General features: G+C 36.3%; 1 protein-coding gene across 1 annotated transcript; it reads left to right on the top strand.

The window, feature by feature from the left end:
- Positions 1-13493: 13493 nt before the first annotated feature.
- On the top strand, positions 13494-65275 carry ELOVL4 (ELOVL fatty acid elongase 4). Its single transcript, XM_039367098.1, has 6 exons — positions 13494-14253; positions 40203-40390; positions 43579-43659; positions 59245-59416; positions 61189-61316; positions 63338-65275. Exons 1-6 carry the CDS (start codon positions 14169-14171, stop codon positions 63623-63625), a joined length of 942 nt encoding a protein of 313 aa, XP_039223032.1. The 5' UTR covers positions 13494-14168; the 3' UTR covers positions 63626-65275.
- Positions 65276-72089: the final 6814 nt, after the last annotated feature.

Here is a 72089-nt window from a genome sequence, read left to right as displayed (position 1 = left end):
TCCACCCAAGGAGCCTATTACCATTGGTACTACCCTTGCTTGCTTTTGCCACAGTCTTTCTATTTCTATTTGTAGGTCTTTGTATTTTGTTATCTTCTCCAGTTCTTTCTCGTCTATTCTGCTGTCTCCAGGCACTGCCACGTCCATTATCCAGACTTTTTTGTCTTTCTTATTGACAATTGTTAAGTCTGGGGTGTTATGTTGCAGTGCTTGTCTGTTTGAATTCTGAAGTCCCAGAGCAGTTTAATTTTATCATTTTCTATGACTTTCTCTATTTTATGATCCCACCAGTTTTTGCTTACAGGCAAATGATATTTTTTGCAGATCTTCCAATGCACCATTGTTGCTACTTTGTCATACCGCTGCTTGTAATCAGTCTGTGCAATCTTCTTGCAACAGCTTACCAAGTGGTCCACTGTTTCTTCAGCTTCTTTGCATAGGCGGCACTTACTGTCTGTTGCTGTCTTCTCAATTTTGACTTTGTATGCATTTGTCCTTAAGGCTTGGTCTTGTGCAGCCAGAATTAGTCCCTCGGTCTCTTTCTTCAATTTTCCTGCTCTTAGCCATTGCCAGGTTTATTATTATCTGCTTTCCCAGCTATTTTTTTTAATGTATTGGCCATGTAGTGCTTTGTCTTCCCATGCCTCTATTCTGTTCTTCATTTGGTCTTTCTTGTAGGCCAGTTTGGTCTCTCCAGTAGTCAGTAAGCCTTCCTGATATACTAATTTCAGTGCATCTTCATCATTGTTCTTCAGATATTCTTCCAAAGCCATTTTTTCTTCTTCAACCATCTGATGTACTTGTAGCATTCCACGCCCACCTATTTGCCTTGGTAGATAAAGTCTATCAATGTCACTGCGTGGATGAAGGGCATGATTCATTGTCATTATTTTTCTGGTCTTCCTATCCATTGCTTTTAGTTCTGCTTGAGTCCAGTCCACTATTCCAGCTGTGTACCTAATGACTGGAATTGCCCAGGTGTTGATTGCCTTTATGGTATTTCCTCCATTGAGTTTGGACTTTAAGATCTTCTTCACTCTCTTGATGTATTCACCTCTAATCTTTTTCTTGACTTCAGTGTGCTTGATGTTGTCAGCTTGAAGGATACCCAAGTATTTGTAGTACTCTTCCTCATCCAGACTCTTAATGTTATTTTCGTGGGGCATCTTGATTCCTTCAGTTTTCACTATTTTTCCTTGTTTGATAGTAAGTGTGGCACATTTGTCCAAGCCAAACTCCATTACAATATCTTGGCTATATATACGGACAGTGTTGAGCAGCGATTCTATTTCAGATGATGTTTTTCCATACAGCTTCAGATCATCCATGTAAAGGAGGTGGGATAGTCTAGCAGATGTTTTTGATGTTTGATAGCCATGTCCTGAGTTATTCAGTATTGTTGACAGAGGAAACAGTGCAATAACAAATAGTAATGGTGATAATGAATCTCCTTGAAATATTCCTCTCTTGATCTTAACCTCTCCCAGCTTCTCACCATTGATCTGCAACTGTGTCTTCCATTGTGCCATCGATCTTTGCACAAATTTTCTGATGTTTCTACTGACTCCTGTTATTTCTAGGCACTTGATTATCCAATCATGTGGCAGAGAGTCAAATGCCTTTTTGTAGTCAATCCATGCCACATTCAGGTTGGTCTTCCTTCTCTTGCAGTTTTCCAAGATCATTTTGTCTATTAGGAGTTGATCTTTTGTTCCTCTGCTATTGGGGCGGTTTCCTTTCTGCTCAGGTGGAAAGAGATTGTTTTCAACTAGATGCTGTTGTACTGCATCAGCTACCATACCAGTTAGTAATTTGAAAGTTGTTGGTAAGCAGGTAATTGGCCTGTAGTTACCTGGTGTTGCCCCTTTTGCTGGATTTTTCATTATTAGGTAGGTTTTCCCAGTTGTTAGCCACTTTTCAATTTCTCCTCCTTGTAGTATATTGTTGAACTGCTTGGCAATGAGTGGGTGTATAACAGTTAGATGTTTCAACCAAAACCCATGCAGTTCATCTTCATCTGGTGCTGACCAATTTTTGATTTTCTTTGCTCTTTTTTCTACCATTTTTGTTGTTATTACTAGTTCTTTCATTTCAACTTCTGTTTTATTTGCATCCACCTCTTTTAACCAAGCTGCATCCTTGTTGTATTTCTTTGGGTTATCCCATATCTGCTTCCAGAATTGCACTGTTTCTTCCTTGTCAGGTACTGACTGATTCCTTGCAGTTTCTCCATTGATGGATTGGTAGAAATGTTTCTGATTGGATTGAAATTGGAGGTTCTGCCTATAGTTTGCAATTCGAGCTTCATATCTACTGATTTTCCTGGCTATAGCTGTTATTTGTTGCTTTATTATTTCCAGTGCTTCCTTGATCTTCCTTGTTTCTAAGTGGTATTTCTTGATTAGGTATTCTTTGGTCTTCTTGTTCTTCAGCTTCTTTTCTTTCATCTGTTCTAGCTTGCTTGCATGTGATCTTAACTTGCTGATCTTATTTTCTAGTCTAACCTTCCATTTTTTGTGGTGCACTGTTTGTTTGTTTTTCTTCTTTGTTGATTTTGCATCCCAGGTATTCTGTTATAACTGCAGCTGTGCTGTACATTACTTGGTTTGTTTCTTGCAGTGAATTGGTGCTTATACTTGCTATTGCAGTATTTGCATCTTTTAATGCTTGTGCTAGCTGTTTCTTTGAAACAAGCTTCAATGCAGGCAGCCTTATTCTGTTGTTTTTGTGCTGTTCTAGATGCTCAGTTATTCTTTGTTTCAATTCTTTTATTTCTTTAGTTAGAGGATTTTGTTCTTCCTGAGGAAGAGGTGGCTGGTTTCCAAATGAGAACAGTTGTATATCTCTACTGGATTCTTTCACTGCCAACCCCCCCTGGTTTGCCTCTACATTCTGAATTACTTCTGGTAAGGCTTTGATTTCTTGTTGTTGTTGTTATTATTATTATTATTATATAGCTAAAGATTACTGCTATGAAATAACTGGAGATTTTGGGGGCAGAAAAGGGAGGAAGGAAAGTAGAGTGAAGATATAAATTAAGACCAGATATAGACAATTTGTATCTGAGTTGCAGTAAATTTCTTTTTTAAATAAATAAATAAATAGACAGCTTGCGGGTTATAAGTTAAGTGTCTTTATTCTTCAAATTGCTCCATCCACAACATATACACTGAAGGCAGTCTTGGCAAATTATGGTCCAGGCTTCAACCCAATGCTCAGTTTGGAAGTAAACCTATCTGTCCCCCCTTCCCCAAAATAACTCAGTGAACAGAGAAGGAGTGATGGGGGACACTGCACCATTGCATTTTGCTCTATCGGTGTTTTAGGATTGGTCATTGGCCACTTTGGTGCAATGGTTAAGGCACCAGGGAAGAAAACAGGAGCCTGTGAATTCTAGTCCTTCTTTAGGCTTGAAAGCTGGCTGGGTGATTTGGGCCAGTCACTCTCTCTCAGTCCAGCCTACCTCACAGGGTTGTTGTGGGGGAAATAGGAGAAGGAAGGAGCATTAGGCATTTTCGCCACATTGAATTATGTATAAAAATAGTAAAAGCAGATTACTTTGTACTTTGACAGACTGGGAAGGAAAAAGCTTTGTAGAGATTAATTAACTCTGACAAACGTAGCATAAATAAACGAGGACCTCAGCTACACAACTCCTTCCATGTTGTGTTCTAAATAGCTTGATTTGTAAATAGAACTGCTCCATTTCCAATCATGAAACAATGACTGAACTGCACAGTTTGATAGTCACTATTATGTTCACTTCAGTTGCATTTGTGCTTGCCTTCTGAAGTTGTCTATATAAATTTCCATCTCAGCAATATAACAATTACTTCCATCCCTTGCTGAACTATTCTATCACTATGAATAATTATTCAAACTTGGTAGCAACTTTGCATACACTTACAAAGGATAAACTCATTTGAACCCCATGAAATTGACTTCAATGCTGCCATGTGTAGAATTTCATTGATAATTCACTTAGGTTACAACCACTGAAAATCTCTGTATGAGATTTATGTTGTTATTTTTGATATTAACTGGCATTAAAAAATAACATCCAAACTGAAATGACAATGCTTTATGGATTTGTTTATAGATAAGAGATGGGATCTCGAAAGAAGAGATAATTTGTTGTAATTTAAGAGGAAGTATAAAATTACTAGATTGTTTGTACTTGTGATGAAGTTTGGGAGTGACTTCTTTATATATTTCTTTCCTTTTTCTTTATCTTATTCTTACTTTTTAAACTTTTCTTCTTGCCTCAGATGCTTTTTCAAAAGGCAACTGGACTTTCTTTGTTTTTCACTGAAGACATTTCACTTCTCATCCAAGAAGCTTCGTCAGTTCTGACTGGATAATGGAGGGGATGGAAGGTTTAGTTCTGAAAGGATGGAGTGTGTGGAAGGATTATATTTCTTTGCAGTCATCTGGTCATTAATACTCTCTCTGAGAGTCATTAAGGCCACTTGGGGTTTATCTGTGCCATCAAGGTACTCTGAATCAGAGGGCTAACAGAATCTGGAATCTTCCTGAAATTGCTGAAATGACTGTCTTGTAGAAAGGAGATAGGTGGTGTTGCATTCCTCCCCCTCTGTTGACGGAGGGGTGTTCAATTCTAGCACAGATGGCCTCTTTTACCCCCTCCTTCAAACCAATGGTCCTCTCTATTCAGAATGCAGACTTTGCTGTCTTCAAAAGAGTGACTGTTGTCTTTCAAATGAAGAACTAATCCTTCCATCCTCCCAATCACCATCCAGTCAGAACTGATGAAGCTACTTGGATGAAAAACAAAACTTTCTTCAACAAAGAATGTCCAGTCACCTTTTGAAAAAGCACCTTTGAAACAACAATGGCCTGAATGACTGAGAATCTCCATAGACAAACTTTTCTTCTTTTTGTTGTTTATGCCTTTTTATTTTTGCCTGATTTCCTTTCTATTTTTCTATATTACTTTTAGTTTCTATTAGTTTTAACTATCACAATTATGATCTTTAATAAAATTACTTGGAAAAAAATAAAATCTCTGTACGATAATAGAGTAAGCTTCTCTGCTGTTGTGTGGCATGCAGTGAAAATCCTGTTACCTTCACTGGTTCAATGAACCCCAGAATGCTTAATGAACTCAAGAGTGAAGGGGTACACAGAAACACTTCTGACTTTGTAATTCCTTGTAAACACTTCTGACTTTGTAATTCCTTGATCTGTGCTGTGTTTTCTGACCTCATGACTGGACCTTGGATTTTGTTCTTGGATTCTGGACTTGGATCATAGCTTTGGTACTGTGTTTGGACTTTGGACTTGTGCCTGAACTTCGGAACTTTGTATGTGGATTTACAGACTTGTGCCTTGCCTCAGACTTTGTATTCGACTTTAACTTCGTGCCTTGGCTGTGCAAACTTTTGACTCATTGGGACATTATGTTTCTCGTGAGTGGGACCTGGAGAATAACTTTAGGGACTTGCATTAAAATTCCTGGGTATATGCGTGTGTGGACTGGGACAGGACAAATGTATTCACAATACTCATGGTGTAATCAAATTATGAAATGGAAGCTGTGTCCTTAATAATGTCTTGAACATAGTTTCTAGGCATCTTCAAAGAGTATAAATTAAGCACTATGGATTAGTTACCTCATCTCCACTCCACTGGAACAGTAGGGTGTGCACAATGTCTTTTTAATCCGAGCTATAAATTAAACTTGAGACCTGATAATAGGATTGGAGGGGCTATGCAATGATACGGTGACATGACAAGAAGATATAGGGAGATGTTTTAGACCCCGTTGCACAATTTTGGATGGAGATAACAATAACAATGTTTATTAACTAATTATTACCAGTCTTTACCAAGAGGCTATACAGGGCAAAGCCACCTTGTGATTACAAAAATCTTTTCCAATAGCAGCATCAAGAGCACAGGAAGTGGTAGTACAATTTATAATGCACTGGTGATCACACTTTGTCCAGTTCTGATCACAATTCAAAAGAGATGTGGAGACCCTAGAAAAAGTGCAGAGAAGACCAACAATGATGATAAGGAATCTAGAGGCTCAATCATATAAGGAACAGCAAAGGGAACTAGGCATGTTTCACCTAATGAAGAAAAGGCTCAGGGGAGAGATATAGCAGCCTTCCAATACTTGAAGGACTGTCACAGGAAAAAGCATGTTGATTTATTCTCCATAGTACCTTACGGCAAGATAAGAAGCAATGAGTAGTAGCTTATTAGAGGGAGATTCAACCTGGAAATAAAGAGGAATTTCCTGGCAGTAAGAATGAGTTGTGGGTGTTTCATCACTGGAGATTTTCAAGAAAAGATTGGACAACCATTTGTCCGCAATGGTATAAGGCAGGGGTTCTCAACCTTGGCAACTTTAAGACTTGTGGACTTCAACTCCCAGAATTCCTCAGCCAGCAAAGCTTGAGAACCCCTGGATAAGGACTCCTGTTCTTGGGGAGGGTGTTGGACTAAAGGCATCTAAGGCCCCTTCCAGACCTCTGATTCTATGAAAACTCAGTTCTGGATCAAATAGAGAGCTAGTAAAGAGCCCTGAAGTGTACTTAAACATAACACTAACCTGGACAATCCAAAACACTCCAGATGCACTGAACTTAATTAAAATCAGGAGACAATGAGAAGAATCAAACACACCTGCCAACAGACTATTTTATCCAAACATGATGGACTATGCCTCATCAAATTGGTGTCTACTCTTAACAACCACATAGACAGAAACGTGTCCAGATGGGATGGCATTCTTATTCTGTATTCTTGTGTGTTTACCAGACATCTTTCCACTTGTTAATCATTGCAGAAATCATCTTTCCTTTCTTGAAGAGGAAGACTGTATTTGCTTTTTTCCGATCCTCTCCAGTCCCAAATTCTTCTAACAGACAAATGACAGAGTTGCCAACCACTTCTTTTAGTATTCTAGAGTGCATTTCACCAGGGCCTGGTGATTTCAAGGCATTCAAGCTAGTAGATCTTTCATACCATGCTTCCAACGTTGGGGTAAATTACCCAAAATTGAGTAAAAATGTTTTTTTTGGATAATGACATAGAAACCCATTACCCAACAAGGACATTTAAATAAGGTTTTTCTGATAAACAGATCTGGGTAATGAAGGAAAAAAACCGGGAAGCATTGGTTTACACTAGGGGTGTCAAACTGCATCCGTGGGCTGGATGCATCACGGCGAAACCGTGCCCACCCCATTGCCAGCAATGGCAAAAAGGTTGTGATATGTCACAACACATCACGTGACGTTGCGAGTTTGATACCCTTGGTTTACATATTTTTATTAAAGTTCCCCACCTCACTGTATTCATTTGCTGATACATTGTGGGTTTGTTTGTTTGTTTTGCAAATTCCTTTTTCTTTAACCTTTTAATAGACTGGTATTTTTTAGACTAGACCTGTGTCTTTAACACTCTTGAGAAATTATTTTAATTTGAGAGAATTATTTGAAGTGCTGCCAATAATTTGGCTTTGTTTATAGCCTTATCTTGTGGTTTTGAGAAGAATACATTCATGACCATCTTAATTAAGGTATAGTGAATGTTACAACAGGGGATGGAAAACATTAGGAACATTGCTTCAAATTGAATTACTTACAGTATGTCAAGCTTTATGCAATATAGCAATATGGATTAGGGTAATTAATTGGAAATACCAGGTCTTTACCACCTATAATTAGGAGTAGCTGTGGGAAGAGCTTGTGGGATTGGTTGCCTTTTATGACAGCAGCACAGGCAAGGATTATAAAACTCAGAACATCCAGGACAGAAGGAGGAGGTGATGGCAATGGTAGTGATGACTATGATAAGGTTGAAGCAAGCTGTAAATGGGTATCTGGAGAAAGGTTGTTCCCCAAATTGGGCTATTATACAAAGATAGCTCCATATAAATCTATCCTGGTCTACTCTACATTCAACTACCGTACATGCAACTTCATTATGCAATTATGGGATGATCAAGAAAATATATTTCCTTAGCATTATAAATTGATAATGTTACACTAAAACTTAGTTTCAGTGTAAAAATGCATCAGTCATTATTGCTATCTTAGGTACCATAAGTTATATCAGTGTCCATGAGGCTGGGTCATAAAGGTATAGTCATTTAGATAGAGTTCCCTCCTCACAGGCTGTAGACAGACATAGGGTAAGTATTTTTATTTTCTGCAACAAAAAGGAAGCTTTTACTCAGGCTACCTTTCAATCTTAGGTCAGGGACTCATCATACCTTTTCTGTACCTTTCATATTTTATTAGCACTATTTATCACTGAAGTGAGGAATGTGTTTTTCTCCTAGGTCCTCTTTCAATGACAATTTGGAATGATTCTTCTTTACTAATGTGTTGAATACTGTTTATTCTTTATTTGTATTATTATTATGATTATTATTCTTTGTTATTATGATTATTATTACTTTATTATTTTGCATCTACACTGACAGCTTATGCACAGAAAACAAATTCCTTGTGTGCCTAATCAGTCTTGGCCAATAAAAAATTCTATTCTATTCCATTCTACTACCTATCCTTCATTATTTGTCTTCTACAAATCCCTTTGCATTTGAATTCATCATGGTGTGATGGAGGGGCTTTGCTATACAACCTCCCTCACAGAGTTCTGAAGGAGCTGGCAGATGTTATCCCAGAACCATTGTATCATATCTTTAAAAAATCTTGGAGCACTGGGGAACAACCAGAGAATTGAAAAAGGGTTGATGTGGTTCCCATCTTCAAGAAAGGGAAAAGAAACTCAGGAAACTACAGACCAATCAGTCTAACATCAATATCTGGGAAGATTCTGGAAAAGATAATCAAAAAACAGATCTGAGAACAACTAGAAGCAAACAAACTTATAACTGGTAGCCAGTACTGGTTTGTTAAAAACAGATCATGCCAAACCAATCGTATTTCATTCTTTGATAAAGTGACCAAATTAGTAGACCAGCAAAACTCTGTGGACATAGTATACTTAGATTTCAGTAAGGCATTCGACAAAGTAGATCACAATTTACTGCTTGGTAAACTAGAAAAAGGTGGAATAGACAACATCACCACCAGATGGATTTGTAGCTGGCTGACAAACCATACTCAATGAGTAGTCCTCAATGGTATTACATCCACATAAAGAGAAGTAAGCAGTGGGTACCACAAGGCTCCATCTTAGGCCCAGTACTTTTCAAGATCTTCATCATGACTTAGATGAGGGAATAGAAGGGGAATTCATCAAATTTGTAGATGACACTAAACTGGCAGGAATAGCCAACACCCCAGAAGACCAACTAAGGATTCAAAAAGATCTTAACTAACTGGAACAATGGGCCCTATCCAACAAATGAGTTTTGATGTGAGAAAAGCAGAGTTTTACATTTAGGCAGGAAAAATCAAAGATATAAGTACAGATTAGGTGAGACCTGCCTCAAAAACAGTAACTGTGAGAGGGACCTTGGAGTCCTAGTGGACCATCACTTGACTATGAGCCAGCAATGTGCACCAGCAGCCAAAAAAGCTAATACAATCCTGGGTTGCATAAACAGAGGCATAAAATCAAGATCACACAAAATATTAGTATCGCTTTATAAAACCCTAGTGAGACCACACCTGGAATACTGCAATCAATTTTGGTCACCATACTACAAAAACGATGTTGAGACCTTGGAAAAAGTTCAGAGAAGAGCAACTAAGATGATCAAATGCCTGGAGACTAAAACATATGAGAGACTAAAACATATGAAGAATAGCTCCAGAACTTGGGTTTGGCTAGCCTAAAGAAAAGAAGAAATAGGGGTGACATGATAGCAGTATTGCAGTATTTGAGAGGCTGCCACAAAGAAAAGGGGGTCAAATTATTCTCCAAAGCACCAGAGGGCAGGATAAGAAACAACGACTGGAAACTGATCAAAGAGAGAAGCAACCTGGAATTAAGGAGAAAGTTCCTAACAGTGAGGACAATTAACCAGAAATTGTGGGTGCTCCATCACTGGAGATTTTTAAGAAGAGACTGGACAGTCACTTGTCTGAGATGGTACAGGTTTGAGCAGGGGGCTGGAATAGAAGACCTCCAAGGTCCCTTCCAGCTCTATTCTATTCTATTCTATTCTATTCTATTCTATTCTATTCTTATTCTATTCCTTCTTTTATTTTCTTTCTTACTCTCTTCCTGTCCTATGTCCTATATTAAGTACTGACAAACTTGTTGATGAAACCTTCCCTAGACCTCTCTTTCATTCATATTACTGGCCTGTGTCTCTGCTTCTTCTTTTTCTTTTTTTTAGTTTAAAATCTTTGACACAATTGGTTTCCAATATAAATTCTATAGCTTTTCCTAACCATATCAATCAGGATTTGGGGCTGGTCATTCAACTGAAATAATAGTTGCTCAGGTATCAAATGATACTCTGGTATATCAAGTGTCCAGTTGCACTACTGGTTCTTGGGCTTCACTCAGTCTTTTGTGTCCTTCCATTATAGACAGTGTACACAGCAGATAACAGTACTCGGCCTTGGCTTCTATAGCAACAGGATAAGTGAAACCAGGAGATTGTTAACCTCTCATGTCAAAAGGGCTATTACTGATTATATGGTTATAAATTATAATCGTAGCCAGAGGCAGTATACGGTACTTCTAAATACTATGAATATATATGGGGAGCATTAATGCAACAATGCTGCTCTCCTCATAGACAAAATAATTTTCATATGTTTTTGCTAGGCCTCTTTGTTGCAATCTTCTTAACTGATTTTATTTATGCATTCATTAGATTTATATCCCACCTTACTTTCAGGAGCTCAAAACTGTATACATAACTTTTCTTCCTCCAATTTTTTGTTGCTACATCAATCACTTAAAAGATAGGATGAGCTGAGAGGTAATATTTAGGTCTGTATGAATCTGACACTTTCCTGTCCTCATTTATTATCTAATAACCATACTGCACGCAGCTTAACCAGAAACACCTGGTTTAGCATAACAAATCAAAACAATTTTAACTTGTAATGTAAAACACCACAATTCTTGAGATTATACAAATATATCTTAGGAAAATATTTTAAAAAATGGAGGGGCATGTTCTAACAATCCTCTGCATAATATTTTAAAGGGAGAAAGGTAAAGAATGTGGACCTTGAAGCAGATTTTAAAGTTAGGCAGGCTTATATTTGAGAAGAGCCTTAGTATATACTAGTCCTTATACATTTAGTTTAATTGATGTTATCAGAGCAAAACAAGAAAGGTTAAAAATGTACTTTGAATAGTGTATTTTGGTTTAAGTTGCTGAAATGTGAACCATTTGAAGTCTCCAGCGATAGCACTGATATTACCTAAGTATCTTTAGACTAGAATAACTGTGGAAAGTTAATATTTTTCCATGAGAAGTTATACTGGAAGCCAGGATTATTTCCATACGAATATAAAAATCGAATTTGTTACTGTTAAACCTTTTAATTTAAAGGAACATTGGACAAACTAAACCAATATCTGATTACATCATTTAATATGCTTCTGCTGCTGTGCAATTGAAATTGGACATATTGTGTATTTGCCAAGTTTAGAAAAAGACAAAGAAAAACACACATCAAGCTAACTGTAGCACTATTCTGATGATTAAAAATCTAGTGTTTATTTACACATTGTTGCTGTATGTCTATATAGAAAATGCATATACATACCAGGAACCTGATTTTGGTTTTGATTGTTATGTTGACCGAAGTATTACTATACTGGTTTTACATCTTAAAGGCTTATATGGACACACCATGTAATTGATAAACATCATCCAAATAATCCAAATTACACTGCATATTTAATGGAATTTATTGCTTTAAGATATTAGAAGAACTGATGTCTTAGAATGTAATCCTAACTACATGATATTGATTTCTTAAGAGTCAAGAATTAAGTCAATGTATTGGTCCATCTACTAGATTTTTGCAGAGACCAGATTCTGAGACACCCAAGTCAAGAAGAAAGCTGCTGCTAATGGCTCAAAGTAAAGCACAATAAAATTGATTTAAGGTTGAGACAAATGCTTTACAAAAAAAATCATAAGCAGCCATTACCACCTTCCTCTTGCTCAACTCTTCTGATGGTGTCTAGGTGTATTTCTTTCCACCAATAAGCAGTGGCAAGAGGCAAAAATGCAGATATTAGCTATTCCTGGCAACCGCTCCATTGCTTCTTTGATAGGCCAGCAAGTTTCAGAATAGGGCAAGAATTCTAGCATGTTTCACTTGACTAGTTCTACACTATACCAATTTTGATGAATAAATTTGGGCTGTCTATTCCCATCCTATCTCAAATTAAGGCATTGTTATTAATGTTTAAAATTCTAAACCAGCGGTTCTCAACCTATGGGTCGCGACCCCATTTGGGGTCGATCGACCATTTTTCGGGGGTCGCCAAAGAAGGCGATCCGCCATTTTCTCCCGTCAGGGGGCGGGGCCGCGCATGCGGCCGCGCATGGGGGCGTGGCCGCACATGCGCGCGGCACCACCCCCATGCGTGCAGCGCCGCGCATGCGCAGAACGTTTGTGTGACGGGGGTCGCCGTCACACAAACGTTGAGAACCATTGTTCTAAACAACTTCTTCTTCTTGTGCCATATCCATTATCAGACATTGGCGATCATGTTGGCGATCCTGTTTTTATCAGCAGCCGCACGAAAAAGTGCTGCTGAGTTTTGTCCAAACCAGTCCCTTAGATTTTGAAGTCACGATGTTCTTCTGCCTGGACCCATTTGCCTTCAATCTTTCCCTGGAGGATTAAATGGAGTATGACGTATTTTTCTGGGTGCCGCATCACATGTCCGAAATATTCTAATTTTTGTTTTTTAATTGTTTTGATGGTTTCTCTTGGCTTTCCCAGGCGGCTTATGGGGTATCTAAATGAGCCCCTTAAGGCACTGAGGCAAGGACTTTGATGGGTCCCTATATCTTTCTATTTATTTTACATGACTGAAATCCCAAAGACCTTTGGGCTGTATGCCAAATTAAAAATCCAAATGAGCATCAACAACAAAGAAAAACAAGGATCAAACACAAGGTTGGCACCCTCAATCACTTGGGAATCCAAAGCATCTTGAAATAAAAAAGATTTAATCTGTTTAGAGAACTTCAGAAAAGGGAAGGCTGCATATACTTTGTGCGGCCAGTATTCCATAAAGTGGGGTGAGGGTAGGCTATTCCATGCTCCAGAATGGGAACGGAACGTCCTTTCAGCAGGCCTTCTCTCAGTGAGACCAGGTGGCATTTAATTCTGGTATATCACTGTATTTGGGTGCTGTGCCACTTAAGGCTTTAAAGGTTTACGGTTAGGTGGAACCAAGTGAGTGGGCGGCAGGATAAACAGCCTTTCTAAGAAGATGTTCTAGGGTTTTTGCCAAGACAATATTTGTCCGTAGACGGAGAAATTGCTTTATTGTACCTTTATGTATTGCTTTATTGTACCTTTATGTATTGCTTTATTGTACCTTTATGGTCTGTTGCCTTTTATTCACTCAGAGAAGGAGGAAAAGGTGAGAGGATTAATACAGAGGGGAAAGTCTTCATCCTCCGGGATCCAAGTCCAGCATTCCCGAAGGTTTCCCTGCTTCTCCGTGGCAGGTGCGTGGGCCTTGGCACCTGCGAGCCTTCGCAAGATACCGCAAAATACCTTGAGAATCCGGGGTTCCACCTCCAACCTCAGGGAAGGCGCCCGGAATTGATCCAGTCCCTCCGCCCGAGCATCCTGTGCGAACCGACGATCAAGAGCGCGGGGCGAGCGCCTGCGCCGGGAGAAGCCACCCGGAAAGAGGGGGCGGGAAAAGAGAGGCGTCACGTGCGTAAGCGCCACGGTCCATCCCAAGAGTGCTGCAGCCTCACTCGGCGCCGGTTCTTCTGCCTTTTTCCATCTCCCTGCCCCGGGCAGGGGAGTCGTCCCCAGAGAGGCGGGGCTTGAAGATAGACACCCAGAGATAGAGATTTAAATTTCATTTCCACCTTGAGTAGGGCAGCAGCAGCAGCAGCAGCAGCCCCGGCGAAGAGCCAGAGACTCGCTTGTTCTGAGCTGACCTAAGCTAAGCCTGCCGGTTTCTGCTGCTGCTGCTGCTGTTGCCGCTGCTACATCTGCTGCAAAGTCGCCCGCCCGCCTGCTTGCCTGTCTGCCAGCTGGCCAGCCATGGGTCACTCTGGAGAGCCGGGCCTCATAGCCAACGTGGTGAACGACACCTTGGAGTTCTACCGCTGGACCTGGAGCATCCGAGGTAACCAAGCGCCAAGCTTTTGTTAGTCTCTCCTCAGCCTCCTCCCGATGCGCCGGCACTTGGCCTGTTTTCCCGTTAGCGCTCCTGGCTATGCAGCACCTGCCGTCTCCTCTCTCCGCCCCAAGGCGACCGGTTCCTCCGGCCCCGCCGCAGCCGCCGCCTTTCTCACCACTTTCCCATCCAGGGTATCAAGAGGGGACTCCTTCCCTCCCCGCCCCATCCCCAATTCGTCCTTTGCTTGTCACTGTCGCACAACGGTCAAAATGGCTCCGTGTCTCCTTCTTATCTTGTCTAAACCCGGTGGCTGCGTGACAGGAGGCGGCAAACTCAAATGGAATCCTTTTAGTAGACATTGGGGGGGGGGGGTTCTTCTCACATTTGGGGAGAGGGTGGGAAACCCTGGTCCTAAGCAGAGAAGAAATAGCCGTTCCATTTAAGTTTGCGGTCAGGGATGCTGTTCCGTTTCCTTTTTTAAATTTTGTACTAGGCAGCCTTCTAATGAGAGTAGATAGTGGACACTTACCAAGCATTTAGAATGAGTTCTAAATTCTTTCTCTGAAAGCTGGTGCTAAATCATAGCCAAGGACTGGTGGTGGTTGCTGCAGAGCTGTTCTAAAACACTGACCCTATTAACCGTGAACATGCCAAGGAAAAAGAGCTGCTGCTCACAAGCTTCTCTAAGAGAGAGAGAGAGAGGGAGGGAGGGAGAGAGAGAGAGATGGAGATGTTTGGAAAGTGCTAACTGTAAGTGTAACATCTGAAATATGCTTACCACAACTTCACAAGCCATAAATGTTATGTCTATGGAGGTGCCAAGTTGACTAGCTATGCTGACTGGGAATTACTGAAAATTGATAGTCAATACATCTGAAAACTGGGGAAATGCAAATTGGGGAAAATGAGACTAAAAGTATGATCCAGTGGCATCCTTTGCACTCTGAAGTGAATGTACCATTAATAAATCCTTAGGTATGTTCTTCCTTCCTTCTCCCTCCTCCCCACCCCCCCTTTTATGTTTCTATTTGTCCCTTTTTATCGTAGTCAAATCATTGCTGATAATGCATTCTAATTTTCATGGTGTAGTTAAGTTTAATCCTAAACTAACAGTTTATTTCAAAAAGGAATGAAAAGTATAAAAAAATAGCTAATAGACTTACATCAAATGTGTCTAATGATACAGAAGGGTATCTTTTAGGATTGGCATGGCAGATGCAAGAAGACAATAGAACAAGATGATCACATGGCTTGTTTATTTTGAAGTATAACTTTGTTCAGTAGACTTTACCCCCAGATAAATTACCTAAGGTTGCAGCCTTAGATTGCTTCTTGTCTTATACATCAGCAAATAGCTTTGTTCTGCATGAATGATAAATGAAACAATACAAGGATAACCAGATATTTGACATTTTCATGCTTATGACTGCAGATGGTATGCATACATGTTATTCAGCAGCCAGGATTGCATTTTATAATATGAATGGCCAATATCTAATTTTAAATGCTAGGATGATTCTACAACATACTGTATGGATTTGACTACAGGGAATAATAAAATTCATAAGGTGTAGGTTATAAATTTTAAGAGTTCATAAGTAAATTCTGGCACTTATTGGACAAAGCCATTCTCACTTCAGATACTTTGTTTTGTGTACCATCTGCCTAGTTATTCTTTATTATTTTTCGCTTTTAGTCATACTTCAGATATATTCATCGAACATCAACACTTTAAACATTGAATGAAATAGTGATGTATTTACACAGAGCCACTTTCTTTCTTGTGCTTTTAACATTTTCACAGTCATGTTAATAATTTCTGAAAACAAATTGTTAATAATATGGATTTATCACCTTTTTAAATAACCTCGTGATTGTTACTTTGTACTCCATACTACATTGCCAGAATCTCACTGAACTATAATAATTCTAAACTGTCAAGAGTAGTATAATGTGGCCTTCTATTAGAAAACAATTTATTATTTCCTTCTCTTTAGAAAGCCTAGCTGTCGTCTGGATAATTTAAAAAATGTTGCCTAACATCTCATGCTGAGCATACTAATTTGTATTTTATTAAGTAATAAAGCAACGTCTGAGACTGGTATATGTATATCTGGCATAATCTGATGTTCCCAAAGTTCATTATGTTTAGTTACAATACTTAAAACACATTTTTCAGTATATTGGTTATCTTGAAGCTCTTGAAATGAGGTGGATATAATTTAGATGAAGAAAAACATAGAATTTCCATTGTATTGCTAGGCAGATGAATGGGCTGGATCTAGCAAAATCTTATTGCAGAAAGAAACTTTTTTTTTTTGGTCTGTGGAAGACTTTTGATCCAATAAAACTTTTTCACTGCTTGAAGTGGGCAAGAAATCATATATTCAACTATTCTTTCCCTTTGCAATCCTCTGAAAGTCTGCTCCAGAGATTTGGAAAGCTTCCAGAGAATAAAGGAGATGATGGTATGGATGCAGAGGATAGGACATTTAAGAAAAATCTTTCCTTCCATTATGAAGATGGGAACAGGCAGAGAGCAGCTCTAAAGCTGAATACTGGTGGTAGAAAAAAACCCTCTAGATTCATTATGAAGGAATTATATTAGGAATATGAGTAGATTCTGGCCATTAGGGTATGTGTGTTTCTATATTCTTAATATAGCTTCTATATTTGTGTGTGTGTGTGTGTGTGTGTGTGTAAAATATTCAAAACTATATTTGCACTATTCAATAGAGTTATAAAAATATGATTTCATAATTATATGGGAGGAGTTGCATGACTTCTGTTTATATCATTGACTTTTGAAACTAATGATATTAATTTTAAAAAAACAAACCTGTTTGTGTGAATGACAGTAATAAAGTGATTGTTTCCTATTATTCTAAATAACAATTTTGGCCTTTATTGACTTTGCCCAATCACTTAATACTCTTCTAGACATTGTCATCAAATGCATTGTTTACATAATTGTTATCAGTAATTCCATTCATTCCTATTACCATTAATAGATATTTTTAACAAGGGGTTTGGCAGAGTGGATAGGACAAATAGTTTTCTGAACTCTTCCCAGTGAGTTCATAGTTAAAGATTTTTTTTATTATTATTATTTAGAACTTCATATTCTTAACTACTACTGACCTTGGTTATCAGTTTTACTTTATCTAAGTTTTATTTTGGAAAAAGAGTGGATCAAATGCTTCTATTTCTATTGTCCTGTAATCTCACCATAGATTTGCTCCTACAGTTCTTTTTATTTATCATGAGAGAGTTTAGAAAAGTAGACTAATCTGAATGAAGCTTCCATTGGACAGGTGGTAGGTTTGGTCCTTCAAACAGCTCTTTGGATTCCAACCTTCCACTTTTAACCAATTGAAAAAAGGAACACATTCCATATAATCTTCTGAAAACAAAATGCCCAAAGTATCTGACTGCAGTAATGTGACTTTCTTTGAACCTGAACATAGGATTCTCTGATAATGGCAATGGTGCTGCTGAATGGATGAATCAGTACACCTATTGCTGTTCCACAACATTTTCAATCAACAACATCTTGAAATTATAACCCAAGACTTTTCTGGCCTTGCCCAGCAACCCTATCATAAAGGTCTGGCCATGTTTAGCTATTGCTCAACTCATGAAATATTTCACCACATTGCAAACATCCCTGTACAGCCACATTGCACAACAAATGAAGAAATTTTATTCTCAGACACCTACACAGTTTCTCTCCATTGTTTTCAACATTCTTATAGTTCTAAAATCAGATTCTCAAATTATTCCTTCCCAACTCTAATCAGATGCCAGAGGGCCAGTTCATGCAATTGTGTCCTCACTAAGTTGTGGGGGTGAGGTGATGGTGTAATAATTGGAAGTTAGTTATAAAGAGTGTGTCATGGTTCTGCTTCCCTGCAATTTCAGCTTAAATTTTGGTCTATAAAGGGACATCCCGAGTAATTATTGTACTTCCTAACCTTTTTATGATGAAATAGAAAGGATGGAAGTGAATCCAGCAAGAGAACTTTCTTCTTTTAAGTCTAGTATATGAGATTTGAATTTTACTTCTTGTCCAAATCTATGGATAGTTAATTTCTTATTTTTCAAAATTATTTATTTCCCACTGTTTCTATAAATTAAAAACTTGCAGGGTGCAGATAATCAAAAAGTATCGGGGGAAAACATTCAGTAGCTTACAGATTAGTAATGTCAGTAATGTAATGATTTATAACATTATTGAAGTGATACATCAGATTGATTTTGTTCTATATATTTCAAAATGGCCCCCAAAACAGACTTCTGAAAAACATAGATCTTCTACCGGTATGTATAAATCTAGTACAACTTAATATATAAAAAAATTTAAGAGGGTTTTTTTTTATAAGATCCCTTTCAATAGTGTTAAGACAGATAACCAAATTCTAAGCAATATCGGAAGTCATTTTAGAAATTAGCTTCAAGAATGAATAAGTAAGGTATAGGCAGCAATACAAATCAAAATGACTTTTTCAAAAAATGAACAATAAAAAATGAAACTCTTTTCTGCAAGTAAAGTGACATTTATGCTAAATGTCATCCAATTTATTGCTTCGTTATTAATATCAAACTAACCTGTTTTTCTGTTTAAAAAATCATAAAGATCTAAACTGTAGGTACTATCACAGAGCTATTACTCAGTGAAATTTGTAATTGTACACTACTACACTTATGCCACAATTAAAGAGAATGTGGTTAGGCTATCAGAATAGAAATCAGGAGACCATGAGTTCCTATCCTGCCTTAGGCATGAAAACTGGATGAGTGACCTTCAGCCAGTCTCTCTCTCTCTCTCTCTCTCTCTCTCTCTCTCTCTCACACACACACACACACACACACACATGGAATATTAGATATGTTCACCACCTTGTATTGTTTATAAAAAGAATAAAGACAAGATGTAAATAAAATAAATAAACAGCAAATAAAATGTCTAACTTCTGTCAGTGAGGACCATTAGGCTGATGTTATATAGTACATAAATATTCAAAATATTCTCCATCAGATAATGCCACACTAAGGAGATTTTGCCCAAAAACATTTCTGAACCCTTCTCTTATTAATTAAACTCTAGGCATGGATCAAATTACAGAGTTTTAACTTAAGAGTTAATGTGGTACTTCAGCTGCAGAACCTTTCCCATTCATTTCAGTCAAAACACACAAGCATTTGTTCATACACATCACTTTCTGTTTCTCTGCATTAAAATGAAAGGAATGGCACATATGAAAAAGATGTATATGTTACTCTTGACATGATGACAGTGAGACTTCTAGACAGTTTTTACTGCCATGGAGAAAACAATGCGTGGGTATCAAAGCTTGGGGACCAAAAGCAATACCGGAAGTATTTCTGTACACATATTTTGTGTGCAGCTGTTTTACCCTTTAAGTCCAATCAGTTGCATTTTGCAAATAATCTTACAATTGCTTTGGGAATGGATGCCTGATTTTTTTTTTTTCAGATGAAAACAAGAATAGCATTAATGGCACTGTCCAATTGCTTGATTAATTAGTACTGATGTGCATATTTACTCTCCAGCTCTTTTTTTTTTCAGTACTTTTCAAAGTTAATAGTGGATTATCTACATTTTTTATCTAAGAGGTTGCACAATACTTTGTGATGACAGATATGCTTTTGTTCTTGATTTTGTTTTTGTTTGAAGGAGGCATTATGAATGAAACTTTTTCTTCAGGGAAATGCATGTCTGAGGCTAATTTATGCAAAACATTATTGTGGCACTTTGTAGGATATAATATTTTATTCATTTATTTAATGTACTTATAACATTACTCCATGAAAATATTTGTAAATGTGCCCTTGTTGATTATTTCTGCTAATTTTGCAGAATTGTTTCATTTTAAAAATTTAATTTAAAATTGTTTACTGCAAGGACAATATACTCTTCACTTCTAAGTTTCCAGTGCCAGGAAAAACAATAAAATAGAATAATGTTTTTTTCAAAAGCTTGATACTTTTGTATCTCAAGTGTGTTTTTTCAAAAGGCAACTGAACTTTATTTGTTTTTCTTTGAAGACATTTTTTTGTTGAGTTGCCTTTTGAAAAAGCTTCTTTGAGACAACCATGATCTGGATGACTGAGAATCTCCGTAGACATGGATACTTTTGTGAACACCACCAGCAAGCATGCAAAATACGCCACAATTTAAATGACTTCATACTACTGATTTCTGATCATTGTAAAGTGGTTTTATATCTATAACCATGTGTGTTTGGTCTTGAGTCATATGATAATGGCGCTTCTGAGAATTATTAAGATTGCTCTGTTCTTTTCTATTCTGTGCTGAAAACATTTGTTCTTATTGTTCTCTTTGAATTGGGTACAAGTTTGGGGCTTCATTTAATTTGGGTTTCTGCTCAACAGCTCAAAATATTCTGCTATAACATGCAATAGCAGCATTTTATACAAGGAGCCTAGTCTGGACTAGAGAAACTATTTCCAACAAGAGAAAGAAAGCACAATTGGGGTCTCTTTATTGCTACTTGAGAGCAGCTGAGCGAACTTGAAAATCTTGGGAATGCTGTGGTTTTAACATTAATAAGTGATTGGGTTAATTTAACAAATGTAGAAATACTGCTCTTGGAGGGTTGGGATTTACTTTTTGGATGGCATGCCTATCTAATTTTTAATAAAAAGGTTGATAGGGTTTTTAAATCTCATATTATAAGGATCTCTTTACTTCGGGTTTGGAGGAAATATTATAGAAGTGATTTTAAAATTCCACTATGGGCCATACCGGGGCATGCGATAGAAGAGATAAGGAGAGGAGTTAAGATGGATAGCGTTTCTTATGTACAATTACTTAGATGGGATGGCAAAAACTGGCAATTAAAATCTTTGGAAGACTTAATACAAGAAAATATTATTTACTCATGGTTTCATTATAGACAAATAGTGGAGAGGTGGAAGATAGATCATAATGTGGGTTTGCTTAGAGAAGATGAGAATTTATTAAAACAAATAAAAGATCAAAGACGAACCCATATTAAGAGAATCTATGGGGTGTTAGTAGAATTGGATTCAGAAGCAGAATTAGTTAAAGAATGTATGGTCAAATGGGCACAAAATTTTGATGAACCGGTTTTATTAGATACCTGGGAAATTATTTGGGTGAGGAATGTTAAATTTACACAAGCCCAAAATTTAAGGGAAAATTTTTACAAAATGTTTTATAGATGGCACCTTGATCCACAAAAAATGTCTCGTATGTATCCTGACTTACAGCCTAAATGTTGGAGATGTGGATGTTCGGATGCTACTTATTATCATATCTGGTGGTCATGTAAAAATATAAAAGCTTTTTGGATTAAGATATGGTGGAATATCCAAAGAATTTTTAGAAGAAGGGTAAAATTTACCCCACAATTGTTTTTGTTAGGTATTGTTTCTGATTGTGATACTAAAGAGACTATATTGATGTTAAATTTAATTACAGCGGCAAGGTTGTTAGTAGGGCAATGTTGGAAGAAGGAATCTTTGCCTACTTTGCAAGAGTGGTTTTTTAAAGTTTCTTATTTGGCGGAAATGGCAAAGATTTCGGCCGCAAGAGAAGTATTTTTTGGTATGGAAAAAATGGATAGACTTTATACAACATAAGTTGGACATAAAAAATATTATTTAGCTTTTCAATAACTTATATTTAAATTTTAAGATATTTTATAGATTTTATAGACTTTCCTTTTCTTTTTTCTTTTTTTTCTTTCTTCTTTTTTCTTTTTCCTTTCTTCCTATTTTTTTGTATTTTCTTGTATTTTTGTCTTTTTATATATATATTATTGTTAACTATTTCATAAATTGGTTTAATTAATGTATTTAGACTGGTTAATGGTTTATATCTGTTTTAAGATTTTTTGAAAATTTTTAATTAAGCCTGTATTCAGCTCTGGGAGGGTCGGGGGAGGGTATGGGGGGTTGGGGGGCTTGGGGAAGGGAACTGTATTGTTTTGTAAAATTTAAAAATTTTCAATTAAAAAAAAAAATCTTGGGAATAGTTTCCACTATTGTAAATATTGAACAAAATGCATGCCTTGGGAAATTGAGGGCTAGTGTCATGCCAGCATGAATTATTTCTTAGAAAAATGATACATAGATGATTTCTTAACTTTTGTGAATATGCTAAAAATTGCACTAAGTGGGGCTAGGACAAATTCTAAACTTAATGTGATTGGCATGAAATTAATTGGATATAATTAAATTGCAATTAATAAATGCAGTTAGTATAACTGACCCACAGTATTTAATGATTTTTGGTTTGTCCCAGTAAAACTTAGTCTTCAATAGTGAACCCTGAAAGGGCTTGGTGGGCAACTTTTACATCCCTGCTATCAAATGGTATCCTATATATGTTTCCTCAGAAATAGTTCCCATTATATTTACTGGGCCTTCTTCTAAACTAATGTGGAACATAATATGCTAATTATTATCTAGGTACTTCAATATCTCTAGACGTCTTTTTATTAGTGTACCACATTAGCCTGTTGAGGTATCGAGAATGCCACAGAAAATTGAAATGAAAATATAATGATTTTAAAATATTGCTTGATTCCTATAAGAACAAAAGAGTTCCCTCTTTCATAAAAAGTTGGAAAGGAGAAGAGTAAGTTCAAATCATTACAAAATCAATCCATTTTCAAATTCCTAAGCAAAGGCCAAAATGGAAAATAAAAGCTTTTATACTTACAAAAGTATAAATATATAAATAATAAAAGATAAAAACCTTAAAGCTTGCATTGTTGTGTTCACATCATTCTTATAACATCAGCCTTATTTTAATACAACGAGTTGGTTTGGTATTCCAAGACCTGTGCAGGCATAACAGAATCCAGTAGCAATAGCAATAGCACTTAGACTTATATACCGCTCCATAGTGCTTTATAGCATTCTCTGAGAGGTTTACGATTCAGCCTATTGCCCCCAACAATCTGGGTCCTCATTTTACTAACCTCAGAAGGATGGAAGGTTGAGTCAACCTTGAGCCAGTCAGGATCGAACTCCATGCTGTGGGCAGAGTTAGCCTGCAATTCTGTATTCTAACCACCAGAGCTCTTACAGAATCCAATCCTCATCTCAGGAGTGTTGAAGAGTTTCATGTGGTCCGTGACTGTGGGTTGGCCACCCATTTAAAAATTATGGGTGCAGAGGTACATCATAAAGTCTCGATATTCCCTCTGCCACTTAACTACAATTAGCTTGTAACATACATGCATAAACCATAAAGCCAGAATTTGTTTAATATTAATGGGGAAGCTTGGGACAAGATGGTGAGGCAAAAATTAGTATTAGATAACTCAACTCTATTTTCTTGCTATTCCAACAATTTGGCTTCCAACTTTCGATTTGAGAGATAATGTAGAATACTATCTGATAAATGAACAAATCACACCTAACATCCTGCTCATCCTTTCAGTGAAGATAACATCTATATTCACTAGTATGAAACTAACTGTTGGAATAGATAAAGGAAATGATTGATATATGAATGAGTTCTTTATACTGACTAAGCAATATATAATACCTGTATGTGGTAAGCTTTAATTATAATAAGAGGTTCATGAGATATCTTACAACTATTATTAAAATCAGTCATAGACATGGGTCTTTGTTCTGGTTTGCTAAGGAATATTAAGTTAGAGTAAAATATGTTAATTAGAAGCAAACCACACCTATTGAATGTATTAATCCAATAGCTTGTTGTATTAAAGCTGCTCCAAATTTTTGTAGAATTTCCTTTTTAAACCAGACTCTTCTGGCATCTAAGCCTGCTAGGCATAGGTTTTTCCTCACTGTGCCATGTATATTGGTAGATGATAGATATGAGGCTGGAATTTCTCAACAGTAAAACTGGGCTACGTCTATAGAGGGTTCTATATGAAACAACCTATCTGGATTTCACTCACAATTCCGAGCAAGACATGAGGCAGAAACCAGTTAAGTAGATATTGTTAACATCAGGACCTAGATGGGTCCCTTTTCATACTTTTAGAGCTCTTCGTGGTGTTTGATATCATCAACCATGGAATCCTCTGGCCACTTTCAAGGATTAGGAGAGGGACATCTGCTTTCACGTGCTATTTCAGTGGTTCTCAACCTGTGGGTCGGGACCCCATTTGGAGTCGAACGACCATTTCACGGGGGTCGCCAAACAATGCAGTCTGCCATTTTTTTCCCCTTTTCCTTAGCTGTGCTACTCCCTTTTATTCTATTGGCTTTCGAAAGCCAATAGAATAGATTCTCTTGAATAGAGTCTAATTCTATTGGCTTTCAAAAGCCAATAGGAATTGTCCAGGCTGTCTCTGCCCTGCTGAGCCCGCCAAAAGTCCCATTCTGCAAACGGTGCTGCACCAGTTGAGTAGTCCTCGACTTACGACTGGTTGAGTAGTCCTCGACTTATGACCGGTTGGGGGTCGCGGCATTAAAAAGGTTGAGAACCACTGTGCTATTTAAATAGGAAGCCCAAGCTACGGCCAGGAGAGACATTTGCCTAATTTTGACTGCTGCTCCAGATATAGTCGGACTTGGATTAGAATATCCCAGAGACAGGTAAGTAGACAAGTCCCACAGTAAAGTGATCCCGCTGCTATATGAGCAGGCAATTCTGGCCTGCCAGTGCTGGGAGAAGTGCTTATGTCCTTGATTACTCCACTATGATGTTCCTTAGGGCTCAGAGCTGTCTTCTATGCCATTTAATATCTATCTGAAACCAACAATGGAGGTGATCTGTTAGGGTAATGTGTCATCAATATACTAATGACATCCACCAGTGGATTTTCCTCTGGGCTGAGCTAGAAATGCTAGGGAAGTCCTGAACCAGTTCCTGGAGGCTGTGAGGAACTAGATCAGTGGTTCTCAACTTTTTTAATGCCGCAACCCCCAACCAGTCGTAAGTCGAGGACTACTCAACCGGTCGTAAGTCGAGGACTACTCAACTGGTGCAGCATCATTTGCAGAATGGGACTTTTGGTGGGCTCAGCAGGGCAGAGACAGCCTGGACAATTCCTATTGGCTTTTAAAAGCCAATAGAATTAGACTCTATTCAAGAGAGTCTATTCTATTGGCTTTCAAAAGCCAATAGCACAGCTAAGGAAAAGGGGGGGGAATGGCGGACTGCGTTGTTTGGCGACCCCTGTGAAATGGCCGTTCGACCCCAAATGGGGTCCCGACCCACAGGTTGAGAACCACTGAACTAGATATAGCAAAACAGCTTAGATTAACTCTTTCAGTGATGAACTAGCTGTCCATCAACAGAACAGCAGAGGAACCTATTGTTCATCAATAAATAATGTGGCATTTTAACAACTGTGATTATCCTAACAACACTAGTTATTCTGATTTGATATAGAAAATATGTACTTTCTCTTGTAGGTGCATATCTAGTCCTATGCATATTTGCTGAAATAGTAACTGTGGTATGAGACATTGTCTCTGGGATATTCTAATCCAAGCAGGATCTTAAAGGGAACAACAATCAAAGTTGGGCAAAGGTCTCCATGGTCATAGCTTGGGCTTCCTATTTAAATAGCACATGAAAGCTTATTCAAACCTAATCACCTTTCATCTGGATTATTGCAACAAGCTCTGTGTGGGGCTGCCATTGGAGATAATTTAGAATTATCTAGACACAAGGCTAGAATACTACCTGGTCAGTCCCACAAGTGCAGAAATTGTATTTTAAAATCATTGCCTGGGGTATTGGTAGAATTCCAGGCCTAATACTAGTTATTCATTTTAATGCCACAAACAGTGCAATATCGGATTAATTGGGCAATATCTTGCCATAAAAGAACCTGCCTCAGTATCATCAGTATAATTAGCTGGGAGAGCTCCTATTTTCTGAAGTACATAGAGTATAGATATGGTAGCTCTTATTTTCTGAGGTACCATAAGATACAGATACAGTAGCAAGGTCTTCTCTGAAGTCGCCTCTCACAAAATAAAATAATAAAATAAAATAAGTAATAAAATATAAATCAGAGAAAAGCTATGTCAAGATAAAATTACATCACGGGTATTTATTGGCCCCAGTGCTAAATTTACTGGTTCCTTTAGAACAGTGGTTCTCAACCTGTGGGTTGGGACCCCATTTGGGGTCGAACGACCATGTCACAGGGGTCGCCAAACAACGCAGTCTGCCATTTTTTCCCCCTTTTCCTTAGCTGTGTTACTCCCTTTTATTCTATTGGCTTTTGAAAGCCAATAGAATAGACTCTCAGCTTGCCCTGCTGAGCCCGCCAAAAGTCCCATTCTGCAAATGGTGCTGCACCAGTTGAGTAGTCCTCGACTTACGACCGGTTGAGTAGTCCTCGATTTACGACCGGCTGGGGATTGCGGCATTAAAAAGGTTGAGAACCACTGCTTTAGAAACAAAATGTTTATCATTAAGAGATATTTTTTCTACAATGAGCTATTTGGGTTATAATAAGCATGTAAAATTTTTTGTGAAGCTTTATTATTGCTACTGCATATTAGTCCCAATTGTTCAGAAGTGTAAGAAAATATGTTCTTATAAATACATGTAAAATTATTTAGGGGATGCTAGTTGAAACTTGTAAAACTTTGTGTTAAAGTCAACAGCAAATATTCATTTCTGCCTGCCTAGTGAATATAATACTATCATGAATCGTCTGGATATAACTGTTATTACAAATTTCCAGTGGAGTTACAAAATTAATGAAAAGAATTGGAAAATATCGAAGCAGAATTTCTATACAGTAGTAGTGTAATAAAATGTTTTGAGGTATTCCATATTGGGAAACTTCTGCATTGACCTGTAATACTTGCTGGGAGAAACTCAACCATTTAAAAAAGCAGTTCCTGAGAAAAGCAAACTCTACCTATAGGTTTATTTACAGTAAATGTTTCTCTCTTAGTGATTCAACTGCAGACATTAGAAGAGGTCATGCTGATTGAATAAAAAGGTGTGCTAGATTGGCCCTGTAATTTTGTGCTAAAAATAGCAGCCATAGCTATTAATACTTGGTAAAGCTCCACATGTGAATTAGCAAGTATGGTTAGGAATTTATTTACTTCAATTAAAATTGAACCAACAAACGCTGAATTAACATAACATAGTAAAATTTGCCAAATGCATTTTAAAAATATTCACTTTTGAGTGATATGGAAGTAGTGTTTTAAAAAATATGCCTGATGTAATTTCCAGCTCTAATCCAGCCAACAGTTGAATTCAGCATTTATTTTATTAACTTATTTATTTAACTTATACACTAGCTCAATCATTGAAATAATTCTTAGTTTTTGTTTAAGAAAACAATATCCATGCTTAAATTTCCCCAAACTAGTAGAAATTAAAATATTTGGCTAAAGTTTTGATTTCTTTTGTTTGGCTCATTATACTGCTTCCAAACAACTGGTAACACTACCAGCCAAACCAAATTGTTTAACTATTCTGCCCTTTTTTTAAATGGATGAAAGGAAAAAGTGTGGAAAATTATAGGAGGAGGAGACCCCGTCTGGACACTCACATTCCATAAAAGTCCAGAATGAGGCAGAACAATTACACAATAAATGCTTTGCATGAAAGTATCCTGAAGATGATTGTCAGTGTTGTGTGAGAATATTATCATTTGCAGAAAAGGTCATTCCCTTACTCTTCTTTCCCATGTGGCCTCCCTAGATATATTCCGAAGATTTCTCAGTTCTTTTTTTTTTTATTGAAAGTTTTAAATTTTACAGAACAAATCCCTTCCCCAAACCCCCACCCTCCCGTACCCTCCCCCATCTTCCCCAAACCTCCCATACCCTCCCTCAACCTTCCCAGAGCTGAGTACAGGCTTAATTAAAATTTTCAAAGAAAATAAAAAATAGAAAAAAAACTTAAAACACATATAAATCCTAAACAAATCTAAATACCTTAAATTAAACAAATTATCTTCTCTAAAACATAATAGTTGCAAACATTAAACACACATTATAATATACTTTAAACATTTTCTAGTATTGTACTTATATTATTATCCATCATTCTATATAGAATCCCCAAAACACAAATTTAAACATTACTTTCTTTAAATATCCATACCTACAATATAAGATCTAATCTCCCTCTTTCTTTACTCTAGAGCACAAAAATAAGCATATAAACATTCATTATACCGTTAAGACTGGATACTCTTTTGAATAGTTAAACTAAATACTTAAATTTAAACTTCTTATCTAAAATTTTCGTTCAATCTCCATAATCTTCTCTCCTATCAAGAAAAGAATTTAAACATTACTTTCTTTAAATATCCATACCTACAATATAAGATCTAATCTCCCTCTTTCTTTACTCTAGAGCACAAAAATAAGCATATAAACATTCATTATACCGTTAAGACTGGATACTCTTTTGAATAGTTAAACTTTCAGTATGAGTTATTAAATACTTAAATTTAAACTTCTTATCTAAAATTTTCGTTCAATCTCCATAATCTTCTCTCCTATCAAGAAAAGAAAAAACTTAAAAAACATATAAATCCTAAACAAATCTAAATACGTTTAATTAAACAAATTAACTTCTCTAAAAAATAATAATAATAATAAATCCCATAAACATAACTTAAAACATTAAAATTCCCTTATACCTGTTTAAATCTTTACCAATAACAGTAAACACATTCCTTCTCTTATCTATAAACCTCTTAAAGGTAATTCCAAAAAAGTTAAATCTTAGTTCTCCCGCAATCTCAATAGTCTTCTAAATACTTAAACTAAATACTTAAATTTAAACTTCTTATCTAAAAAATTTCATTCGATCTCCATAATCTTCTCTCCAATAGCCAGTTCCATCCACTGTAAACACAATCCTTATCAGTCTCTCTTGTCCATAAATCTCGAAAGAAGTACTTTAAAATCTGCCCTTAAAGGTAGCTCCAAAAAATTTGTAAGTCCTGGTTCTCCCACAAACTCAGGAACCAATACTTGTGAGGCTTCCTTAACCTCCTTCTTCTGTTGGTCTTTCTCTTTACGTTTATATGTTGCACAAGTTGTCCTCTGCTCTTTCATCTCGACTTGTTGAGGCCCCTCAAACTGAAATTTCCCATTTTTAATTAATATAGGCTCTTCACACTGCAATTCTGCCCTTAAAGGTTGCTCCAAAGAGTTTATAAATCCTACTTCTCCCGCAGATTCAGGAACCAATACTTGTGAAACTTCCTTGACCTTCTTCTGTTGATCCTTTTCTTTACAATTGTATGTTACACCGGTTGTCTTCTGCTCCTCCATCTCTACTTGTTGAGGCCCCTCAAACTGAAGTTTCCCAATTTTCATAAGTGTAAGCACTTCAGATTGCAATTCTGCCTTTTTATCTTCCAAAGTTTTAAACGTGATAGGTGGCGATGAACATACCCCCAGGACCGAAGTATAAAAGTCTTTTGCTTTAGAAACAGTATTAAGACTATAACGTATCCCCAGGTAATTCACCACCATTCCAGTCGGAACATCCCATCTAAACAAAATTTGTCTCTTTTTAAGTTCGTCTGCTAAAAAAGCAAACTCCTTTCTTCTTCTTAAAATTTTAGATGGGATCTCCTTTAAAATTATAACATTTTGTGAAGCAATTTGAAACCTCTTCTTATAAAAAGCTTGTATAATTTCATTGCGCAGGGATCTTTTTCCAAAGTAAATTACCACATCTCTTGGCAAATTCTTTTGCTCTGCCACCACAGAATTAACTCTAAATGTCTGTTCAATTTCACTAAGTATTTCCTCTTTTTCTCTATTCAAAATCACAGCAAAGTCCTTTGCAACCATCTCTCTCAGATCTCCTTGCACAGACTCACCCAAACCTCTGATTCTTAAAGCATATTCCATTTGTTTATATTGAAGCATAAGAATCTCATCTTGAAAATTTTTCATCTCTTTTTCCATACTTTCAAATTTTTCCTCCATCAATTCCCCTTTTTCTACTACTTCTTCTACGCGAGAATTCAACTTTTCAAGAACAGAGGCAACTCCTTTTAAAGCCAAAACTATCTCTTGCCTCAAAGTCTTATTGTTTTCCTCTAGAATCTTTCATTTCTCCCCTAATTTGAAGTATAACATCTCCCATCATATCTTGCAAATCCTTCACCATTGTTGACTGTGGCAAAGAAGAAGATGAGGCTATTAATTTAGGTTGTTGCGCTGATGATGACACCGAAGAAGAAGCCACTTTAGAAGCTGTAGGGATTACTGGACACTTTGGAGCCATCTTAAAAAAATCTTTACTCCTTCTTAGAAATTGCAGAAATTAAACAAAGGAAAAAAAGAAGTTAACTCCATAAAATCAAAAAAAAAATCCTTCAAGAGGAGATTATAATAAAAAAAAGGAGTTCAAAAAAAAAGAAAAGAGAGAAAGAAAAAAGAATAATTAAATAGAAAAAAATCCATTCCATTTTTTAAAAAATACAAACAGTACAAAAAACAAACCAAAAAAGTACAAAAATAATAATACTAACACTCCATTCCAATCATTAAAAAAAAACAAAAAAAAGGAAAAGGGAAAGGGAAAAAAGAAACCCCAAAAAGCCTGCCGGTCGCCATTCTACCTTTTGAAAAAAAAAACACCGAAAGGCTTGCCGATCGCCATTTTACTTTCCCTTTCAACAAAAGAAAAAAAAAATAAAAAGAGGGAATATAAAAGTAAAAATAAATCTTTGAACTTAAAATCCAAATAAAATCCAAGAAAGCAAAAACTAAATCCTCTACTCAGCTCTGTCCGCTTCTAAAAAAAACCTCACCAGTTAACTTTAATCGCGGAGGTGGTTGCAGCGGCTTGTTTTGTCCCTAGGGACAAAAGCAGCTGGGAAGCGGAGACAGTCTGAACTCCGTGGGAGCACTCTTTTCACCCCCCCCCCAAAAAATTTGGGGGTGCATAAGAGGCTCTACCACTATTCAGACACCTCTCTACCCCCCCCTTTGCCCGGGAGGGCGTTTTTGAACCGCTGAACAGCTGATGTCCGCTGTTCATAGCGATTCAAACACTTACCCAGGAGGACGGCTACAAAGTAGCCGCCATCCTGCACGCAGATCCACCGGAAGTTCGGTTTCTCAGTTCTTTAGAGCAGATTTCAGTTGTGGTGGGAGAGAAAAGCTATTACACAGATGGATGCTGTTCTGTCAAGAAAATTCTGTGCTGAAATGAAATTTACTTTCCCAACAGTCCACACTCTGATGTTCAACATATTGAAAAAGACTGAAAATATTTCCCAAGTACCAATTTTGTTTCCATATGCTTTTTTATTTTATTAATTTACTAATTTTGAAATGTATTGCATCACTTCAAAATTAGTAAATTAATAGTGTACAATATATTTCAAAATTAATAAATTAATACTATGAGATATATGTAGAAACAAGTCATATTGATCCAATTTGATTACTCTGAAATAGAGATATCAGACTTGTCTCTGAACTATGAGAGTTCATAATTTATTGCACTATCAAGAGAAGAGTTAATCCACTGAACTATTTTGCTACTGTGTCAGTCCTAATCAGGAAAAGTAACCATTAATTGTGAAATGAAGAAAGCATAGGCTAGGCCAGGAGTCTTCAAACTTGTCCCTTTTATGACTTGTGGACTTCAACTCCCAGAATTCCTCAGCCAGGCACACTGGCTGAGGAATTCTGGGAGTTGAAGTCCACAAGTCATAAAAGGGCCAAGTTTGAAGATCCATGGGCTAGGCCAACCCTAGCATTATCACAATGAGGCAACTGCCTCAAGAATTAAATGATGGACAGCAATCCCTAGCCTTTATACCTGAGCTTCTCAGCCTCTTCTTTTTCTGGAAGAATAAAGCTGTATATATCCTACAGTGTCTAACCTAGTCAGAAATAATGTATCCCATTGGTTTCTCTACATGGATGGAGAAGAATCTATCTTTGCCTTAGACAACAAAGTATCTTGAGCCAGCTTGGATTTCTTTTATCACAAAAGGTAGATATCTTAGTGTGATTTGAATGTTATAAAAGGCTGGAGTATTTTTTTAAAAATGTAAAATTTTTATGTTGGCCTTCCTTAGTCATTAGTCCCCACCAACCTATGTCTTATTAAGTATAGAAAAGCACACATTGTACTGTGAGATATCTGCTCAGTCATTAATTTTGTGTATGAAGTGAAGAAGAAATTCCTGCCCTTATTATATTTTATAATACCATTTTGCTCTTCATTAAAAGAGGTCCAAAAAACCTCATTTAAACAAAATATAAAAAGACAAACATGCCATCTTGTCTTCCCAACCTTCTTCTGAAAAGTTGCAGAAATAGAATATGCCCAATTATCTCATTTATTCATCAGTTGTATTTTTTCATTTATCTGAAAGAGGTCAGCTGGATTTTGGAATTCCTTAACAAATTGATTATAAATAAAGGGTGAGTAATAAAACATAGATTGAAAGTTAGAGGCAACTAAATTTATTACTACTATAATATACAATCTTACTGGTTTAGGGGCACTCATATTTCTGGTGTTATCTACTATAAATACAAAATAATAAAATATAAATATATTATAAAATAATAATATAAAAATAAATACAAAACTGTTCTGCCCAATGCAATGTCCTTCCTTGCTACCAGTTCTGGGGTGCAAAAATATGGAAGAAACTAGTTAGAAAAAAATCATGTGAGCCATTAATGAATGATAGAGAATATAAAGTTTGCTGCACAAATGAGATGACAATTAGTAAATGGATGGGGGGGGGGTTTGACAGAAATCAGTCCAAAGAGTGGCTATCAAACACTACTTAATTGTTGAATTGATATAAACAGAAAATCAGAGGAATGCAATTTTGAGAATAGGTTAGTTGCTTAGGAAAGAGTGAAGTCTGCTGGCTGGCATGGAGCTTTCCATGGGACAATATTTAGTCTCATCCATTGTTTATCATGGAATCTGAACACAGTGGATCACTTCAAACAAAAAGAATAATTTCAACATACCTGAGGAAGACATTTATCATACAGTAATAATTAGAAAATTAAAAGTAATTCAGGGAATACATTTTTTCTATTTTTCATTTTATTTTACAAAAAGATAACAAAAATGCAAAAGATAAACAATAACAATAATTATTAGATACAGTATGTTCAGTGGAATGCTTCACCTGGAATTTAATGATGAGAAATAATTGTGGTAAACCATTGGGAAGTGAATTAAGATAAATCAGGTAAAGAATGTTACATGATTCATGTCCAAACTTCTGGGCCTACTTAGATATTTGAACTGCAATCAGGCCAAGTAAAAGCTTGGAAGTGATTAGGATTTGGCTAGCATGTGGAAGCTGTGGTTCAGAGACTGAATATGATGAAGGCTTCTAGACTAACCACCACCATGTTAGAAGTGAGCCATAGTCAACCTACATTTCAAGAAAGCCAGTCTTTCCATCCCATAGTCTTCCAAATCCAATTTAAAAGATCTCAAGAAGTTTTAACTATTTTCAGATCTATTCAAACCGAGGAGTGCTATGATAAAAGGTATCTTTATAATTTGCAAATTTATGCAATTTACCAAATACAACAGTCAATTCTAGCCAATAGTTGAGCAGGCACAGTCCATCAGAGTTTGCTTGTCAATCATTAACTCACCTTCTGAGTTAATGATGTGTTTATGCTTAAACAATCAATTCCCTGTCTTCATATTTGTTGTGTTTTGTAAATTTCTATTTATTTATTAGGAAAAAAACCGTGTGGATGCTCAACAACCCTTGGTGGCTAAAATATATACAAATAATAAAATACATGAGATTTTTAAAAAATCATCTTTCATCTACCACCTCAATCCTAGTGGACCTTACAGCAAATAAATGACCAACCTTTTCCAGTGGTTCTCTCTGTGCTCCCTATGGTGGTAGACCTTTGTTGTCTTCAAAATTCCTAATGGCGACCTTCCAGTAACTGCATTTTGGTTCTTTCCTCCAAATATGGCACATATTGTTATGATGGGATTCCAGGAGACAAACTGAGTCAAGCACCATTTCCCTTTTTTTTTAATTTTTAATTTTCCTTTTCCTCTTTACAAACAAAATACACAGTACATTTTTTCTTTTTTCTTAACAATACTATGTCCTATATTTCTTACTTTTATTTACATTTATTTACATTACTTCTCATATTTTTTATTCCTCAATTCTAACCAGTTATAATACATATCCCATATCTTGTAAAATTCTGTAGCTTCTTTGTCTTTTATTTCTAAGGTAAGTCTATTCATCTCCTCACAATCTAATATCTTACTTATAATCATTACATTTGTTAGTATATTCTCCCTTTTCCAACATTGTGCATATGCAATGCGTGCTGCAGTTATAATATGTACAATGATGTATTGGAGTCGTTTCTCAATTTTTGGGTCGATTATGCCTAATAGAAATATTTCTGGTTTAAGTTCAATTTGTTGTTTTGTTATTTCCTATAACCATCTCCTTATCTGCTCCCAACAGGTCTTTGCTTTGGGGCATTGCCACCACATGTGATAAATGTTCCTTCTTTGTTTTTACATTTCCAACAATCCGGATTCATATTTTTATATATTTTAGCCAATCTCATCAGTGCTAAATGCCATCTGTAGAACATTTTGTATTGGTTTTCTTTGTATGCAGTTGACAACGTTAATTTATAATTTCTGTTCCATGTTCTTTCCCATTCATCTAATCCTATGTTTCTTCCTATATTTCGGGCCCATGCCATCATTGGGCCCTTTACTATTTCTTCTTCCAATTTGATTTCTAATAGGAGTTTATTGGTTTTTGTTAAAAATTTTCCTCCCTTATTTGTCAATATTTTATCCAATTGTTGTAATGTCCGACTTATCCCATACTCTTCAATATCTTTGTTATATTTTGATTTTATCTGTGTATAAAAGCACCATTTCCAATGAGAGCAGAGATCATCCCTTGAAGTACAGAGAGGAAGACCAGTCTCTTTCAGAAATGCTACTTGCAGACTTGAAATAGCATTTCCCCATTCATGGAGATGACACCATTATTGTGAGAACAAAATTATTTCCTGCTTATCTTTTCGCAATATTCTTTGGACTTGTCTGAGATTCTGCTTGGTTTATAAAGAGAGGAATTTCCATAGTGGTCCAGGGCACTCTTTGCTTCTGGTTTTCTGTAAGTTTTTGTAAACATGTTTTATATTCAGAAATTTATTAAGCCAGTCAACCTAATGATCCTCATTTTCTCATGATTACTTGTGCCCACAAAATCATTTTCAATTTTATATTTTTTATCAATATTTTATTTATTGTATTTTGGGTTATTGTTTCATATTAAAATAATTTAGCATATACAATTAAGCATGCTAGAGTTAAAAATCCAGTTTAAAGACCTTTTAAAATATTATTTAAAAATTTATTTCCAACATAATATTTCACAAATGTTTTAAGCATAAAATTTATTGATGGATGCTTTATGCTCCTCAGGCAATCAGACAAAATGTTCCTTGGTACATATTCAATATGACATTTTTTAAAAGAAGATAGTTTTTTCACAGTTTTGATACATTGTATCAAAAGACAAAATACTTTTGAAAAATGGCTTTCCATCCCAGATGCAACTATTTGGCACTCACTCATGTGGGACACAATATAAACACTCTTTAGACATAGTTAAATGGTAGAACTCATCGTGCAATAGGGACCTATACATTCATTACTGCATTTGTATTATAAAAAGCAGACACCATCTATTTTTCATCTGTTGGAAAATAGTCCAAACTATTATCAGCTATGTCACAGTTTTATCCCTCAAAGTAAAACCAAATGGATTGAGGTTCCCTCCTGTAATCTTGCTTTGTTACCTTTATATTTTATAGGCCTAGCTCCCTATTGCATTGAGGGGATTCAGAATACTAGTTCATCCTGAGTTCTACAGGTAGTCCTTGACTTATGGCCAGTTGCAGTGTCCCACAGTCATATGATTGTGTGTTGTGGCAATTTTCCCCCAAACTGGTACTTACTGTGTTTCTCCCAAAATAAGACCTGGTCTTATTTTTTTTTTTAATGCCTCCCAAAAAGGAACCACGTCTTTTGGGGGTGTCTTTTGCACTCACCTCCAGCACCGACAGCACCGCCCAGCTGGTCCATTTCTTCTGCGGCCAAAGGAGCAGCTTCATTCTGCAGCTGAGAATGGAGCTCCGGCCTGCATTTCTCAATCAGAGATCTTTTCGGAAGGCCTATGTAGCCAAGAATCAAGCTATGGATTGAATCCATAGCTCAGTACTCAACTACAGAGGCTTTCTGGAAAGACTGTAAATGCAGGCCAGAGCTCCATTCTCAGCTGCAGAATGATGCTGCTCCTTCAGACGCAGAAGAAGTGGGCCGGCGAGGCAAGTGTCGATCCATGGGAGACCTGGCTGTAATGGTAAGCTCCAATCCCCTACCTCTGCCCTAGCTTGATTTTTAGGCCCAAAACTAGGGCTTATTTTTGGGGTAGGATATATTAGGCCCATCCCCCAAAATCAAGTAGGGCTTACTTTTGGGGAAACACGGTACTTCCAATTTTCAGCAAAATCAGCCCATAGAAAACCATTGGTTTCCTTAATGACCATTGTATTCACTTAACAATGTTTAAAAAAGACATAAAATCAGGTCAGTCACATGACCTACCCCTTTTACAATCATTATGACATATGACAGTAATGGTCAGTCTCTATTACAGTCATAAGTCAAGGACTACATGTATTACAGGATATGTGATACCCTGCTGATTTTTGTCCCTAAAAATAGAAAAATTTTGCACAGCAATGTAATAAGGAAAATTACGGAAAAGGTATAACTGTAGAAAACCAGAACAATGGCAAAAATCTGATGTATACCTGAGGAAAAGTTCTATCAGATGTGAGCAAAAAGATGTACAAAAAGAGTCCATGCTAATTCTATTTTAATATCTCTTATGTTTAAAAGTATTTATAGTTAAGATTTATAGATTTTTAAAAATTTATGAACAAAGCAATTCTGCTATGTTACATTAAAATTGGTATGCTAAATATAAGAAAAAAATTCTTGAAAGTAAGCGATACAGATATTAAACAGACAGTAATGTAGCTGCTTCCTTGAACCCCTTTGAAATCTATTCTTTAAAAGAAATAACAGCAAGCACAGACAAATGCAGTGTTGACATGTTGGATTGAGCAATTCTGTGTCTGTCAGCTAATGCTGAAGGAAACTCTTGATTGATTTAGCAGTTCCAGAACTAATCCCTAGAAGTTGTAATGGCTATTGCAGTTCAACAATCAAGAGGAGACCTGCTTGGAAAGACTAAGATAAATCAATGTACTTAAAGGAGTTCTTTACTTTCAGCAAATAAAGCTCATTATTCATTCATTTATTATATTTATATAGGCACCCATCTCACAAAATGTGACTTTATTCCTATATTCATTGAGCTTGGCATTTATTCCTTAGTAAATATTTATATAATTAAGCTTTACGTTCCAAAATAAATAGGATATCTGAGCTCTCATTTTTCTTCAACAGGTTCAGTTCAACTTTACAAGCTGCTTTATTTGCCCAACAGAAAAGTAGAGTGCAAATATATTTCCCACATTATAAGAGTTCTCTAGGTCAAAATCATGTTTTGACTATGTCTGTTGGCTGAGTGATGATCCGAAGCATTTGTCATCATCTGTGACAGCAAAGGAAGTCACAAAATGAATGAGATTAAATACCAGCCCCTGGTTTTTTTAATGTGAACATAAAATAATAAATTACAATGTACATTTTCTTTCCTTTTGTAGTTGAGACATTAATAATCTAAATCATGTTCCCATTTTGCCCTTAGCATATTGTGGCCCCACATTATATAGCTTTGGATGGATCTGTGTAGCTTTCAGGTCCTCAAAATCTGTTAAATCCCTGTGGACAAGCTATTCCTCCTCCTGCTGGGCCTGCAGCAGTTGATAATTACTTAACATAAATTAGGCTGGGAATTCCTATTACAGTTTCCAGGATTATACATTGACTCCAGATTAACAATCTTTGTTTTCATGGTTCCTTGATCTTGCCCAGCTGCATGGAATTTGACAGCAATTTCTGTTTGAGAGGTGACTACAGCATTCCCTTCCAGCAACATCTGTTGAGCGAAATCTATCTTTTCTTCTTTCTCAAGTACAGTAATTTTGATTTCTCATATCCTAATTAGATTGCGTGAACTGTTATCACCCTCCCCCAGAATTCACCTAGCTTAATCAAAACATGTGAAAATCATTAGTAAGATAACCCTACTATCGGCACACAGGTTATAGCATTATTGAGTCCCAATCTCTTTTCTTCACTGTTTATGTTAATCATGTGCTATTGATGTCTCTCCCTTTCTATTAGTAATATATTAATGCCTTAACTTTCTCTTTCTCTTTAATCCCAGAATTTACATCCCCTCCTGCTACAGTTAGTTTCAAACATGTGTCAAACAGGTGCCTTCTTTAAGCCAGTCCAATTGAATGTCCAAGAATTACGATTCTTCCAAGCATTTTCCCCCTCCGCTAACTGATGATGATGAAGTTATCCATTCATTCATGTATGACTCTTGATGATTCTGTGGGCCAGGTCTCTCCACATCTTCTGATTTTGCACTACTTTTTTGAGTTATTTTATGCTCAAGCTGGTGTCAATTTGAGTCCTTCCTTCTCATTAGGTGGCCAAAGTATTTGAGTTTCAACTTCAGGATCTGGCCTTCTAAAGAGCAGTCCAAGGGACTCGCAGGAGTCTTCTCCAGCACCATAGTTCAAAGGCCTCAATTCTTTGGTGCTCAGCCTTTCTTATGGTCCAACTTTCACAGCCATACATTGCAACTGGGAAAACCATGGCCTGGACTATACGCACTTTTGTTGGCAGGGTGATGTCTCTGCTTTTTAGTATGCTGTCTAGATTTGCCATAGCTTTCCTCCCCAGGAGCAAGCGTCTTTTAATTTCTTGGCTGCAGTCCCCATCTGAGGTGATCTTGGAGCCCAGAAAAATAAAATCTGTCACTACCTCCATTTCTTCCCCATCTATTTGCCAGGAATTGAGAGGGCCGGATGCCATGATTTTGGTTTTCTTAATGTTGAGTTTCAAGCCAACTATTGCACTCTCCTTCTTCACCCACATCAAGAGGCTCTTTAGTTCCTCTAATTAGCATGTAGTAATCCTCAGATAAAATTCTTCAGTATTTATTATATGCATGTACGTTTTATGAACTGATCTCTGTCCTTTGAACTTCTTGTGCTCTGCACTGACCAGTGGGATTTTTAAAAAGACAATTGGCTTGTCAAATAATTCACTGGCACAAATGGTAATGCATGTTCAGGCTACAAATACCATGTCACATGGTTTCACATAGTTGGAAGAAAAATGTAGCTTAGCTCAAACGATGCGTATTCTTAATGTGGTCTATATAGGCAGTAGAAAAAGAAAAGTTCTTTCCTTTCTCATCAGTTCAACAGAATATGACAGTTCTAATGTCAAAAGCAGAGTTAATACTCTAAAATTACCTGTATGTATAAATATTAATGTGTACAAGCCCAGCTCGCATGATTGGTCCTTGGATTAAATGTTATGCACCAAGCCTTTGTTCAAATGTTTGAAAAAAGGATTGCCACTACAAGTCATAAAGCCACTTAAATATTTGTGGTAGTCATTTGTAAATTTACATAACATTTATAATGTAATCCAAAATATAAAACTCTTAGTTTGCAGTTTTGTCCACATGACTTAGCATGGGATGGCAATATCTATTTAGTATCAAACATCTTTGGAAAAAATAAATCCACACATAGCCTAAGAATTATTGTCCCATCAAAAAGGGGAGGAAACAGAAAACCAGGGGAAAGAGGGAAAATGTCACTGATTGGTTAAAACAATAACACTTCAGGCTCCCCATTGTATGTGAATTTATTTTAAAACAGGATGCAAGAGCCTACTCTCAGACATATTCTTTCTGTTTTCCTTCCAGATAAACGTGTTGACAACTGGCCTATGATGCAATCTCCTTTTCCCACCTTGATAATAGGCACATTTTACCTCCTCGCTGTTTGGCTTGGGCCGAAATGGATGAAGACAAAGGAGCCTTTCCAGTTTCGCTATTTGTTGATTTTTTACAACTTTGGAATGGTCCTACTTAACTTCTATATTTTCAAAGAGGTATTTCTGCTTTAATGCTGTACATGGATAAGATAGGCCAGTAATTCACATGCAGATATATAAAGATAGCTACATATATGTCTGATTATCTTCTTCTTCTTCTTCTTCTTCTTCTTCTTCTTCTTCTTCTTCTTCTTCTTCTTCTTCTTTCTTCTTTCTTCTTTCTTCTTTCTTCTTCAGTCAATTCCACTGAGTACAATATGTCTGATTGCAAGGGGCTTATATTTAGGACTATAGCCAGATTTGCTATTTCTCAACTTATGACCTATTGCTTAATCACCATACAAAATTCCAATGGACATACCTAGGAGACACTTACATGGATTTGAAGTTCTGATGTGCTCCCCACACACCACAGTTCAGGCAGTTGGCTACTAAGCCACATTTACAGTCACTTACAGCATTCCTCAGTCACATGACTGTATATTACAACAGTTTTGCTGAAAAATAGCATTTACTTCCATTTTTGGCAAAACCATGCCCATAGCAAATCTTTGGTTCTCACTTAATTACCACAGCGTTCACTTAATGATTACTGCAAAAAATATAATAAAATCACATCATTCACATGACTGATCCACTTTACAACCATCATAAATTATGGTTAGGATGAATAGGCTCCATTACAGTCATAACTCAAGGACAACCTATACTTGTGACCAGTGCTGGGATTCAAATATGTGAACAACTGGTTCTCTGTGTGGATACCACTTCCGGAAGTCCATTCTGGGCCTGGGCAACAAAAAATTAGCTACCGGTTCTGCCAAACTTGTGCGAACTGGCTGAATCCCACCACTGCTTGTGACTCATTATTTCAGATGAAAATACAAATATTTGGGCAGGTGGATGTCTCTGCATTCAGTTATTGATTTCATTGAAATTGTTGGGTTGAATGCAGGAGTGTGCAGACTTGAAGTTTGTGAACTGTCTTCTTACTGCAGAGGGCAATATTACAGTAAATTCTTTCAATAACGCCCATTCGAAACTCAGGAGCATGCATGAATTATTTAGCGCCACCAATTATGTCAACTCATGACATGATTTGTTTGGTTTTAGCTTAGCACAGTTACATGAAATAAACCACAAACTATGATAAACTAGAATTATATGAGAATTAATTTCCTAAGGTTTCATCAACAAACCCTGGTTGAGGGTAACAAAATATAGTGTGTAGTATCAGATCTGTAACAATATTCCAGCAGTATTTTTATTTGGTACATTCTTATACCAAAGCAAAGTATAAGCAGACAGTGCTTGTAATTGCATCTTGCAGAGTAGGCAAAAGCATAACAAATTTGTCTTCACTTGGAACCAGACATCCTGAGCCACCTATCTGAAGAGCAAGTGGCTCTCAGCACTCCATTTTCTACCAACTGAGCAGGCAAAACTAGGGCTGCTCTTAATCTTCAGCATTAAAAAAAAAATATCCTGCCTGACTCTTGAAAGAAATATTAGATAATTAAATGTTTAGATAATTAGATGTTCATCATGGGTGTTTTTTTTTTAAATGAAGTGATAAACAATCATTTTGGAATGTTAATATCAATTTTTGGTGAAGTTTTTTTGTCTTTCTTCTTTTCTTTTTTCCACCAAGACTCCTGACATGTTTTTATTTGTTCTAAGCCTTTTATGTGGTGGCAATAAAAGGAACTAACCATACACATATGAGTCACATTTAGAACCAGCCCCATGAGATGCCCCTCCAGACATGTGAATTGCTTAAAGAGCCCTTATGACAACATTTACAGTATGCTGAATTGACCCTGAGTAGCAACAGGGGGAAGAATCAGTCATGAACCGGTGGTTCAGTAAACCAAATTGTTTCTATTCTCTGACCATATTTCAGAGGTACTATAGCTAACATACTAACCTAATACAAAGGGGTAAATAAAGAGGAGGTCACCCAGATAGGTTTATCAAAAACAGTCCGGTATTTGGGCCTGTATAATGAGACAGGTATGATCCCTCACTGAGACATTACACGTCCAGTTTTATTGCAGTGATTACTACACACCATCCTTCTAAATTATTGATGTGAAGGTGAGGCTGCACTTCATCACAGAGCATTAAGAAGCTTACTTTTGCTCAGATCCTGTTACAGCAGTAATGCTCTTTCTGCTGAGCAATCTGGACATGGGGGGAAGGGCTATGCCAAAGGAACAAGTTGCTTAAAGCACCCTTTCTCAACTTGCTGCCTTCTAGAATTCAGGAACTTCCCAGAAGTTAAGACAGGGATTAGCAGTATTTTTCAGGCTAAAGGACCTGCTTGATTTTTGAATGGTATGCTAAAAGCCACTTCCTAAAACTGTGAAGGACCAGGAGAAGGAATATGGTTACGACAAAAACTTAGATTTGATTTGGTTTGAATATAGACAGACAGACAGATCTAATCTCACACACACACACACACACACACACACACACACATATATATATATATATATATATAAATTCAAGTAACATGATTGTTGGCTTAAGGTATAATACAAGTGTTAAAGTGTTAGCATTAAAAGTCTTTAAATGGCTTAGAAACTGAACTGCCACAGAGTAAGGATTGCATTTGGCCACTAGTCTCTTTTGCCTCTGATAGCTGCTTTTTTCAATCCAATAAAAGAGAATATTTGTAGTTCAGGGTTAAAATGAGGGGTCCTTGGTGCTCACTGAGCTTGGTTGTTTTCTTGGAGACGTTTCATTACCCAAACTAGATAACATCATCAGTGCTGTCAATGCTACCCAGTTATCTAGTTTGGGTAATGAAACATTTGCAAGAAAATGACTAAGCTCAGAGAGCACCAAGGACCCCCTTTTTTCCAATCCTTTGAATGCTTCCACTTGTGTTTGTAGGCTTTTATTTGAGGTATTCTTTCTTTTGTGGTAATAGTTGTGAGATGCTTTACAGTGGAATAGAAAAAAACAAGTTAAATGAATAAATAACATACATTTCATATTCTCTCACCCCCAAAAACTTTGTGATGGCGCTCCATTGGACCTCCATAGGGATTGGGTACCCCAGATCAAAGGAAGCAGCCTAGGACTTATGGGGCACATTGATCTTAAATCAGCCTTTGAGAGGAAAAGGAGAGCAGAAATTTAAACTGACACTTTATTAAACAATGCTAGTTAGTTTAGAAAAGTTATTTTTAAGTAACAAATTTTTGCAATATTAATTCGTGAATTCCTACTTTCAGCTGTTTTTGTCATCAAGAGCTCGGGGATACAGCTATATCTGCCAGTCTGTGGATTACTCAGATAATGAATATGAAGTTAGGGTAAGTAGCAAAAATAATTATTTGTATATCACTTAAATTATTTTTATAGGTTAATATTACTATGTCTGTTTCTGACCTCTAGTGAAAAACTATTTCAGCATATAGATATTGTAAGAGCTACGCTACATGTTACTTTCAAGAAGTTTTTACAAGTGTGTTTAAACTGATCACTTTATTTTAAAGAAACATGTAGGACTTTTAAAGAATTGAGATTCTTTCCTTGTTTCCAGCCATATCTCCTCCCATTTCTCCCCTACCCCTCAATTTTAAATTTTAAATTATGCTCCCTATCTTTTTCTATAAACTTCAAATTGGTTTAAATACTATGTAAGAAATTCTATGAAACAGATAATGTCCTGCTTCTGGAAGTATGCATTTTTATGGTTTAGAAACAAATCATATCCCCTGTACTAACAAACTGCAAGTTAATGCGTGTAATTTAAGAGGTATGTCATCTAAATATTATCAACTGGAAAAGTGGAAAATGTCTCTAATATAATTTATTTTGCAACCAAATAACATTTTCTTATTATCGAAGGCAATTTGCATTAGCCAAGAAAGACAGTCCTTAACTTACATTAATTTAAGTTATCAATGTAGCAACCATTCAAAATTACAACAGCACTAAAAAAATGATTTACATCCAGTCCTCACATTTATGACTGTAGCAACATCCTCCTGGTCACGTGACCAAAAGTTGGGCACTTGACAACCAAGCATGCATTTACAATAGTTGCAGTGTTGCAGGGTTATGTAATCCCCATTGGTGCCAACTGGTTTTCAACAAGCAAAGCCAATGGGGGAGGCCAGATTTGCTTAACCAGCATGCCGTTTGCTTAACAACTATGGCAAAAAAAGGGCGCAATACACCTGTAATCCCTGACTTACGACCACAACTGAACCCAAAATTTATGTTGCTAAGCAAGACATTCGTTAAGTGAGTTTTGCCCCATTTTATGACCTTTCTTGCCCCAATTGCTAAGGGAATCATTGCAGTTGTTGAATAAGGGAATCTGGCTTCCCCATTGACTTTGCTTATCAAAAGGCCACAAAAGATGGTCACATGACCCTGGGATTCAGCAACCGTCATAAACACAAACTCTTTGGCAAGCCTCTGAATTTTGATCGTGGGTATGCTGCAACGGTCGTACGTGTGAGAAATGGTCATAAGTCAGTTTTTTTCAGTGCCATTGTGACTTTGAACGGTCACTGAATGAATTGTTGTAAGTCGACTGACTTAATGGCTGCCTTGCTTAGCAATGGAAATTCTGGCTGAAAATCAAGGACTATCTAGACCAGGGGTAGGCAACCTTGGCTCTTTTATGACTCGTGGACTTCAACTCCCAGAATTCCTGAGCCAGGTTGCCTACCCCGATCTATACCATATTCTTACAGCTTTTCAGAACCCTTTGTTCCAATTAATGGAGACACACAATAGCTCACACTGATTTTTTTAGAATTTCATGGACTGTCTCTGATCTGAAGACATCTGAGATTATTCCTGAGAGCTGTCACAAAGACGCAGATTCAGATTTAAATGCTAATCACATTTCATATCTTAACAATAGGATGCTGATAGCTTCAGCCAGTTTTCATTATACCATTGCAATTTCTCTTTAGGCTTATGATGAAAATGTGCTGAACCATGCAGGAACCACGTATAGTTAACATGCTAAGCTACAGTGGGAATCAGGCTTTATAAGCACTGACTTTTACAAAATAATCAGAGCAGTAAATATCAACAGCAGGCAACCTCATATTTTCAAAGGAAGTAAATGCACTTTTACTGGATGCATGAAAAGTGACTGTTCCAGTTTATTATGTGAGCAACAAAGTTGTAAGGATCCTAAAAGTTTATTTGTCTAAAATATTTTCAATATTGCCTTCTTTAAGGGTTTTTTTTTTTGAAAAATAGTTTATTTCCTTCTAGATATTAATGATAATCACAACTATTATCACTTCCGTACCAGTTGATAATATAATAGGGAGGAACTGTTTGAATTTGCCTTCAAGATATTTGCATGAGCCTTAATTCTAGATGTTAGTCTAGATAATGATAAAAATATGATCCAGTTTCACTCTTATATATATGTCTAAAGGCTTCTTCAGTTAATTTCATTGTACCCATCAGTCCAAGCAAGTAATTCTGAAAAGATTGTTTATTGAGAATTGAAACAAATAGTGACTATGCTGTATACAATGGAAATTACACATGAACTAAAATTTTAGACACATATAAATGTGAGACTATTAATTTGGTGACATTTGTTTTTATTTGATTTCTTAAATATTTAGAGGCAGATAATACTAAAATCTTGATGATAAGAAATATTCTGTGATCAAGAATTCTCTCTCCTCAGTGTTATTTTTAAACGTTGCATTTTTCTAGCCATCTGTCTTTTTAGAAACTAGATAAAACATCCGTGAAGCAAAATTCTACCAAAAAAAATAGCTTTTTTAAAAAAGATCTGTACACTCCAGTATCTTTAGCCTTTAGTTAAATTTGCTACAGTAGCAGTAATAGCAGACACATTAGGGATTTATAGCATCATCCCACCATCATTGTGACATTGTATCACTTCTGAAGTAGCTTAACAACATTATAAATTACCAGTGCAAACAAGCTAGACTTTCAAAGAAGCCTTTTAAAAATATTTCAGTTAAAAAATACCCCACACTAATATTCAATGCAATCTCTCTCTCTCTCTCTCTCTCTCTCTCTCTCTCTCTCTCTCTCTGTGTGTGTGTTTGTGTGTGTGTGTTTGTGTACTGTATACACACACATATATGTGTGTGTGTAAATGTATGTTTAGAGAAAGAGAGAAACACAAATTTGATGTATCACACCAATTTGATGCAAAGCATCATCACACCTACGTACATACATATGCATATTATACACACACATACACACACTTCTCAGCATGAATCACTAATCAACTAATTCTGCTATAGAAGTAATACACAAACAAAATAAACTTTTTATATTTGGCATAAAGTAAGAGAATAAGAGAACCAAAAGACAAAAAGAACTAATTAGTTAAAATAAGTTTAAATATAAAAAAAAAATGTTAGAAAACAAATTATAGAGGTTATCGGCCTCTTAGTCATAGTAAACAAAATATTTTTACATTATTTGGGGTCTTAGCAAACTTTACATATATGCTTGTCAATAATAGTCTGCAATTGATAATTGTCCTGCAAGGCAGGACAAGAAGCAACGGATGGAAAATAATCAAAGAGAGAAGCAACCTAGAACTAAGGAGAAATTTCCTGACAGTTAGAACAATTAATCAGTGGAACAACCTGCCTCCAGAAGTTGTGAATACTCCAACACTGGAAGTTTTTAAGAAGAGACTGGACAGCCATTTGTTGGAAATGGTATAGGGCAGGAGTGTCAAACTGCCAGCCTGCAGGCCGGTTGCATCATGCAGAGGCTGCGCCCACCCCATCTCCCGCAATGCAAAAAAAAGTTGCAATATGTCACAACAAGTCATGTGACACGGCGAGTTTGACCTCCATGATATAGGGTTTCCTACCTGAGCAGTGGGTTGGACTAGAAGACCTCCAAGGTCTCTTCCAACATTATTATTGTTGTTGTTGTTATTTCTGCTCTTATTTGGTTAGGTTATTTATAGTGTTTTATGTACTATATGTAGAATGTTGAGATGCTTATATTTATGAGTAGTTTGTACAATATGTAATTGAAGACAACAAAAAAAATATAATAATGAATACTTCCAGTTTTTTTCTAGTGTGGATATTTATTCAATAATCTGTGCTCTGAGGAGGCCATAAATTTACTCATTACAGTTACAATGAGGGTAATTAGTAGTCCTAAATTAGGGGAAAGACCTGAAGTTGTATCTGTTGAGTCCATTATGAGAAAATTGATATCCTGGATTACTGATTGTATAATGTCTGGTTCCCCAGCCATAGATTTATCCCAGTCAGAGATTGTACATTCTAGAGCAGGGGTGTCAAGCTTCCAACGTCACGTGATGTGTCGCAACGTATCACAACTTTTTTGCCATTGCCAGCAATGGGGTGGGCGCGCTTTCGCTATGATGCATCCGACCCACAGGCCGGCAGTTTGACACCCCTGTTCTAGAGGATACTTACTGTAATGTCAGGCATGAAAGACCAGGTTCCCATGTGAAGGTTCAGTTAAACTGATGTATTGCTAAAGCCTATGCACAGGAATCTTTTCAAACGTTCACATCTGGTTAGAGTTAAATAATGGCCAACAGCACACTTGTGGCTACCTAACAATTCTAGGCTGATTTCCCCCTATTCACTGCATAAAGCAAGCCTACTGAACCCAACAGGCCCTCTTGGAGACTGCAGATAAAAGAACTAGGAGCACACCTTAGTAGACAAAATCTCCATCCGCTCACCATGGCCTTGCCCATATGGGAGATAATTGGCTGTCAGATATGGCACCTCTTTGACCACACCTCTTTATACTCTTTGAGTCATTTGGCTATTATTTCCCCACATGCCACTTGCACAGTATTCAATTTAGTGAACTTTCTCCAGGGAGTTGACTGGGGATTACAACCTGTCTATTCACACCTGGCAAAATGTAAATTGCTTTGATCTCATAGGTGACACTGATTCTTTTTCTAGCTTTGAGCAATTGCTTAAGAAGTGCTTTGAGATGCATTGTTTAATTTATTTTCTTCTCACATGAAAAGTAGAATAATCACAGTGGTTTATAGCTTCTACCTATAATATTGTAATTGAATTGTTTGCATTTCTCCTTAAAATTGACATTTTCTAAGCAACTAGTAGATAAAAACAAAACATATGTAATTGAGCACGAAAGGCTTTGCATGTTTTTAATGTTCCTAGGAAGAAAGATGTTAAGATGATGTCATTTTGCATCTAATAATACGTTAGCAGTGCAGTGCAGGTAACATCAAATGCAGTCATTTTAATTATTTTTAAAAAGACTTTTTCAGCATTTGTTCTTAATTAACATGCAATACATTAGCTTCATTCTTTCCAACTCCTGTTTCACATGTCAAGAAAACATCACATTTTACATGTTTTTATATGTAATTGTTTTTATGGCTCACAGATTTAATTCTTTAACATATTTGTAATAACCCCATATCCTTGAAAATTTACTCATTTCCTAGATGGTTAATTTATATGACACTTGTGTATGTGTGTGTTGTGTGTGCAGGTAAATCTAATGCAAACTAAAAGAAAGAAAAGAGAAAAGAGGGGTAAAATGTGCAAGGAAAAAGGAGAAGAAAATGAAAAATAAGGAAGAAAAAAGAAATATATAAAGTAGTGACTTCCAATTTTTATTGCAATAAGTATAAACAAAGGGACTAATTCTTCTCTCTAAGGTTACAAACATTTCCTTCTTCATACCCTATGCCAGTGTTTCTCAACCTTGACCATTTTAAGGCCTGTGGACTTCAAGTCCCAGAATGCCACAGCCAGCAATGCTGGCTGTGGCATTCTGGGAGTTGAAGTCCACAGGCCTTAAAATGGTCAAGGTTGAGAAACACTGCTATGCTATTTCTTATCTATAAACTAATCTTGCTGACCTTTATAGGTTTCCTGCACCTAAAATCTTTAGTCTCCTTTGTGTCATGAATTTTTTTTTTTACCCATCTCATGTTGTAAAAAAAACAAAACAGGGTCTATAAAGAGGATGTGGAGTTGCATTATAGACAAGAAATAACGGCATCTCTATAGCAATGCAATTAAAAAAACAGAGTGAAAACTTTCTTGAACTCATTTGGGTTAATATAAAAGAAAAAAGAAATGACATTGCCAGAGATGTATGCTACCGACCACCTAACCAAACAGATGAAATAGATCAGTGGTTCTCAACCTATTTAATGCCGCGACCCCCCAACTGGTTGTAAGTCGAGGACTACTCAACCGGTCATAAGTCGAGGACTACTCAACTGGTGCAGCACCGTTTGCAGAATGGGACTTTTGGCGGGCTCAGCAGGGCAGAGACAGCCTGGACAATTCCTATTGGCTTTTGAAAGCCAATAGAATTAGACTCTATTCAAGAGAGTCTATTCTATTGGCTTTCAAAAGCCAATAGAATAAAAGGGAGTAGCACAGCTAAGGAAAAGGGGAAAAAATGGCGGACTGCGTTGTTTGGTGACCCCCGTGAAATGGTCGTTCGACCCCAAATGGGGTCCCAACCCACAGGTTGAGAACCACTGAAGTAGATGAACGTTTTGCTAATCAGGTAGCTAAGATGTGCAGGAAACACATTACAATAGTAATGGGGTTCTTTCACTACCCTGACATCAACTGGGAGACAAAGTCTGCACTAAATGGGAGATCAAACAAGTTTCCGACAAACCTAGCAGACAACTTTGTCACCCAAAAGATGGAGGAGGGAACTAGAGGGTCAACTTTATTGGACTTAATCAATACTAACAGAGATTAAATGATAGTAGGATTGAAGTTGTGGCAGATTTTGGGAGAGAGTCATGATATCGTATTGGAATTCAACATAATGCAGACATAAGTATTAAAACAAAGTTAAAGTTTAAGACAACTGCTTTCAACAAGCTTAAAGAGGGCTTGGGAAGGATTCCCTGGATGGAAATCTTAAAGGAGAAAACAATTCAAGAAGCTTGGGCAATTTAAGTTTATAAAATTCCAGTCTAGTACAATACCACTGAAAAATTAAAAATAAGAGAACCTAGACGAACCCAGCATGGTTACATAAAGAACTCTCTAATTAACTGAGAGTTAATCAGAGTATAGGATAGTATAAAAACTGGAAAGAGGGATATATAACTAAGCAGCATATAGCCCAAAGATGAAGTCAGGAAAGCTAAGATTCAGAATGAAATGAATGAATGAAATGAATGAATGAAACAAACTAAGCTATTAGTAGAAGCAACATGAGTTTGTCAAAAAGAAATCATGCTAGATAAACCTTATTGCATTCTTTGACAAAATGCTTAAATTGTTGGATCAGCAGAATGCTGCAGACATAATATACTTGGACTTTGGCAAGGCATTTGACAAAGTTGACCACAGTCTACTTCTTGGTAAGATAGAAAACTATGGGATAGACAACATCACCACAAGATAGATTTGTAAGTGGCTAACCAACTGCACTCAACTTTAGTTCTCAATGGAACTACATCGACATGGAGAGAAGCATGCAGTGGGGTACCCAAGATTCTGTCTTAGGCCCAATACTCTTCAACATCTTCATAAACAATTTAGATGAGGGGATAGAAGGAGAACATTGAATTTGGAGATGACACCAAGCTGCAATAGCCAACACTTTAAAAGATAGGCTCAAGATCCAGGAAGAACTTGGCAGACTTGAACACTAGGCTTGATCCAACAAATGCAATTCAGTGGTGAGAAAAACAAGGTTTTATACTTAATTGGGAAAAACTAAATGTACGGGTATATAATAGACTCAATCTATCTGGATCAACCTCAGTACCTGTGAAGGGGAACTAGGAGTTCTAGTGGACCACTACTTATTAATGAGCCCACAGTGTGCTGCACCTGCCAAAACAACCATATAGTTTTAGGCTGCATCATCAGAGAGAGTATCAAGTGTTGGTACTGCTTAATACTGCATGGGTAAGACCACACTTGGAATACTTCATCCAGTTTTGGTCACCACAAAAACACGTACCAAAAAAATGTTGAGACTCTAGAAAAAGTGCAAAGAAGAGCAACAAAGATAATTACGGGACTGCAAGCTAAAGCATATGAAGAACGATTGCAGGAACAGGGTATGTCTAGTCTAATGAAGAGAAGGACGAGGGGGGACATGATAGCAGTATTCCAATATTTGAGGGGTTGTCATAGATAAGAGGAGATTGACCTATTTTCTAAAACAGAAGTCCCCAACCTTTTGAGCACTAGGGACTGGTTCTGTAGAGAGAGGTTTTTTCACAGACCGGAGGGTGTGTGATTTTGTGTGCTGTCTGCATCCTGCATAGGGGGCTTTTCTTGTTTGTGCGGACTGGTTGCTGGCATGCCGCAGTCTGGTACTGGTCCACTGACCGGGGGTTGGGGACCCTTGTTCTAAAGCACCTGAGAGCAGGACAAGAATTAATAAATGGAAATGTATCAAAGAGAGATCCAAGCTAGAATTAAGGAGAAATTTCCTGACAATGAAAACAATTAATCAGTGGAACAACTTGCCTCCAGAAGTTATGGGTGCTTCATCACTTGGCATTTTTAAGAGATTGAACATCCATTTGTCTGGAATGATATAGAATCTCCTGCTTGAGCAGGGATTGGATTAGAAGACCTCCAAAGTCCCTTCCAACTCTGATATTCTATGTTCCAAGAGATGCTATTTGTACTTGATAATTAATTCCAAAATTTATTGTAAAAGTTTCCATATGCCAATTTTATCTGAACTCTTAGCCCGTTTCTAGGATCAAAATCTTATTTAGCTTTTTGCTGTTTATTTCAGATTCTTTACATTCCTACACTGATGATTAAAATTTTCTTTTGTTCAGGATTAAAGGCAGCCTCACTCAGTATTTTCAAATTTGTCTTTCTGAAGAAACTTAAAACGGCTTAGCAGTAGTTAATGAACAATTTCTGAAAGTGATTAGAAAGTCAGGTTTGTGAGCTTAGAGTCATTTAAAAGTCTCTATCCTGGTTGCAGTAAGATAGCTAGTTCCATCATCTTCCCACACTCAAACTCACAGAAAACTGCTGTCCTGCCATCTCCTCATGGGGAGAAGCCAATCTGAACACATGCGGATGATGTCCTGCCCTCTCGTTATTTGGAGAACTTTCAAGGAAGCATTCTACTCACTAGTTTTTTGGTCTTTACCAAGGTTGTCAACTCTGCTTTCACAGAACTTTCTTTAGATCACTATATTTCCTCTGGAACTTTGATTTATAGAGATTTTTCAAAGAATTTGGTATCAATTAACATCTTAGAGAAGCAATGCAAATGACATGTGATGATATTTTGAACTTTGTGCCTTTGCAAAATCTCACCTTGTTGCAGCTTTTATACTATATATAGACAGAGATGTGGGGAGGTGTAGGGAACAGTTGTATAATATGTTGTCTGATATTAACCCATCGGACGAGTTTTATCACCTCTGCAAATTCTTTATGTCAAAGATTTACCTGGCTGTTTGTATGTCTCACTCTTCTGTTAGAATTTGTTTGGACAGGTTTACTTTGAAGAAAAGAGCAAGATACACCATTACATACATTATAAGACAATTTCTTTGTATAAATAGTAATGATAGCACAGATCTCATTTTTTTTTTTAATTTCTATATCCTAAAGCTCAGTTTATTAAGGCTGTTAGATCTGGGCTGCATTTGCACCATAACTAGATGGAAGCAAAGAGATAAAGTTATTTGTTCCATTTGATACCATCTAATCATTATCCAGGTATTTGCAAACTTGGTAACCCTGTCTTAATTAATCTTGACATAGATTATGTTCTTTAGAACAGGGGTCCTCAACCTCCGGTCTGTGGACCGGCACCGGGCCGCGGCATGCCAAAAACCAGTCCGCGCAAGCAAGCAAAGCCCCATATGCAGGATGCAGGCAGCACACAAAATCACACACCCTCTGGTCTGTGAAAAAACCTCTCTTTATAGAACTGGTCCCTGGTGCCCAAAAGGTTGGGGACCTCTGCTTTAGAAGATGCTAGAACGTTCCACAATAAATTGGTGGATAATAATGTAAATTTCATTTTTACATTTGTGTGTTGCCAAATTTATTTTCAACAGCATACTTTTCAAAGCTTCAAAATGTAGGCACAAATCTAAAAATATATTCCATATTGAATAGCAATAGCAATAGCACTTAGATTTATATACTGCTTCATAGTGTTTTACAGCACTCTCTAAATAGTTTACAGAATCAGCATATTGTCCCCAATAATATGGAGCCTCATTTTACTGATCTTGGAAGAATGGAAGGTTGAGTCATCCTTGAGTTGGTCAGAATCAAACTCCTGGCAGTGGGTAGAGTTAGCCTGCAGTACTGCATTCTAGCCATTCTCATTGAATATATGAATGCTGAATGTACTCCATATTGAAAATTAAATATATATTCCATATTGAGAGTGGAGGTTATCTAACAGTTGAATTGAATATCAATTCATGCTCTGTATTCTATTCCCTTTAGCAGTGTGGTTAGTTGATATACATAAAGTATATTTTACAGTTGAGAGTTTCCAGGTTGTCTTCTCCATAAAGATTAAATTGGGTTTCTCTTTATGATTGGTGGAAGCATTATTTTCTAAATTTGTTGATGTTTTAATTTTATTATCTTTATTCAGTTTTAGATTTATTGTGCCATAGTTTTTATTTTGCCTTCATTATCAAGTTTTTTTTTAAAGCGTGTAGTATAATTATTTAAAATATAAAGTATCTTGTATATATGAGGACTCAAATATTTTTTAAATTAAATCAAGTAAGTTTCAGATGAGTCTGAAGGCATTTGATAGCTTCTGTATCAGTGTTTTTCAATCTGAGCAACTTTTAGGTATATGGACTTCAGCTTCCAGAATTTTCTGGCCAGCACAGGAAATGTATTTTAATATTGCTGAAGTTGAGGAATACTTTTCAAATCATCCAGTATTCCTGAAAATTCACACATGGTTTCTCACATCCTTTTAACCTCATAGTAATGTGTGAGGAGGTTAAATTGAAGGAAGAGGTGGCTGGATTAAAGATAATGAGTAGCTAATATAACTAAGTGTGATCTAAACTCAAGTTCCTCTAATCCTAGTAAAACTCTGTATATACCTGTAGAAGGGAGCAATTCTCCTTATACTGAGAATTGTCTCTAATAGTGAAGAATGTGAACAAATATAGCATTAACAATAGTTTTGAAAATCAGTATCGCAGACATTTAAGACAAGTGGCAACTCTTCAATATCTAATTTAAAATAAATTAGGGAAACCATGCAGCACAGCTGAGGCCATAGGAGGTACCTGGATTTCTACTCTATAATGATGTAACCTGTGTGTTTCTACTTTCCCGTAGTGTTGTATCTCTATGTTTTGTGGATATATGTGCCTTAGACATCATAGAATAGACTGTGCATGCTTTGCTTTGGATCACATGACCAGGAGGGAGGGGCTTAGAAGGGAGCAATTATGGTTTTCTCCACAGTGAATTTCTTGGGTTGGTTGTTGTTGTTATTGTTGTTTAACTCAGTGCCTATCGTACTTTTTCTGGTTGTGTTTCTTAGAGAGTTACCTTGCTGATGAATAGACATACAGATAGACAAATTCCTGAGTTTCCTTATATAATTTATTTCCAACATTTTTTGGGTTGGAAAGAATAATTTGAGCAAAAGTAAAAACTGTTTTTCACGCAATTATTGTATAGTTGCATCCCTTACAGCGATATCAAGAACTATCTGAAATATAAATATAAACTTTGAAAAAAACAGAACAATACAGGGCCAATTTGATGTGGGGAGAAAAGCTAGCAAACTAATAGTCATGTTTGAAAGAGAGGCTGATCAAACCACAATCTGCAGAGAAAGAGAAAGAAAAAGAGAAAATTTTCCCTGATGTATTTATCTGGGGAAAATAACTGGTAGTTTCCTTCCTTCCTTCCTTCCTTCCTTCCTTCCTTCCTTCCTTCCTTCCTTCCTTCCTTCCTTCCTTCCCTCCCTCCCTCCCTCCCTCCCTCCATGCCATACCATGCCTACCAATTCTGCATAGCATACAAACAGAAACAGGAACTTTAAAATAACAACAAACCACAATGGGACTATAGTACCACTATTGTCACCTTGTATTTTGTGATTGTTTTAACAGAAGTCAGGCTTAAAGTTAATGTCCCCCCAAATGTTCCATCAAACTACCCTGCTAAAAAATTCATCAGCGATTGTTGAATAGTGTGCGGGAGTGATTGCAGATGCCTGCAGATGGAACTCCTTTGGGGTTGGGACTCTAAGCCAGCCTTCTCTCCCTAATCCCAACAAACAGGTTGTCAGTATAAAAATCTCAGGGATTTGCAGTGAGCTAATATACAGTTTCAAAATACTGTTCCGTGGTTTGCTGATGTATTCTTAATGACAAACCAACAATGGAAATCATGCCATTCTGACAAAAGAACAAGCCAGCCAACCACATAGTTCATTGCAGTGAGCAAATGCACCTAAAATACCTATTTATTGTGTGGGCTGTGTTTTGCCTCCAGTCTCTGATGCATTCTGCCCTTTAATACCAGTTGCTGAAAAATACAAATGGGAAGAGTCTGTTCTGCTGTTGTACTTGGCTGTTTCCTTTAGGCATTGAATTGGCAATTGTGGGTACAGCGTGCTGAACTTCACAGATTTTTGATTCAGACTAACAAGTTCATTTTACAGTAACATTTAATGATGGCTCTCTTTACATTTGAAAAAAATAGAATGTATTAATATTGCAGAATCCAGTCTTGGTCGGTCACCTGGAGGCTGTTGTTTGTGGCGGTTTAGATGTTGATTGGGGTTTTGATGGCTGGCTATTAAGTCATTGTCTGTTGTTTGCTTTGTTGCCAAGCCTTTACCTCCTAAGTACTTGGTAAGCTGATGGTCAATCATAGCTAGCCATGAACACCCCAATCAACATCTAAAAAGTCACATAACAAGAGGCACCATATAAATACCACACACAAAGCAAATATTCTGTGAGAGACATATTTCCTGAATATGGGCTCCAAGTCTGAAGGCTTGGGAAAAAAAACCTCTGGTCCTGGTGACAGATTCAGATTGGATCTTGCAACATTATCCTGAAACTTGTATATTTGCCTTCATCCATGTATTAATATTGTTGGCTATGAAATACTGTTTTAGAAAGCAGGAAGAGATTACTTCTGCTTTTTCAAATAGTAGGAGAAGAAGGGCCTCTGATACCAATCTTAATTTAAAAAAATGTTTATACAAATGTAGTAATCCTTTAGATCGGGGCTGGGCAATTCATTTTCCCAAGGAACCATATGAGAAAAAGGGATTGCTGTGGAGGGCCGAACCAATGTACCCTGATTTGATGTCCTCAAACTCTGCCACTTCATCTCCTCTTTCAGGTGAGGGGTGAGTCTTGCGTAAAAGCAGAAAAGTGCTTTCTCTCCTCCCCTTCCCGTGGCCACCAGCCAATTGAAGAAGTGCACGGGCGGTTGCGCAGAGTGGGACCTGACTTGGAAGCTTTTCCTGCCCCCTACAGTGCGCTTGTTTACATTTGATTTCTAATTTCCAGTTGACTTCATGATGGCCAGACAGGGATAGTCAAAGGCCAGATATAGCCCAGGGGCTGTAAAATGCCCAGGTCTGTTTTATATTATGCCAGAAATAGTATTAATATATTAATCCTACTGCAATTAATACAATGTGGTACAATACGTTATTCTGAATATTGTACAACACAACTGTGCTAAATTCATGTAGGTAATCCTTGATTTATGACCATTTGTTTACTGGCTTTTCAAAAGTAAAAAAAGTGACTTATAACAAGTCTTTGTGCTTATGACCATCACAGCATCTCTATAGTCATGTGATCAAATCATGATGACTGACTTAATAATCATCTTGCTGAACAATGGAAGTTCCACTCCTAATTGTGGTTATAAACCTGTAGTCCTGACAAGTACCCAAGAAGCCATTTGTGTAAAGTCATGAATTGCCTTCCAAAGCAGCTCAACCATAGGGTATTATGACAAGGCAAGGTATTAATGCATGCATGAAGGCAAAACCATGCAGTGTGCTTCTAAGGAGTGGGGAGCAGCAGAAACCAATTGTTTATAATATTTTCTTGAAATAAAATAATCAGAATTAAATAGAATTGTCTTCTGATACATGAAATATTTAGGAAAGATTCATCTATTTGTCAGTATTCTTTTCATGATCCTACGATTAGAATTAACTGTGTCTTCAATTGTGCCATTAAAATATTTGAATAGTATTATAAACACAACCTGATGTGGAAGAGTAATTGCAAGTGTCCATAGTAAATCTTGATGACAGCAAAATGACAACATTTTTGTGCAGCAGCGTTGTACAGATTTTGTCATTACTTACTTGCATGCCAACATCTGATGCAAGCATACAAGTTGTGACATTTGAATGATGCCATCGCACACATTTTGCCATTTCGTCCCCTCTTGTGTCCCTTGCAGGTTCCCAAGCCTGGTTGTTTCTTCTAGTTATGCGTTGCAAATGACTTGAGTTAAAAGGACACCATCAAGTGCTGTAGACCAGTTAAGATGTTGTTCCATAGGGACGCCGTGAACTGTAACTTTTATGTTTTTAAGAAAAAGAGAGCCATCAGTTGTCCACTGTGGACACTCACATTTTAGAGATACTTCTGAAATAACACTTTCTATTCTCTACGCTTGCTCCATGTTTTCCAGCTTAATATTTCTTTTTCAGAAATATTTATAGATCCTGCAAGTTTTAAATATTTGCATAGTGTGTTAGAATTCTTTTTTTAAAAAAAAAATGTTTCACATAGTGATAGCATGTTACATATAAACACCACTCCTGCTCACTTTGTTTGTAAATTGAGAGCACTGACTTCTTATACTCTGAGCAGAAACTGAAAAGTAGTAAAGGCTTAAGTTGCTATAACAGTTAAGAAATCATAACCATAATGATTAGAATACTGAGATATCTTTAATTTCATTAGAGAAAACAGAGTATTTGTTTACTGCTGCCTGTAATCTGTGCAAAATGTATGGTTTTAATGTTTAAATAAGATAGATTATAGAAAGAATAGATTCACAGTATAACTTTAGAGAAAGAGATAATTCTACAATTATACTTATAACTGCTGTAAAGAAGATCAGAAACTACTTTTTTATATCTTTTTTCTTTTCTGTTTTTCTTCTACATTTTTTCTTTGTTTTTAGCACTTTGGCTTTCTCTTTTATTTATTTCTTTTTTCATTTTTATTCTATTTTCATTTGTATTAATTTTTAATCTTGTTTTTGAATCTTTCAATAATATTATTTATTTATTTATTTTTATTTACTGTGAAATTTGTATGCTGCCCATCTTGTTGTCCAGAGTGATGCTGGGCAACACAAGTAATAAAAATAGCAATATTAAAAACAAATCACATACACACATTCTCTCTCACACACACATATACACACAAACACGGGATTATCTTTTAAAGAGAGAGAGTGAATGTGTAAATGAAAATAAAAATATTAATCCTATTTCTGCTCTTGTAGTATAAGATGGCTAGGCCTGATGTAGTTGTGTGCATATCTGATTTTATCTTAATTTCCAAGTCACAAAAGCTGCTTCTTCCATAATAAGACTTCATATGCCTAAAATCAGCAGAATGTGGGAAATTTTGTTTTTTTTTTAACACCAGACTTTTTTAAGAGAATAAAGTACAAAATGTTTTCATATCTCTTGTCTTAACATGACAAAATAATGTTCAACTTTTCATTTAGATACCTACTAACTGAGACAAATAGTCAGGGAGAAGAGATAAATACTGGACAAATTGTGCAGAAACTTTTTAACTTAGTAAAAACAAATGAATAATTAAAGCTTCCATTGTGGCATACATACTATATGGTACATGGTACCTTGGCCTGACCCTGTCTTTATATTCTTGTTTCGTTTCACAGATAGCAGGAGCTTTATGGTGGTATTACATATCCAAAGGGATTGAGTATCTGGACACAATATTCTTCATCCTAAGAAAGAAATTTAATCAAATCAGCTTTCTTCATGTCTATCACCATTTCACTATGTTTACTTTGTGGTGGATTGGCATAAAGTGGGTTGCAGGAGGACAAGGTGAGTAAAGTTGTCTACTAAGTGGAAAATGAATATTGAAAGGAAAATGAATATTCATATGGAGTATTAGCATGTACATATTTTCTATCCTACAGTTATAAAAATGAGTGTGTGCTTAATTTTGTGGTGTTAATAATTTAAAGACATATTCTTTCTTCTCTGGGAAATGAGGGGGAGGAAAGATATATTATATAGACTTTTGAAACCCTTTTCACACCAGCATAAATGCATGATTCAGATTTTAAATCTGTACTCTTCCCCTTGTGTTTAGGTCTATGAACTGCATGAAGCAACAGATAGATCTAACTTGCCTAGCTAAAATCGGCAACCACAGGCAGATAAATTCTTGATTGTGCCTTGCTTAACTTAGCATGGTGATGAAAGAATCTAGTCAACTAAGTCATAACAATTTTAATAAGACTTCCACTTATGCTTAGAATACTTGTATTTATTTTATTTTGTTTGCTGTGAAAACTAATTTTAATTGCTTCATTTTACTCTGTGGATAAAAATGTACATAAAGGTTATGGTATCAGGTTGTAATGCTTATCACACTTTTTCCATTATTTCTTTATGGATGGTTCCTTAAGTCATACAACTCAAAATCAGAATCTTGGTCTTAGTTTGCATTTTCTGCCTTTAATTATGCATGTTTCCCTGTGTATACATTTCCATAGATTGCCCTATAAATCAGATATTTTATGCTCATACTAAATAATAAATTCATAATTTCTATTGTATAGTATAACTGTTCAAATTATTCTGCAGTCCCTATATACTTTATAGTTGTAAACTAATACTTTGAAAGGAGGTACATTTATCCAGAGTCAACAATCCTTCCAGTACAAGTCTAGAAAAAGGAGCCATCACAAATATCAGTTTTCTGACATGATCAAGGTTTACATATGCACGTTCAGTGCAGCACAATAAAACTGTGGAGACTATTTCTTTGCTAAGACATTAGTACAGCTAATCCATGATTTACAGCCTTTCATTTAGTGACCATCACTAAGTTACAACAGCACTGAAAAAAGCTTTTTCATAATGACTATTGCAGCATTCCCATGGTCACATGATCAAAACTTGGATGGTTCATACTTATGACCATTGCTGTGTCCCAGGGTCATGTGATCATCTTTTGTGACTGTCAGACATGCAAAGTCAATGGGGAAGCCAGATTCACTTAACAACTGTATTATTAATTTAACAATTGCAATGATTCACTTGTAGCGAAACTCCTTAGCCACATAAATTTTGGGCTCAATTGTGGTCATAAGTTGAGGACTACCTGTACAACTAGGAGTATGGAAGAGTTATTTATTGCTTATCCTCTACTGGACTGAAAATGAACATGTAATCCCCAAACATTTCTACTCTTAGTTGTTCTGTGTGTAGTAAAATTCTAAAATAAGTTGTCCAGGCACACATTTCACATAGAACAAGTGATGCGGGAATATGATGCCATTTTCTGATATTTGTAGCAATTTATGCTTGCAATTAAATTGTACCAATGCATTCAAGCTATATAGTGGTTACCTATAGCATCCCATAGGTGGGCTTTTATATGGATAAAAGACGAGTCTTGCTTTTTTTCTTCTTCTTATCCTCTGATCTACCGCTGAGAAATTATAACTTTTCAAAATTATAAGGAGACAGGGTGAGAAAAACTGATATCAAGACATTGTGATTTCTTGGTGAGAAAAATTAAATATCATTGAATATGATTACCTTAATGATTTTGGTAACGTTCTTTTGTTTCTTCTACCCAACAGCATTTTTTGGAGCTCATATCAATGCTTTCATTCATGTTGTTATGTACATGTATTATGGACTAGCTGCCTGTGGCCCAAAGTTCCACAAGTACCTTTGGTGGAAACGATACCTGACCATAATGCAATTAGTAAGTAATATTTTTTTTAAATCTTATCAGTTATTTTTTAAATTGGATCTTTTCAGTGTGAGAACTTTGAAAGTAATAAGCGCATACACAGTACCTTTAGAGCAGTGGTTCTCAACGTTTGTGTGACGGCGACCCCCGTCACACAAACGTTATGCGCATGCGTGGCGCTGCGTGCATGGGAGGCCCCGCCCCATGCACGGTGCGCATGCGCGGCGCTGCCCCATGCACGGCGTGCATGCGCAGCGGTGCCCTCATGCGCGGTGCACATGCACGGCGCCATCCCATGCGCGGCGGCGTCCCCTGAGGGGAGAAAATGGCGGATCGCCGCCTTTGGCGACCCCCAAAAAATGGTCAATCGACCCCAAATGGGGTCGCGACCCATAGGTTGAGAACCGCTGCTTTAGAGAGTCTCTTTTTCAACATGAGGAAACTCATGCAGAAGAAACCCTTACCTGTTCTCTATGTGTTGCCATCAGCATATAGAGAATTACAAGAATGGTAACAAGATACTCATCTAGAACTTTAATAGCTGTTCTCCCTTTTCCCATACAATCACTCCTCATTTACTGACTGCACTCCATTCCGACGATCATGTCATGAAGCAAAAGGATCACTAAGTGAGCATGTATTGACAGAAGTTGCAGCAAAGATAGTTGATGCTGTTTCATTCAAATAAAATTCTGTTTTACAAGTCCTGTGTCTGACCCATTGTTTCACCACCACCACCTTTTAGGGTGGTGTTTTTGTTTAAACAAGCTATCTCTTCCTGAGCTGCTTTTTTCCACAGGGCAGAACCTCCCTAAAAAAAATACTAATCACAAGTTAACAAACTCAGGTCTGTGACCTTAATCAGAACCCTTCAACCAACTGTGCTACTGCCTGAAATTGATCAGACCTTAATCAGTTTCACACCAAAGGCTTTTGTTGTCATAAATGTGCACATTAGTTAGAAAATATTTTTTTTTACCATTGTATTTGTGAATGGTCACTAACCAAGGCAGTAAAAGAGGAGTGGCTGTACAGACGATATATTTTTTAAGAATAATGGGAGAGAGCTTATATATTATAATTATTTAAATCTCTAAATGTAAGCACAGTCCATATAAGCACACACAATTCTGGTACACTCTCAATTCTCAGTAAAAAAAAAATAATCCTAATGAGGTATTTTCCTCCAATAAATATGAATGTACCGTATGTGCAAATATGTATATCTATATACATATTGTCCCCGGGCAGCACCCTAAAAATGGGCACATCCTTGAAAAGAAATTATTTATTTATTTACCTAAGAAAATTTATATGGCAGCCCAACTCTCTCTCACTGACTCTGGGGAGCTTACAAGGATAAAAGGATACAAAAACAATTTTAAAAAATAGCCCCACACCCCTGACAACAACCATCAAGCTTAGGGTTCCAAGTCATGTTCAGTTAGCTTGCTAGCCTCTTCCTCCTCTCATTTCTCATTCATATCCAGGGGCTTCATGTCTGCCATTAAGACCTGCTCTATCTAGAGTGGTGGCCTCTATCAGTCTGATTTTTCAGAGTTACTCCGGTGTGCAGATGCTACTTTCTCCTGGAGACCTTCAGGAGGAAAGCAGGAGTCACTTGCTCATCCCCTTTGAAGCAATGGTGGCAATCATTTCTCTGTTTCAACAGCATCTTCCTTTATGGCATTCTCAGCAATATAATGTAAGATGATCCTCCTTCCCTTAGTTCACTAATAATTAGAGAGCCCATCACGCTTTTAAGTAAATAAAGAAATGTATGAATGGTATTCAGGCACTTTTTCAGGGGGGAAAAAACCCTCACAGAAACCCTATACAGTGTTTCTCAACCTTGACAATTTTAAGGCATGTGGACTTCAACTCCCAGAATTCCACAGCCAGCATTGCTGGCTGTGGAATTCTGGGAGTTGAAGTCCACATGCCTTAAAATTGTCAAGGTTGAGAAACACTGCGGGGCGTAAAATAAACTTATTAATCAGGATTAATGGACCTTCTGTTATTCTACTTTTCAGGTTCAGTTCCATGTGACTCTTGGCCACACCGCCCTGTCTATTTATATTGATTGCCCCTTTCCTAAATGGATGCATTGGGGTGTCATTTTCTATGCCACCACTTTCATTATTCTGTTTGGTAACTTCTACTATCGGACATACAAGATGCCCAAGCAGCCCAAGGAGCTCAAGCAAAAAGAAAAGAATGGCAAGATCACCAATGGCGTAATAGCAAATGGTATAAGCAAATTAGAAAACGGTGCAGTCATGGAAAATGGGAAAGTGCATAAGAAAGCCAAAGGAGAGTAACTTGATTCAAGCCTTAAACATTGCGAGCAGTGAGGATTCTTCAATCTGATAATAAAAGAAAAGGAAATACTGTCCTGTCTTTACCAATTGACCTTTAGGTTATTGAAGAGATAGAAAACATTATTTATGAAGATTGTTTTAACAACAAAAATCCTATTGTAATTATGTAATTATTGAGATTCGTTAACTTTATGTAAACTTTTAGACTGTGGGTGTTGGTAATGTAAGAAAGAATTGCTGCAATATTACTTACTGTCAATCCAATGGTTAAAACTGCAGTTAACCAAGGCTATAATTGATTTATTGAAACAGACATCTTTTTGAAAAAGAGAGCTTACAGATTCTGCCATTTCTAGTCAATGTTTTAAGCAAAAAAAAAAAAGCCCTCAATGAAAATATGGAGAGGGACGTTTGCTCTCTTTTTAAATAATTTGTAGTTTCTTAGTCTAAATTATACAGTATTGCTGTATTAGGTTGTTCTAATTTTTCCCTTATGTCTGTTACATTGTTGTTCATTGTGTGAAAATACACCTACCTCTTTATTTGGTAAAAAATAACAACTACTATTAAATATTCATTTCTGAAATAAGGAGCCCGTAATATATTATTTAGAAAAAACATTGGTCTCCCATTAACAAAACACATTTTCTTATTAACAAGCATAAAACTACATTTGAACATCTTTGATGATTCTTGTATCCAGTTGCACGAAATGCATGGTGTTGATGCTTTTTCAATGATCAAATGTAAATAGTGGATGGATCAAAGATATAAATCAATTTTTATTTTACTAATGGCCTACTTACTGTATTTTCCGGCGTATAAGACGACTTTCTAACCATGCAAATCTTCTCCAAAGTCGTCTTATACGCCCAGTCGTCTTATACACCGGAAAATACGGTATTTAGCATGGGATGTATTCAATATAAAGAGGAGAGGGATTCATAATTACAAAGAACTTTGCAGTTGAAGGCTTGAAATCCATAGTTTACTGGGGTTTAACTGTGGAAGCAAGTACTTTGATGCCGTGACCAGATGCACTGTACCTATATTGTGGTGAATTGTTTATTCACACAATAATCTTGCTCTTTGGTACTGTAAAACCTCTAAATTCATGTGTTTAAAACAGGCTCTGTGCATGTACTGATGGCTCTTGCGATCGCATCCCTGCAAGAGCAATAATGGTTTCGTAAAAAGATTCTATTCTTTCCATATCAGCTTCTCCAAGTGTTATTTCCATGGATGCTCTTCTCATTCCTTCTGCTGCACCATTGTGGCTTCTCTCTAAAGTTTGATAGAGTACCTCAAGCTCTTCTCCACTATGAACTGCATACATTATATTGCACTACAATGAAGAAAGTACAATAATGACTCTTCATTTGCACAGCCAAGCAATTTGGAGAGAAGTCATGATTTGCTCCAGCTTGGAGTGACTTTGAGGGAGAGCTGCATCACCCAGAAGGTCTTTAGATTTCTCCGTTCTAAGTACAAGAGCCCATCCTCATGTATTTTTGAGAAACAGTTCTTTCTAGCAGCATATTTTATATCATGGAAATAAAGTTATTTAGTTGAGATAGAAGCTCACGGAATATTCTGTTTTATTTTACTTGTCTTGTATTGTCTACAATAAACAACAGGAAAACAAAATCATTTCTTGATATTCATAATGTCTCTGACTTGAAATTTAAAGGTAATTTAAATGTTTATGTAAATAACTTGGCTTTGAAGATGGTAACAAATTAACCTGTAATTAAGACTTGTATTCATAGTAATCCAATTTAGCAATGAAATACTGATGAGCTTCAGTCCTCTCATACATACTCTGCAATAAGTCTGTATAAATTCAATTTTATTTATTTATTTACATATATAGGATTGTACTACTGGTCTACATAACAGATATTATCTGAATGATGGGACCACATACTAATAACTTGAATTTTTGTTGATTTCAGTGAGGGGGCATTATGGTTTTTTTCTTGGTTCTTTAGTTCCTTCATTAAAGTTCCTTAGTTCTTCCACTGAAATCAGTAGGCATAATTTTGGCTAAAGACATTTAGGTGCCAGGAAATAAAATAAAATTTGTTTAGATGTATTCTGTCCTTTTTAGTATATTATAATTTCATTATAGTGTGGTGTAATCTTCTGTCATAATCCAGACTGAATAATTATTTTTATCCAATGGCAGAGTATTGAAAATTATAGTTAAGTGTGATTATAGTAAGTCTTACTATATATTTTCAGCCAGATTTCATCTGACATAATTTGATAAATCTCCATGTATTATATGTATTCTAGATTCGTATGCATGAGAGTACAGCTAACTCAGAGCTGTAATTCTAATTCAGGTTTGCTATTGAAATTCTGGATGATTTAGTTCTTGTACATAAGGCCTATGTTGATAGTAAGGCACCTGCTATTAATACTGAAAATATTTTTAACTATTTTTAAGTATTTTTGAATTACACCTGCAGTAAGTTCTTTCTTGTTTTGCTTGGGTTTGTGAAATACTACTCTGCAGTGACTAAGATTTCAAATTGTTCCATTTTTATTTTTTGCATTTTTGTACATGTATACATAATTTGTACACTGTCCATGAGGTAGTCCTCAGCTTATGACATGTTGCTTAGCAACCATTCAAAATTACAAAAGATCCCCTTCCCAACTTATGACCCATTTCCAAAGTTCTGACAGCCACACACATACCCATGACGGCGTATTGGGCACTCAGCAACTAGCCCACATTTACAGCATTAACTTCTGGTTTTCAGCAAAGCCAACCCACAGTGCACAATGGGTTTGCTTTATAACTCTGTTGTTCACTTTACAACCACAACCTACAATTATAGATCATGAGTCTTGGACTACCACTATTGATGTACAACAGCTAGAAAGTCATCCATTGACCATTTACTTGTGGATGCATCCTTGAATTTGCCTAAAAAGATAACATTTGCCTTTGTTGATTTGATTGTATTACTTTCTTTCTCACCAAAATTCTGTTCTATTAAATATTAATAAATGAGGAGCAAATGACCATTTGAGGCCAATAGAGACCTTCAAAGGACATGTTATAGATAAATCTTCATAAATGGATCTCATGGAAAGGTTTGCCTGTTGAACAAAACAGCTGATGGCCACAAAACAGCTTAGTGGCAAACTGTGACCCTGACACCAGCTCTACCCTATCAGGTTATTCCCTTTCAATGCAATTTCCCATGGTGACTTTTTTGGGTAGGTAGGAACTTTTTAAAAACAAGTACACTGCAGCCACCTATTTGTGGTGTTATCTAACAATATGAGAAGGATGCGAGGATTTTCGCTGGAAATAAAAATAATGCCACAGATGATAGTTTCCTAGCTTCCCACTTTATAAAGTTGATTTAAAATGTGCCAGATTCCCATTTTGTTACTTGTTTACACTGATAAGCTTTTGTTTAATGAAAAATTAAGCTAGATGGACACTTAGAGAAATTTCCACAGATACCACATGACCTTCTCCACAACTCTTGATAATAGATATTGATGGGAACATAATCAAGTAATCTCCTAAAGCACCTATAATATCCTGTCTACTTGCCCCTTTTTCTAGAGTTGTTGTTATTAATTCTCAATGTGTGACCACTTTACCTTTTCAACTTCTCTTTGCCAATAGCTGGGGAGGAAAATGCAGCACAGAAATGCACAAGTTGTGTCCTGAAGATCTTTTAATCTTTCACTTTTGTCAAATCGACCTTCCCATCTCAATAGTTAGGTGATATATGTTGGGCTTGCACAGAATTGCCATAATCAGTTTTGATACATTGCAGTTTGGTTGGGAGCAATAACTCATTATTTATGTGCCATAAGTGACTATATTGCCAGCATTAAGACAGTATTTGGGGCTGGCAGGGGGAGGTTAAACCTTCATTGTAATGCAATGTAACATGACAGAAATCAAACAGCAAAATACATCACGTTTACAAACAACAGAACCTGACTTCAGATTAATGGAGCTGAGAGTGCTATACTTAACAGCACCTTGGTGTATCTGCATGTTTTTTGTGGTCATTTGCTTCTCAGCTAATATTTCTGCTTTATCTTTTACTAAAAGATAAACTAATTACAGCTCAGTCAGTAACTATATACTGTTAAATTGCTAGAATGATTTTTTTTCCCCTAGTCCCCTAGCTCTTTGAAAAATTGGAGGCAAAGATTGGGGTGAGATTTGTTTTCTTTGCTAGTTTAAACTTTCATGCATTTTTCATGCAGGTCTTATGGCAGACAGGAGAAAAAAATCAATTTGGTTTTTTCTCACAAACTTGCAAACAGCCATCATGTAAGAAAGCAACACAAATACTGTATGTGATGGTTGTTACATGTAAGGGCCATAATAGCCTTTATAAAATATAAGAAATTCATGTTAAACAAACCTATTTGTACACATATACACTAATTGACCTAGTTTCTTGCCTTCACAGTCAATTAAAAAGTTACAAATTGATGTTTCCTTTTTTTTGCATCCATATAACTTTATTATTTTTTTAAAAAAAGGAACAGAAACTAATGCAAATTAATATAAAGTAAGAAACAGAAAAGAAGAAAGAAATCCTAGAGAAAGCTAAAAGTGCAAAAAAGGAGGAAAAAAGAAAAAAAAGATATAAGCTTTTGATTTCTTTTACAGCAGTTTTAAGCATAATTATAAATTTACCTCTTACTCTGTGGCTACATCATAACTCTCTTCTTTCTATACTCTATTCTGTCTAATCATCAAAACTATAAATCACTTGTTCATTGTTTTCTGTTTTATGCAAAAAAAGTTTGTAAGGTGTTTCCACTCAGCAATAAACATACGTAGATATTGTCTTTTCTCTGATCAAAGAAATCAACCCACTCAGAAAGTTCCATCATCTTTAACTACCATGCCTCCATTGTGGTAGTACTGAATCTTTCCATTCTTGTGCATACAATAATCTCACTGCATCTCTCATCTTATCATTTACAAAAACAAGGTTCCGTGGTTTTTCTTCAACTCTTTGACCATCAATCCCAAAATAAAACCTCTGGTTTCAATTGTATACAGGTAGTTCTCAACAACAGTTCATTTAGTGATGGTTCAAAGTTACAAAATCACTGAAAAAAGTGACTTATGACCATTTTTCACACTTACAACTGTTGTAGCATCCCCATGATCTAAATCCCCATGATCTAAACTGACTCACATTGATGACCGTTGCAGCATCCCCAGGTCATGTGATCACTTTTTGGGACCTTCTGACAAGCAAAGTCAATGGGAAAGCCAGATTCACTTAACTAATTTAACAACTGCAGTGATTTACTTAACAATTGTGGCAAGAAAGCTTGTGAAATGGGGCAAAATTCACTTAACAAATGTGTCACTTAGCAACAAAAATTTAGGACTCAGTTGTGGTCGTAAGTCAAGGACTACCTATATTAATTTTTAAAATCTTCTGAATCAATATATTTGAATTCAGAATTTTGTAGCTTTTTTTCACATCCACCAAACATGATAAAATGTCCCTTCTTGTTGTTTACATCTCCAGCAGAAATTTGAAGTGCCTTTATACATTCTAAACAATTTCTCTATTGACATATACCAATGGCACATAATGTTAAAAGACTTCTCTTTAAAATTATAACACAATGTGAATTTCAATCCTTTAAAGCCACGTTTTCCCATTATTCCATCTGTAATAATGGAATAATGTATATTATAACCAAAAGGTTTAGCCCATTTTATCATATATTCATTTGTTCTTCTTCTGTTTCAAATTTCAATAAAAGTTTACACATTTTAGCAACTATATGTTTATCATTTATACATTCATTATATGTACAAATTTGTATCATATTTCTAATTCAGTCTTACAATGTTCAAAGTCATAAATTATTTTGTCTGCTTTAAAACTTTCTAATAACTGTAAATAAGGCAAACATTGACAACTATATATCTCTGACACCAATTCCTCTCTTGATTTTATTTTACATTCCCCTTTATAAAATTCTACTAACTCACAATAAATTAGCTATTTGTATTTGCCTATTATTTCTCATCTATAAAATGCTTGTTGTACTAAGAGCCACAGAGGTGTTTTCGGGCACATTCCGAGTCTGTATCTATTCCATATTCTCAGTATGGCAGGTCCAATGTAATGATTTCTAAAGCCCACATTAACCTTGACTTTATTGTACCACAAATATCCATGCTACCCAAATCTCATGCCATGTCCTTCTTAATTCAAAAGCTTTCTATTTTTCTGCAATGCTCATTCTTTCATCCAAACAAAATAGCAAGCAGCAAAGTACAATTTTGCCAGGTGAACCCAGCCCTCCTCTTTCTTTTGCTCTTGTAACCCCTTATATAGCAATATTCAACTTGGTTTTTTTTTCCACTGCCACACAAATTTAGATGTACAAAATTCAAATTAATGCATTGAAAGTTTTATTACAACTGAGATTCAGCTCTCTTATATTAAATCCTAACTCTACCGAGCATGATAGAAGCTCATGGCAAACCAGAATTAGTAGTTGTGGTTACACAGAAGAAAAACAAAGAATGTTTCTAGTAGATAGGCAATTAAATGGGCTGAAACAAAATGGTTTGTTTAATTGCAATATAAGGCAAAGCACTTAATTCAAAATTTTCATGAAAATTTTTGAACATTATTGAGGATGTTGTTCTATCACTTAGAATATGGAATTATAAGTGAGAGAAAAACATCCTTAGAAAACATCCTTTTTCTATCACTTAGAATATGGAATTATAAAAGTCCTACCTAGAGTATGTGAAAACTTGTTGAAAACATGTTAGACCACCCATGGTTAAAATTCTTGGGAAGACAAACAACAAAATGGTTGGAAGTTTTCTTTGATCTTTTAACTCCATTATGCTATTTAGGGCACACACCAAAAGGTTCATCTCAAAATGTCAGAAACTATGCAGTTACTTGTCAGCAATCATGATCTGGGAGGTCTGTGGCTACAAAATGATAGCCCAGAGGATAGAAGTATGCTTGGGATTTGGGATTGTTCTCCTCTCATTAAACAATGGAAAGTTAATTCAGTATTCTTCCTATATAAAGAGCAGCATAGTATAGTAGTTAAAGTGTTCGATTAGGAAGGAAAGGACCAAGGTTGTAGTCCTACCTTAGATATGGAAGGTAGCCGGGTGACTTTGAGCAAGGGACTTTTTTTCAGCCATATTCAGCATGACGTTGTGTGGTAAGCCCGCTAACAAAAAAAAATAAAACTTGTCTCATCATGCATTGATAGCTTTGCTTTGAAAACAAGGAAGTACAATATAGCAACACGCAGATCCTGCTAGTAAGTGGGACAAAACAGTTAAAGACATCAATAACATCCTTACTGTATAATTCTGCACATATTCTTATATTTTGGCAGAACTGTAAGAGGAGCAAGTGAAAACCACTTGTCCTCGTCCCTGCTCCCCACAGAAGGCTTATTGTGGCTGTTTTAAGGGCTTTCTTTGGACATCTCCAAATGTATTGCTGCTTTACTTTCATTCACAAAGCATGCTTACAAATGCTTTGCACAGACCTAAATATTATTTATGGGCATGCCATGTTGGGTGTATGCATATATGTAAAGACACAGTCCCAGTGCATATATTTAATTTAAGAGTATCTATACACAGACAGCCTGGATTAAAATTCTAGAGGTCATTTCAAAATGTATTCTAATACCCATTATAATTTGAAATGCTTATGTAAGTATTTACATGTCTTTGCTTTGTTGAACTTTTTTTCTTGGATATGGACAAGTGCATTTACTTACTACGTGTATAAACATAGACCCTCTGGCTATGAGCATTTGAATTCTATCACATGCCGTAATTGCACAAACGCTAGGTGACAGGATGGAACAAAGTTGACAATAGACAATTTCAAATATCTGTATCTAATGAGTTTATTTAATCCTAGTGAGAAATTAAATTTCAATTTAATATACTAAACATAATTAAGCGATATTCTGCAACATCCCAGAAGGGCTAGTTAATAAGTGGAATTAGCCATAATCAAAAGAACATATGGACTAAGAAGATGAGATGTCTTGGTAAAAACTAGTAAGGTAAGATGCTAAAAATACCCATTACTAAAACTTGTATTTATGTACACTGCTGAATAATCTGACTGAAATAAATATTATCTTTGCTATTTATTTACTTATTTACTTATTTACTTACTTACTTACTTATTTATTACAATATATTGGCCATATGTTTGCTGATTGACATGAAGACAAGCCCTGCTTTATCATAGAAGCTAATCAAGGGCAGCAAGAAAATCTGCTCCTGTGGTCATGCATTACTGAGAGTGAGTTCTATTCATTGTAGTAGGAACAGTCAATCTGTCTGGCCCCTCATTCTGGAACATTCGAAATGCTTTTCAGAATAGACTTTTCTCCAGGAGCAGATTGCATGGTGAGATATGACATGTCACAGCAT

This window comes from Crotalus tigris, unplaced genomic scaffold (assembly GCF_016545835.1).
Source record: "Crotalus tigris isolate CLP2741 ecotype Arizona unplaced genomic scaffold, ASM1654583v1 scf7180000020550.821452, whole genome shotgun sequence".
NCBI classification, from domain to species: Eukaryota; Metazoa; Chordata; class Lepidosauria; order Squamata; family Viperidae; genus Crotalus; species Crotalus tigris.
The sequence above is the reverse complement of the archived record's forward strand: the minus strand, read 5'-3'. Positions and strand labels throughout refer to the sequence as shown.

What these genes read in the sequence shown, in the direction of transcription:
- ELOVL4 (XM_039367098.1), top strand. Translation starts at nt 14,169, where the DNA reads ATGGGTCACTCTGGAGAGCCGGGCCTCATAGCCAACGTGGTGAACGAC. An exon ending in ACTTCTATATTTTCAAAGAG is followed by an intron (nt 40,391 to 43,578) that starts GTATTTCTGCTT and finishes TCCTACTTTCAG; the next exon opens with CTGTTTTTGTCATCAAGAGC. An exon ending in ACCTGACCATAATGCAATTA is followed by an intron (nt 61,317 to 63,337) that starts GTAAGTAATATT and finishes TCTACTTTTCAG; the next exon opens with GTTCAGTTCCATGTGACTCT.